We start from the raw sequence: 72,089 nt of genomic DNA, 5'->3' as shown, positions 1-72,089 counted from the left end.
ATGCCCTTTGGTAACACCATTTGTTTTTTTTTAAAAAAATGATATCCTGGGCATATGACCCACTGCTTTCCAACCCTTTGGTCRGAGAGAGCAGGAAAGGTATCATTTTAAAATGTGTCCGTGGAGCCACATTTGGTTTGTTTTTGTGGGAAACACTAAATCCAGCCGTTGTCGTTCCAGTTCAAGGGCCTGTCCTTAGCGGAGCATCGTATATCCAGACCACTGAAAAGCCATCAAGGATTCGCATCACATCCCATTCCTGTCAGACCCAGCTGGACTGCACCTGGCCAGGAAACAAAGAACCAACGAGGAACAACAGCATCCATTGCTGGCGAGGACTCCGTGATGGTGTAACGGTTCCTCAGTTAACCTGGAGCTGAAGTAGGAAAGATTCGTATCATGCTCTCCCATAGGATTCCTTAAATCTGCTTGTGCAGGTTGGGGTGTGAGGAAAAAAGACTGTGTTTTTAAAAGTGCAATTCGTAAAGTTTCAAGGCAAAAAAGTTTGAGGGCACTCAGTTTGTACCTCTCTGAAATAAGGCCCCTTCAGAACCAGACACTCCAAATTGAGCTTTCCAAMCTGCTGGTTGCTTTTGAAAGTATTGACCTTAGTCTCAGCTTTAGGATAGATCTCCTGGGATTTGTTTAGGTTTCTTTGGAATTGTGTCACTTGCAAATTCCCTGCAAATTCAYTTGATTCATTTAAATTTATTCCTGACTTGTTTCTAAGAGGGCCTTGGGGTCAGTTAGTATTCCTGAATTGACAAATCAGATTGGTTTTTCACGATACCTGATCAGGATCAAGTATTGTTAATATGGTAGTTCCCAAAACATATTAGGCATTTTTCAACACAAAGGAGTGCAGTATCTCTGTCCTCTGGCATTTTGACAGTGAGGGTCAAAAATGTACAATCTAGTAGCATTTTCTTGACTATTTCACATTAAGTAGCTATAAATTAAAAATTACAAGTATTATTTATACATCATAAATTAGTCTTCACAGCTTGTTGAACCCTACGTTTTTGTTACAAATCCCAAGCCCAGTGGCACACAATTTTGATATTTGTTATATTCACATTTTTGGATAGGCTAGATGGGTAAATTTAATACTTGTCAGAGGTGCTTTACTYCTCTCAAAGTATAAAAATTAAGCACTGAAATGGAAATGCAAAGAAAAAGGTAGGAAAAAAAAATCCTGTGAACATAACGAGGCCAAACGGCTTTGGAAAGAATTTCAATGACTAGGCTAGTACAAAAATAACACAATTTCTCTTCAAAATCAGATACTATGAGGAGATTAGGAGGAAAGCAAGTGCATCTATGTATTCTTGATCCTAGGACTAAAAAAAAGCTTTGGGAACACACCACACACATACTCCCCCACACACATACACATACCCCAACTACTCTAATTAAAGAGTTTTCCAGGGGAATAACTATTTCTCCTGCAAGCAATACTCTATTCTTTTCTGGAATTCTTGTTCTAAAGAAACCAATTGTGTTACTATTTATCTTACAAAGCCTGGATAAAAAACTTTATTTTCAAAAAGATTTATTTTCATTTTTACAAGAAGTCATTCTGATCAGTAATATCTTCTGAACAGCATTTCATGAGAAACATCTAGTCATTTTAGTATACACTAGGATTTGTACTAATTTATATTTTACAAAATCCATAAATTAACCAATTAGTTATATTCTACCATCAGGCATTACATGATTATGTTTCTGGTTTAATTACAAGGGGAGTGCAAAGGAGGGATAAGACTACTTTCAAAACTTGAAATTTAACGTTCTTACCCTGTGAATTCAGAAAGTAGTTATTCTAGTCTCAAACTGTGTTATTAAATCAGTAGAGAGGACAAAACAGAGCAATTATGCATGTCYGACAAGTTGCTTTCTCTCCAGCCCAGCAGAGGTCAGTTTTACACGGTGTCATCTGAAGAGAAATATGAGATTAGGGGGAAGTTCAGGGCCCAGAACAGCCCATGGACTGTATGAAAGAAAGTCGGTTGATAAAATGACAGAAATTCTATGTTCACCTGTCTCTCCTTTTATATCTTACAGACACACACGTAAAATTGGAATTTCTGTGCATATTAATAAGTGCAGAATGTGCTTGGTTACTAGATTTGAAAAGTTCCAGGGAAAAAAAAATTCAACACAACTCCTTTTTAAAGGTACTTATATAGAGTTGTTCACATGTAAGGTATTAATGAAGATTGGCATAAGTTGCTCTGACAAACAGCTAACCACTTAAGATGCAACATGAGACAAGTAATTATGATYGCATTGCATTTCCCTGCCTTAGGCAACAGCAACTCCTACCTCACGAAGGGCACTAGCAGAAGTAGGCAAATCCTCTTGGAAGTCTGCACTGGAAGATTAAAAAATGAATTTCAAAGCAGATATTTCTGAGGCATAATGGAAATGGCACTACTTTTTAGACACTTTAAATGATAGCCCTCACCTGGGCTCTTCAAATAACAGAGARTGTTACAAAATGCCTTCCAGCTATTGAAAGGCACTGAATTAAACAATGGATCAAAAGGCAAGATGAAAAAAATCAAAGCAAGCTTTAGAAAAAAGTGCAGAATATCACTTCTGAAGTCAGAATTATTGTTATGGCAATAATGTCGCTATAGGGCACTGTTACAGCTTTAGAAATCTTTCTTCATAGATGAATTAGTTGTTAGTCTTGGAATAAATTTGTGGGTGGTTACTTGTTATGATAAAGGTGTTTAAGTAGAAGGTATTGGAAAGCTTTTCTTAYTGTTTGCTGGAGACAGTTAGTTCTCCAGTCTTGGGTTGAAATTTCTGCAAGCTGGAATAGCCTGAATATCCTTGATAGGTACAAGTGTATAAATGAAGAATTAAATGTATCTGGCACACAGTCACTGATAATTCATCTGTTAGCRGACTTGCTTTTGATAGATTACCACKTCTAAGATCTTTGCATGAACACACGCACAAAGCTAAAAAAAAGCATTTATGTATCCTAAAAAGGGCAAGTTTTTTGTCACAGGGGAATGGCAAGAATAAGAAATACAGTATACAAGTAGAARGTAAGGGGAGATCTCTGGCAGGTGTTTGAGTTCCATATTGTTCCGTACTTCAGCTATTTTTCAAAGATACTGCAATTGTGTGCTCTTAGAAACAGTAATTTTAATGAAAGTCTCTTGTCGAAGTCCCTTTTTCTTGCTTTGTTGCACACTTTCCTACCACACTGTCACCAAATAAGAAGCTCAGGAAATAATAGTTTTAACAGAGCTCTGYAGGAACAGGAGTAGGTAACTGATGCACTTAGATCTGAGGCACAGACTTCAGGATTTGTAAAACATCCTGATTGCTGTGGCCCACATAGTGGAAATAAATGCCACACAAGATACCTGGAACKTCCAGGGAAAGAGTAGCCACACTGGAACAGTATGTTTTATTTTTACTGCTATTCAGGGGACAGAAAAAAGGTGTGAAGAAGGGCTAACAGCATGCTGGCACTTGCAAGAAAGAAAAATGTGTCCATGCTTGAATGGGAAGAGCAGTATTTGATGAAACCACTTGAATACAGTGTTGTTTTTGTGAAAGCCTCAGCTCCAACACTGCCGCTCATGTAACCAGCACTTTGGAGCCCTGAGTAGTCTCCTGTGATAGGTTCACTTTACCTTAAGAGCTTTCCCAGCTTTTCCAGCTTGTGGAGGTGTAAAGTGGAGGAGGAGGACAATCTATGGCCTGTTACCTCAAAAAGGAGCCCCAGTCTGGATCAGAAGAAAGCAGAATAGCAGTGTGCCCTTCTTTCCATCTTATTTTTAAAAATTAAAAGAGCTAGCKGCATTCAAAGTGTAAACCATCCAGTGTGACTGATATGCACTGTAAATTTGCTGTTTCGATGAGACTATAAATTCTTCAGTTAGTCTACCTATACAGTATTTGTTAGATTAATATGTAAACTGTCATTAAAATAGCTTGGTGAACTGTAGTATAAATGTTAAGTGATAAGAAAAAGTACCAACTAAACCAGTAATTAGCTAGAAGTTAGATCTACATTTCTTCAAATGAATCAGTCTTAGCAGGACAACACTAAGCAGTACGACTGTGGATAAAAGCCGGTTTTCAAAGCAGAAATAATGAATCCYAGTCTTTTCATAAAAGATTTTCTTTTTTTGTGGCGCTAAACTCAACTACACTGCACATCTGAAATAGAAATCACAGCCATGACTTTGAGTTTGAGATTCTGCCTGTTAAAACATAGCATTACTCAGGCTTCTGTTTTTGCACTTKTATCCAAGGTATGCAAATGGCATGCAAAAGAAAGCCTCTGGAAACGTGTTACTGCCTTTGTAAACAGCAAGTGCTTGCCACGTAATACAACTTCTTCATTTTATTTGAAAAGGTTCTGTTAATACTGTGTACTGGGAAAGGTCTGGAAAAGGAAAATGGTTTGGAAGGACCTGGAAGGTTCTGGGGAGACACTTMCCGACCTCCCTGGGAATTGCCCCTTGGGCTCAGCAGCCTGCAGAGACTTGAGGGTTGAAGGATTTTACTCTGCTTTGTTACTGCTTGTGTTCTGAATTGCTGTGGAAGTGCAAGAAGAGAGCTGTATGGTAGGGCTTGGAAGAGAAACAGGCTTCTCTGACCTTGTGAAGGACTGAATTAGTGCTTTAGGTGACATGCTCTCACTGAACAAGTCTCCCTTAAAAAAACCAAACTGGACAGGCAACTCCAACTGTGTGCTGAGATATGTTGCTTGACTGGTGAATTTCAGGCRTTCTGGGAGCACTCAGATCTTTAGAATAATGGGTTTCTTTTGCAAAATGCTGTCTCACTTCCCCACATCACCACCACACTGGTTTGCAATCCAGTGCTTTGTATTTGGTTAGAAACAACAGTTTGCATTTATACAAACATCAAAGGATGCTATAATACTTTATAAAATTCAAGGAACCTAGTAAATGTTAACTTGAAGCTCAGCACTATCAGTTAAACAATATTGGTTGCACATGTAAGTTGTTCCATGAATTGATTAAAGAAGGTGTTCTAATATGTATTAAAGCTGCTAAGTGCTATTTTAAACAACAAACTGAAATGTTTGACAAATTATTCATAGGACTGAAAAAAGTAGAAACACCTACCAAAAGAAACAGCATTTCTCTAAAATGTCTCTTTTAAACRTCCCTTATTTTTCATACTTAGGTCTGCCCAGAAAGTCATCTTCACTGGCCTCTCCCCTATGCCTTAACTATGAGTTAGATGGACTAATTAGTGTAAACTAATAGGAAATTGTGACCTTTATGTTACATTTGCAGAGGCAACAATAATAGGTGCCAAAAMCAGTAGTGATCTGCATGTCATTGAAAGTGTATATGAATGAGTTACTGCTCAGCAAAAAAATTTAAAGTGTCCTCACTTTGACATTATGAAATATAGTCTTAGCAAATCATTTATCTGAGGCATGAGACATCTACCCTGATCATCAGTTACTTTCTTTAACCATGCTCTTCTCATATATATCCAGAGCTTGTTGACAAGTAGGTCTGTGGTTTTTGCTCTCTTTTGTTTTTCCTGACTTTAAGTCTCCAGATGAGGATAAGCAGCTAAGCTTGCCTGGAGGCCTGGATGACACTCACAGAGAGAAGATGAAAGCAATAACAAAGAAATGTAACAGCTTAATCTTCTTAAAAGAGGATAGATGATAAAACAGTTCTGGGGTGGGGCTTGTTTTACTGCTTTGARTTGCTGCTTGGTTAAGGAAATTTAATGTTGCTGTGGCTGAGAATGATTATTTCTGCATTGCTTCTGATCCCAAATAACTGTCAGTGTCTAGAATTGTAGATGRTATTTTTTTCTCATTTAAATCTAAAAATAAGTAGTGGAGGAGTTGGGGAAAATTACTACCGATGCAATAAGCTTACATACACAGTAACCATTTTAGTAAGGGAGCCTAAGGAAAAAATATGGCAGTACACACCRCTCCACCAAGACAATGCAAATTTACTGCTCCACTAAGACAATGAAAATTGAAATTCAGCTGACAAATGGCTATTTCATGCTCAGGGCTTTGGAAAATCAAATCACTTATTTATGCATTTCAGTACAGAATTAGGAGACTTGCCTCCATGTAGCCAAAATTAGTAAGACTGCTCAGCAGAATTTGAGCAGAGCTGTCTGTCCTCACCTTGATGCCCAAGGAGAGAGCTGCATGTTACTGGCATAAAAGTAAGATGATTTGGAATCCCTCAACTCACAGGACACTGAGAGTGTGACTTGGGACTGAAAGTAGGCAGGCATCTAATGCCGTCTTAGACATTGTAGTACTTGACGATGATTCATYTTGACTACTGCACAATTTTATAACACATCCATCTCCTGCACTGAGGTGTCTGCACTTGATAGGCCACTCAATTCAGACAGTTTTGCTTTGAGAGATGCCTTTAATGTCACTCTCATGTACATGCAACACACACATCACCTGYAGTCCATGCTCTATGAGGTAGGCATTTCATACCCAATGCATATCTCCAGGCATGACAGAACTATGACTGCACCAAAAAGGCATCTCTAGAATGAGGTGCTTGTGACAAGCTGCAAAGACTGTGACAAAGCTTCAAGATTGCAGGTTTYTCACTGGTAATCAAAACTCCAGTCCCGTGCTGCTTAGCCTAAAGGTTAGCGGAGACAGCAGAAGAGGTTGGTGGAGGCAGCAGTCTTGTTTAGGAACTTGTATACTAGATTGATATAAAGCCAGTGTCAATTAGAGTAAACACGGATTAGGGAAAGTTAAGGCCTCAGATGAACTTTAAAACTGGACAGTGAGAGAATGAGCAGCTCTGCAAGACACAGGCGAGGGTCCAAGAGCAATAATGTTAAGGAGAAAGAAGGATCTGAAATGGGCTGCTGGCGCCCCCCGCCCGTTCCCTTGTCCCCTAGGATTGTGATGGGGGATCCCATCCCAGTCATCCCTAAAGCTTTTGTGGAGGGAAAGGCTGTCAGGAGCTGCAGAGGCTTGAGTGGCTCTGCGGGGTCATTCTATGCAAAGGAACAGCAGCACTGGCAGTATGATCATTCTCTAAGCAGTGAAGAGAGAAGGGTGGTAGTAGTCAAAGTTGTTGTGGTGTCAAATGTAGAAGTCCAGCGTAGCCTAGATGATGATCAGCCAGTGACCAAAGGAGGACCGAAGCCATATCCATGTCTCCACCCAAGAAAAGGGAGGCATCTGCCTGAAATCCATGGCCCCAGGAGATGGCCCCGGTCCTAYCTCTGGAATTACGATCATGTACAACAGGCGCTCACATGTGTGGTGGCCTTCTTCTGCACACCAGCTGGATAGAGGTCRTTATTGGCAGAGTGCTGTGATAGTAACTGACAGTGGGAAACTGCTTCTTCCTTCTAGTCCCTGACTGCTGCAATGCAATCACATCCCAGGCCTGTGTCTGGACTCCTGTCTGTAACACAGGGAGCTGCACAGCAGAACAGGTTAGGTGTCATTGTAGGAAACCCACAGACCCATATTCCCTGTGGGACAGTGTGAGTGCAGTGTAGGGAATGCAAGAATCTCCAAACGCTCTGTCAACTTGACACCCAGCATGGAAGAGGACAGGGTGTTCTTGCCAGAGTAATGTCATCTCAGAGGCCCCACACCACACTGTTGTCCTCCTGGGTCACAGGACCCACAAGGGTCGCTTCCTTGTGGAGGAGGCAGAAGCCATGCATGGAGTGGCTAAGACAAGCACTCATTACATATGTGTATGCTGTTTGACCTGCCTATAGCAAGACTATTCAGCATCATCCACCAAGGCTGATGCAGAGCTGCCATGTCTCTAATTGACTGTACAGCACCAGGAGCTCAGGGAAAGAATTAGGGAGGGGCCTTAACCCAAACTGAGGATCAAATTTATTGCCCATCCTTTGAAACTTTGTGTGTCAGCAGAGAAATCTGTCAACGTTGCCCTGATGCTGCTACAGTATGCGCCCAAGGTGCTACCATGTCCCATTGTGAGCCCACCCCATCACCCTCCCCTGCCGTAAGGCACTTCTTGCCACACATGCAAGGGGCAGAAAGCAGCAACGTGACTGAGGTAGCGGGGTACACATGAGGCTGCTGCCTTTAACTGTGCTGCTTCCTTCTGTCCATGTAGCACCCTAAGTCTGCAGCCTTTGGCACCTCTAGGCTTCCTCCTCAATGAAGAGAGGGGCAAGGTACCTGATGCGAGACTGCATGCAGGCCTCCACTCTGGGAGGTGCCTGTAGMTGAAATGTGGATGACATCTTTTAGTCAGATGAGTAACCCATCAGCTATACCCATCCRTTGTAAAAGACCATGTAAATGTATGTTACGAGAGATTCACTTCCAGCCGCTTCTGTTCTCACAGCCAGCTCCTGCGTAATTGTAGCTAATGGTGAGGTAATGCTTTTACTGCACCCTTGGGACCATGTATTTCACAGGGCAGCCAGGATGTACCACTAGTTCATATCTCAGTAATCCTTCCCATTTCTATGTCAGAGGCTGCAGCGTTGCTTCTTTGGGCTGCACCTGCAGCGCTGTGTTTTCTGTAATATCTTATTTTACATAATTGCCTGTCAGCTGCCTGCAGTCTGTATGTGCTGCCTGGACCTTGCTTGTTCTCTCATGACTTCGCAGCAGTGCAGCTGGCAGATCTGGCATATATTGTTAATGCCTCTGCGAAAGCATTCAGAAGTAGTAACTCATTAGCAGGAATTAGTTTTTGAAGATTAATTGTCAGGCTTTACAGTACAATACAGATGTAGGACTTTACAAGTCCTGCTCACCAGCAGCAGCTTTAACTAATGTCCTATTAATACAACTATACCAAGGCAAAATGATGACAAGATTGAATTACTGTTAAGTGTTATATCAGTTCAGGAGTAAAAAGTTTATAAAGGTGCTGTAATTGCCCCCCAAATCAACTATTATACACCCAAGAAATCCTGAGCTAAGGTTAACAGGAAAAAAGTCAGATCATTTAAAGATCTGGAAAGGCTCAGCTAATGTTACACTGTAAGTACATTATTATGATGAGGGGGTTTTGTGTTTGTAGTCACTAATTAGAGTAGATGGATTTATAAAGGTATATTGCTTTTCCCCCATCCTCTAAATAAAATCCTGGTAGTATTGCTATAAAGTAGAATTATAATTAACTTAGAAGTTAATAACTGTGCAAAATACTAAACCATGTAAGATACAGCGTTATCTGTGTGTCACCTTCCATACTGGGAASATGAATCTATCCACATCTCAGTATGCTTTTTTCACTAGGAGTATGACCAAAAAAAAAAAAAAAAAGTATGTGTCTAGAGAATACATGTATGCATGCATGTCTCTCCAGTCAATATAAACTATATCTGAGGGGGGTAACCAGATAACCTGCTTTCCACTAGTTCATACTGTATGTATACCATTTTTATGGTTATCCTAGAGAGACAGATAATGTCCTACTTTTTAATAAAGGTTCTCTATAATATTTTCCCTATTTATCTGAAGAATATTTATGTATAAACAGGAAACATCACTTCATTTGAATGCCTGCCAAGACAGTTCTATTATTTCATACTATATATTACAGCTTCTAGGGATTTCCTTCATGTTTGGAAGTATTCTGTCCTTGTCCCAAGACCTCYGAAATGTAAGTAGACTGTGAAGCAGTCTGTACACAGAGACTGTGCAAAACGTTTCAGTGAGCTTCATGGGACATAATCAAACTGCAGCACCTTGCAGAGGCAAGATCAGGGCCTATATCTGTGTTTAGGAGCCAATGCTGAAGTCAGCGTCAAAATCCCCTTATTATTATTATTCTGCTCAGAATGTGTGGAACTTGCATTATGAACAGTTCAAAATGAATAGACATACAGCATCACAACCTAAGTAAGTCTTGTTTTAAGGGAGAAGGTTTTATGCTACATACCACTGTCATTGTTCAGAATTAATTTCAGGCTACCATCCTGCTTCAGGACAGGCTGAGTTAGGTACAAAGTGACTTGTGCTGGGAGATCAGTCTGACAGGGCCACTCACACAGCAGGAGTGAGGCCTGCATTTTCAGGCCTCATAAACTGATCCTTAGACTCATACCATCTTGTGTCTTGTATCACGTATCTTGTGTTCTGTTACCCAAAGCTGCAGCCTCTCTCACGTTTCCTGATCTCTCCCCAGACAGATCCCCAATGCAAATATTCCACTGTAAGTGGTTTTGCTGTTTCTTTATGAACAGCACATTGTTCTCTCCCCCAGAAAAATCAAGCTCAATCAAGTCAATCATGGTTAAGGGATGGAAAGCAGTTCATAGAATCATAGAATCAGTAAGGTTGGAAGGGACCTCTGGAGATCATCTAGTCCAACCCCCCTGCTCAGCAGGGTCACCTAGAGCATGGTAGACAGGGTTGCATCCAGGTGGGCCTTGAATATCTCCAGAGAAGGAGACTCCACAACCTCTCTGGGCAACCTGTTCCAAGGCTCTGTCACTCTCTCAGTGAAGAAATTCCCCCTCACGCTCAGGCGGAACTTCCTGTGCTTCAATTTCTGCCCATTGCCTCTTGTCCTGTCACACGGGACAACTGAAAAGAGTTTGTCCCCGTCCCCTTGACACCCTCCCTTCAGGTACTTGTACACATTGATAAGATCCCCCCTCAGCCTTCTCTTCCCCAGGCTGAAGAGGCCCAGCTCTCGCAGCCGTTCCTCATAGGGCAGATGCTCCAGCCCTCTGATCATCTTTGTAGCCTTACGCTGGACTCTCTCCAGTAGCTCCATGTCTCTCTTGTACTGAGGAGACCAGAACTGGAGGCAGTACTCCAGATGAGGCCTCCCCAGGGCTGAGTAGAGGGGGCAGGATCACCTCCCTTGACCTGCTGGCAATACTCTTCCCAGTGCACCCCAGGAGACCATTGGCCTTCTTGGCCACAAGGGCACATTGCTGGCTCATGGTCAATTTGTCATCCACCAGCACTCCCAGGTCCTTCTCTGCAGAGCTGCTCTCCAGCAGGTCAGCCCCCCGCTTGTACTGGTGCCTAGGGTTATTTTTCCCCAGTTGGATGTTCAAAATAAAGTATCTGGGATCTTCCAGAACAGTGAGCCGATCCACTGCACCAGCCTCCTAAARGCTAGCTGGTGATCCTGCTTTCCAGCCTCCAAACCACACATACTGTCCCTGTGTAGTTAAACTACGAATGTTTCTTCAATCCATGTACACACACCCTTCTCTTACAGTAATTCTTATGGGAGAAATTGCTTCACTACCCGTTGAACATCTGTTAGTGAAYTAACCATCACACTTTTCAGGAAGACATCCTCAGTGGATGACAGGCTAGGGTAGAAGAGGGTACAGTTCAGGGTGGAACATATACAAGATGTAGGTGAGTGAGTGGAATAATCACTGTTCATTTCTTAGCTTTTTTGCATTTAAATTCTTGTTTAAGCACTGAGTTTTATGTATAATTTAGGAGATGAGGAAACCAGCCCTAAATGACTTTTTACAAAACTGATATTATTTTCTCCTTTCTCACCTATTTTGACTTTGTTCAAATGCTGGGGTTTTTTTGATGTGCTTGATACAATGCTAATACAATACAATTATTCACTGTTCTTGGCCCTCCTACTTATTCAAGCTTCTCACTACATATAAGAACTTTCCTTAAGGCTCTGACATGGATTGACACTTGCACTTCTATTACTACCAAGGGGGTTTACTACATACAAAAGAAAAATGAACTCTAGATACCCCTATTAAAATTATTATCCAGGTATTCCTCTTTGCCAGCTCGTTAAACTCCAAGCACTTCTGTTTTGATAACAGAGACAAGAATACTGCCTGATTCTCACATCAAAATGTGAGAATTGTAACAGAACTCAAAATATACTCAAATATACTCAATTGAGTGAATATACTCAATTATTGCTTTTTTGTGACACATTACCACTAGGTGGCAGAGCAACAATTCATTCTACCAGGGCAACAGGTTAACAGCCTTCAATTCCTACTAAAGCCTTCCAGGGATTTAGTGATATAGTGTCTAATGCCTTACACCTCTCAGCTAAAGCGCTTTTAACAATGGCAGTGGGATTGTCAACAATCCTTCAAATAACCATAMAACTGTTAGTATCAGTCCTATCTGGGAATTCTTATGGAGGGCTGCAGATGCTCCTTCTGACAAGTCACTTTTGGAAAACGCTGCATATTGGTGCACTTCGCTCTGCCACTCTGGCAACTACAGTGAGAGAGTCACAAAGAGAAATTAGAAGCAAAACATAAGGAAAGAAATATTTACTAATAATGAGCTAAGGAAAAAAAAAAGCAAGCTTAGATAAGGAAGAGAAAGGAGATAAGACATGAAACAATCTCTGAAAAACACAGAAATGAGGAAGTGGATTTGCTTTGTCCATCTAACAGCAAGATTTTGCTAGTGAACACTGAATTATGTTGCTGTTCTTACTGCTTATGACATTAGATATTTTGTGAAGTGTACGAAGGTAACCTCAGTTCCACAACAGCATACTCTTCCAATACAATAAAGTAAGTGGAAGCTTTGAAGAGTATAACTGCAAGTATTCTTGTGAAGCTGGAGTACATTATTTCATTGTATAATTTTCTTGTGTTCACCTGCACTCCCACCCGTCAATTTTGTCAAGCTTTTGTCAGAGCTTTCCAAATCCAGCTCACTGCTCTGTCACTGTTACGTTTTGCTGCAAGATGTTGCAAGGCTGCTTCAGTGTTTGATTTCTCTTTTGAAGATATCCAAAGTCTTTGTGGTTAGCCTTGAAACAGCTGAACAGAGAGTGCAGGAACAGTATGCAATGATACGTATATTAATGCAACTATTCTTGTCTGTATCCACTGAGGTTTTATATACTTTGAACCTATACTGAGATTTGTTTTAACAGGTTCTTTGATGTGATGCATCATGATTACCAGAAAAAATTATAGGCAGGTATTCTGTTTGGTGTTTCATTATTCTTCCGGGAATTCTGTAATGATTCTGCACAATTGACCAGATTTGTCATAGGTAATTTTCAGGCCTGTAACTTTTCAAAAGTGTATTTGAAGTATTTTTATAAAATATCTACCTATTTCTAGGTAATACAGCAGTGAAGAACATCCTGAATACACTGGAGTTTATGTGATGTGACCATTGCCATAAAAATCTTACCTGAGATTATGCACTAGATTGTCTTCATTCCTTGAAAGCCAGTGGTATCTGGTCAGCATCAATGCTAAATGCCCCCCTAAAAATTTCCCACTTACTTTTCATGTATGTAAATAACCCCACTCAGTGCAGAGCAGTGGCAAATCAGGACTGTGTGCTGCATAGCAGTGGAGTAACCTTTCCAGTCAGTAAAATGATGTAAACTTCAATATAACTGTAGAGTTTAAAAAATGGTTTCTATAAAGGAGTTTTAAATATATTAGCCATCATTATCATTTTGCAGATGTTACCTTCTAAATCTGACCTTTATATACCTGTTGTGTAATGTGTTTTAGTCTGCTACCGCCACTCACTTGAGTAGGTTTAGTAGTCATTTGTGTAGGATCCACAGAGCTACTCCAGATTCCAATTGCCAAGTCATCTGAGGATTAACACTTTTCTGTGTGAAGAGGTAAGGACTTGGGAATTAACTCATTCTACTCTATTTTTAATAGTATGTATGTTGTAGCTAAAGATTCCTGTTTTACTTTAAACTCTCACCACTTTCAGAAATACGAGTTGGCTTGCAATTATCAAGGCAAACCCAGGACAAAATGTTGAGGAAAAAGATTCTTTTACTAGGACTGGCAGCAAAGAATCCCTTCCAAAGTAATTACTGCCTCTCCACACTCTGTAGGAATACCCGTTAGTCACACATTACAGTGCTTTGAAAGGTTGGTTTTTACAACACACAGTGCAGAAATGTAAAAGGCAAAAAATAAGGGACTGATTAAGCAGCTTAAAGACTTTTTCTTAAAATATATTATATCTGCTCAGAAATCCGCAATCATGATTCGAAGAAACTTCAAAAAACTGTTTCGGTACTGAACACCGAAGGACACTAAAATGACTAAATATAAACATTGAAAGCAAGTAAAACTAAAAACAAGAAGTTAGAGTCTTAAGTATGACTGAAAGCAACCAGGCAAATAAAGGATCGGCATTATAAGAAAACATTTCAGCATCTCAGCAAAAACATCCTTGAGCTCCGCCTGTTCCACACAGGCATAGCTAAACCAGGCAGGATTAACTGTCAGTAACAATTTACACAGCCACAGAAATCTGCCAGTGCGGGATGCCTTGAAGAACACGAAGTGGAATTCATCCACTGTAATTATTTCTACTGACTATTTCAAAGGCTTCTGATCTCCAGACAAAATAACACTGATATTACAAAATTTTGCTTCCTGCTCTATTTGTATCTATTAGATACAATACAATTATTTTAACTTAACATGTTTACAGCCAAATTCCAAGCCTTCTCTCTGACCCTTAATGTACTTGGTATTATTTATCATACAACATACATTTCTCCTAACAGCTACATAAACCATACTTGCAGAGCACACACCATGATTTTCCCCATTTCAGAAGTAACCTTTAGTTAAAAAAGCTTAGCAGAGTCTTAGTTTTCTTGGCTGAGGGAAGCAATCCTTTTATCTTTTGCAGCAGCTTCCCCAGCAAACATTTTCACTATGCCAAAAATTGGGTAAACAGTAGTGCCTGGTTGCTCATTGTAATTCTGGAAGTCTGCTTTCAGAAAGGAAGACTATCTGTTGGCATAAGATTTTTTGAGTTGCACTTCCAGAAACTTCGGCATTTTAAATGCATTTATCAGTTCTTAAATAATTTGCTTCTATTTTTGCCTAAAGAGCCTACACAGAGATTTAGTGGCAATACTATCCCCTATAATTTCTTAGTTGGTATTGATTTAAACAAAGGGATAGACTTCCAGTTAGTGTGAACTGGCACTGCTCTGAAAATTTTAGATACAAATCTTGAATGTATAGAGTAAGTTCTGAAGAAAAACATTGGAATAAAATAATGGAAGTCTGTTAACTTTCAAATGTGTAGCATTTTTCCACAAAATGTTACAGAATTTCTCCATGTTAAAACAGAAAACAAGTATATCCTGACCAGAGGCCAATATTAGATCTGACAACAGCTTGTCTGGAATCCAAAATACATAATCTATTTGTGTGCATGTATATCATATTTTCCTTTAACATGTCTGCTCAGATGCCTAACACAAATTACGTTACACGTGGATACTCTGTCACGTGTATGCTCACAAAGCTCTCAAACAAACACAGAAGAATCCAGAGCCACAAGGAACTGCTGCTTTCCAGCCTAGGAGAATAGCTATGGGTTATGGGAACGGTGACACATTGTCAATAAGAAAACAACGCATCTTTAAGGGTTTCAGACATGGGGGTGGGGATGTAGATGGAATTGTCATTAGATATTTCTTTATTGCGTTCAGTTGCACAGTGATACTTAAATACTTTCTCCCAAGTAAAATAGGAATGTCATGCAATTGTATTGCTGCAGAGCTTTCATAAACAGTGTATTTCTAAGGAATCAACACCTATAACTAGCACACTTCTGATACAAATTATTTTGTCTGAGTTATGTTTATACCTCTTTCATACCTTTCTTACACTGAATGTTTTCCATTTGTGTGAGACAATAGCTTTGGTTTTCTTACGTCATGCAGCAGGCACTATACAGATTCTTATGTCTACATTTAGTTCAAATGCTCACAGTCTGTTTGCTTGTAAACAAGATAATAATATATTATCTTGCTCACTGTGCTACCCACATTTTATCTTTAGTGCAGAACTGCACTGAAGTTCCTTGCAGAACTGTGGTCAGTACTCACCACTATTCTGTCAAAAAAACAAAATTATGTGAGTTTAGTACACATGGCAAATTGCTATCCTCAAAAATCTTACTGTCCTCAGAACAGACAGACAGAAGTGGTATATTTTTGCCGAGTAGCAGCTCCAAGCTTGAACTGAAGGGATCATACTGTCATACCAAAGGTGGTTGATCATCCACAGTAGCTCAATCTTTATAGATTTCTTTCTAACATTCTTCTTCTAGGCGCTGCTTGTTATGTTAAACAATACGACATTCATACAATAGAGTCTACCAATTTGTTTAGTAAAACTTGTCAGACATTTGATCTTTACCCAGGTAGTTCCAATTTGACCTCATTTAGGAAGGTAGGTTACTTCTAGCTAGTCATCTTCCCTCCACAGAAACTTCTCATCATAACGCTTTCCAGATGAGAAAGATGGAGTTKCCCTGCCCATCACAGTATGACACATCAGAAGGGGCAGCCTCAAGCAGTACAGGAAGAGTGCAGAGTTTTTGGGGTTGATTTGCTGGGTTGGCTGGTTTGGGGTTGTCCAATCTAGGTTTTCTAACAGAGGTAAAGAATAATGATCATTATTAAGTACCCAGTAAAACAACCAAAAAAATTTTGAAAAAAAAAATGTTAAAAACATTGAGAAAGGACTGTAAATCTTTCTGTGAAAGTCATGATCAAACAGGCTGGTAGTCAACAGTGTGAAAYACCAGTGTTTCTTGGAAACTTCTGACTGATAAACTAGCCCTTCTATTTTTACGGATAGCTGGACAAATAGATTACATACGGAGAATTTTTTTTTCCTTCCAYAGTAGCACTTCTTTTTCCATTTCACACACTGTAACACTACTCTACTAGTTGATCGGAAATTATCTCTGTGAGCCAAGGTTTAAAAAAGGTCTGGAACTGCTGGAGAATGAATGACATAGGTGGCAGCACTGCCTCACTCTGGAAATTACCTATCACCTTTCCCCAGCATTATCTGTGTGGGCTGCATTTCAAACAGATATTTTTGTTCCCAACTAGAGACAGAGAAGAACCTTGAAATATACTGCACCTTAATATACTGCACCTTGAGACAAGTATATTGTAGAATAAAGTGAAAGAAGTATCATTAACAAGTATTTTAAAATGAAGCATTCCTGACGTTCTGGAAATATTTTTCCAATTAAAGATGAAAATAAACATGAATTACCCTTTCTCTCTCTTTTATTTTATTTATTTATTTATTTATTTATTTATTTATTTATTAGGAATTGCATCTCTTCTAGCAAAATCCTCAAAATATAACAAATGAAAATATTTTTAAAGCTCTAGAAGATTTTGATTTTTAGGACTCAGAGCATTCAAAAGGATCTTGGCCACCGGACCTGAATATTTCAACTTACAAAAATCACTGTACCAAGAGAACACTGAGGTCACTAAGAGTGTATGACAACAGAGGAATGAAAAAGATGGAATAAAGTAAATGTAATGGGCAGTTAAACAAAAAAGATGTGAGGCAGGGAGCCTATTTTCACTTTTTTTTTTTTTTCTATTTCCTTTCTTTCACTCAATTATTGCTTCTTTACCATCACTTCTTTTTTTCCTTCTGGCACTCCCCCTCAGAGCTCTCCAACATTTAAACAGAAATGGAGCCCACAGGCATAAATCTTCCATTTCTCTGTTTGGTATCAGAAATTAAGGCAAAATTTATTGTGTAATTCAATTGTTGTCAATAAGGGTTTAATAGAGAGCTTGTTTCACAGACATGTTATATTCAGAGAAAATTCCCACCATTTTTAAAGCAGGTTAGGAGCTTTGCGATAATATCTACAGAAGCTTCTCTGTAATGATTGACTGAGCTGGATGATCAGTAAGCGGGAAAGTCTACACTGAAGCAATGAGTGAAAGTAAAACAGTCGAATGTCTTTGAAAGATGCACTGTAAAAGGAAACTCTGAACAAGCTGGTGGACCAACTCCAAACTCAGATTAATTCAGAACTTCTGAACAACGCTTAGAAACAAATTTTTGCTAACTTAGCACTAGGCAATGAACTGTAGTCTAGATGCACTATTAACCTCAGACCTGTCCATATCTACAGAGGTCACAAAGGAGACAAGGGTATCTAGGTTCTTTCATTTTCCTTTCATACATCCTTTCCCTAACTGTAAGTCTAACCCTAATTTTAACACCAATATCTGCCCCAAAATAGAACATGAAACGTTGGTTCTAGCAACCCCACTTCTCCTCTTAGGCTATGCTAAAATACTTTTCTCAACAATGACTCAAGCCAAACAATATTTTGTATAACTAGGTGCCCACATAAAGTGTTAACAACTGGTCCTTCTCATGTTCTATGCTCTCATGCTCTCATGTTCTTAAGCTATTCCATTCWTTCTTTCTTTCCCTAAGCACCTGCTTCATCTTAAGCTTAGTATAACATATAGGTTGGTGATCAAAATGAGGCTGAAATAAAAAACTAGATACTGGCCCTTGACTCCAACAGATTTCAACCTATCTGCCAGTCACTGTTATCTACCAAGGAATCTTTCACTTTTCTAGTTATTCCTGAAATATAGAATTGTTGATACACAAGCCCCAACTGCCACCAGCTGTTATACTAGCCCAGAGCCATACAAAAATCAACAGTATTCTAAACTCTTTCTTTTCCTAATACTTGTATGATATTCACAAATAATCCTAATACTATATTAAATCAAGCTATGGTAATACCATGACACGGTCTCCTTCTAATACTTCTTCCTAATTTCCCAATTTCTAATACTTAGAAATTCCCTCCAACTACCACCAGTTCTCATTCAATCCCACAAGCTACTAAACATCATGAATTCTTTTGCTCTTCTTTTTCCTAACAAAAACTTTACCCTACTGTAATTCCAATCCTCCATGCAGACAGAAGACTAGATGCAATCTGGGGCTCCAAGAAGCCTCAAATATTATAAATCAGTGTTTATACCTACCAGCCCCAGCCTGCACTCACATGCCAAGGAAGAACCAACAAAAACCAAGACACAATCATTCTTCTTTTACATTAGCTGAAATCTAATGATAACCCTAACACAATATATTGTGATCTACCAAGGACTAAAAGGTAGTATTTAGCTGTGGTCCTTTGAAAGGCCAGCCCTCATTCTAGTTCTACAGGATGTTCCGGGTGCAATAATCATGCCTCTTCCTCTTATGGTAACCCCAAACYTGTATGTTAATTCTTCGCCAGACTGAGTCTGAAACAGCCATTGGTCTCTAMTGACAAGAATATTAATGTTAGATCTCTGGATCACCTAAGTTCCCCAAATTTTCCATCTTTTTATTTCTTAACCATAACTCATAGCTCTTCCACCCTCTATCAACACACAACAGAACTAGGTTCACATGAAGTATTAGTCACTTACCTTGCTGATACCACCTGTCATCATTACCCTAAAATACATGACCAAGATAGGCTAACATGTGGTATTATTCACTGGTTCTTGTCAATACTAGCCCTCATCTTAGCCCTACAACCATACCACAAAAATTTAATCTCATATAGTGTCTGAGAACTTCAATTTACCCTACTATAGCACTTCAGAAGAGAAACAGATGTCTCCCATAAGTCCTGTGTTACCAGCCATGCCCATGTGGATGTCCAACATATACAGTAGACACCTATGTTCAAACACCTGAACGGAGCTCAGAATATTACTCTTCCTGAACTTATACTAGTTCATAACACTGGTGTTGTGTTCAGGCATAGGTGACAATGTATATTGGTGATCAGAATAGGGGCTAAAATGAAATCTTAGCCCCTATTGATCCATTCCAAGCCCAATCTTCTTTCCATGCTTATGGACCATTCTATGTGGATAAATAACCTTATCCTTTTCACCTTTTCCTTATGCTGTGCACAATAATTTAGGTACACACAGGCTTAACTGGGCTAAAATACTTTCATTCGTTAGTCTGCATTGAACTGAGTCCTCATTCTAGTATATCAAAACCCTGATCAAAATCCAAATTCTATCATCACAGTGAAATTTTATATTGACAAGTAATAGAACACCATATAAGCCTTTGACTCCTGTCAGTAACACCTCTCCTCTTTCAGCTAGGCCATCTATGAAATGGAATACTCCACTCTTCCTAACCCTAACTTTAACCCTATACCTAAACCTAGTATTAACTGAAGACAAAGTGTCAGACAGTCTACACAATAGGTTAACCATTAAATTCTTGCATACCCAGCACTGTGATAAACCAGGTTCTGTAATACTTTCTTTTGCTGACCCTGACCCCAGCCATAGCCTAGCCATACCCCTACCCTAAAACCCCACATACATTCATGACTAATACCAATAGAAAGCTCAGCCTAGACTTTGCATGCACTAGTCATCTGAACAATGACTTACTCCCTTTCCTAACCCCAGTCTTCACCCTAATCCTGATAATCTATACAGGTCAGTGAAAAAATCAGAACTACAATAAACACTCCTCACAGGCACTGGGGGCTAGGACTGAAGATTTAGTGTGCACCCCAGACCTACAACCCTTGCATGCTTCTCAGCTCACCTCCGCCTCAGTCTCCAAAGCCCCTGTCACAGAGGTTCATACAAAAACATGGCCTATARTGCCTTCCGAGTGCCAGCTGTTACCTCAGCTCTGCCCACTATTCTCTCTCCTCTGTTGAGCAGGGCTCTCCCACCTCTCCTGATCCTCTGTGCCAAACAGTTGGCATTGATGGGCAAGTGATTCAAAAAAAAAAAAAAACTCCTGTAAAAAGGATGGGACCTTTCAAATCCAGGGTGTTCTCCTCTCTTCCCAAAACCAACCTCTATCTCCTACTGTATTCAGAAGGGCACAGAGGTGACACATCTCAAGCAAAACTCAAGTTATTGGCATTAGGCTCCGTGGACATCAACTCTCATCATCTCCCAGGGACCATTCCTAAGCCAATGCAAATAGGGGGATGACACTATCACCTTCTTACAGTCCTTACCCTCTCCCCAGCCTGCTCCCTTCCAGTGTACCTCAAGGACAAATGACCCAGCTGAAGTTCACCTTAAGGACAAGTCCTGGGCCTTTTCCAGGACCAGCTCTCAACTGCAGCCCTTTCATGCACTCAGTAAGTGAGGTTTCTCCACTCTCCTCTTGTCCTCCCTTTGCTCAATTGCAAAGCCACCCTACTGACAAGCAGCCAAACAGAAATGCTACTAATAATACTGTTGTATTATTCAGTAGTTCCAGGGTCTTCACTCCTCTCCTGATCTCAGAGCATACTCAGGTATTGGTACTTATGGAGGTTCTCCCTCTCTGTCTGCCCCCAGTAACACTGGGTCCTGGYAACAGACCCCTGAATGTTACCTCCTTGCTGGTTTCTCTCAGACACTTATATTTCTTTCTTCTGACAATCTGTGATCAATGGTGAACATTATCCTCACAATCTTTTTGAAACCAAAGTATTGCTTATTTTAGCTAGAAGGAACAAAAATGTACAAAAAAGATTTCAAAATAAGAAGGTGCAGATCTGTTTTACTCTTTCTTGCAAATGTGGCCTAGGTTATTGCTTTTTTTAAGATAAGACAATCATAAGAAAACTACATTGAATTAGTCTATGTGGAACATAGGAAGTGGAACAAGGAGCAAATCACAATCTGAGTATTGTTAAAAATTATTGAAAAATATAAGGCCTAAAACTGATTTATCTTTTCACTAGGCATTTTGCCCTCACCTATCTTACAGAAGCCTAATACAGTTCCCACAGCTAAAATGACTGGAAACATTTAACTGATTCTAGCAGACTTCAGATTAGGACTTTATTCATAATCATTCACACACTATCCAGTAGCTGGAAATAACACATATACAACTTCCTTATTACTGAGAAGCTAGCCCACAATTTCAGGGATGTCCCAGTGATCCCCTCTGATTTCTCACATTGCAATAGCTAGACATTATACTGTTTGCAGCTGGCAAGAAGATTTCATATCATCCTGCTGAAAACTGTAGACTTTACTAATGCCTGAGCTCATCAGTTCTTTGTGAACTTCCACTAGCACAGAACATTACAGCACAGCACTTCAGCGACGCAGTAAACAGTGAGCATATAAAGTCAGTCCTTCCCTGTAAACAATTTCTCCTTATCCTATTTTCAGACACTCAGTTGTCATATCCTGAAATACTTAAAAGATCATTTGAAATGCTGAGTTGAACACTGCTGGTGACAGCTCGGTTTCCCAGTCATAGAACAGATCTCTCCTACAAGCACACAAACCTTTCTCTGAAGTCAAGCCAAGGCAATGTAGCAAATACCTATGACAATTAGGATCTATTACACACTCTCTACACTTCTATTCCAAGTGGGAAACACATTCCTTTGGCCAGGCTGTAATGTGTAAATCAGACATAAAATTCATTTTAAGCAAGGTAAAAATGAGTAGCTTTCCCAATGGAAAAAATATAAAAAAGATGACCATCACATATTTTAAAGATTCATCACGTTGCTCAGTGCACTTCTGGAAAACATCTGTTTATTATGATGGTAATTGTAGAATAGCATAGATTAGGATAGGACAGGACAGGACAGGACAGAACAGAACAGAACAGGACAGGAGTTCTGGAAAAAATAATCCAGCTGACGTGATTACAGAGGAATTGCTAAGGGGCTATTTAAATAAAGAAAAGCAGTGCTTTTCCTGGCTCTGGCCTGGATCCCCATCAGCATTTCCAGTTTCTAGCACACGCAGGCAATGTCTCAGGCAATATCTGTGTCACAGGACATAGCCAGTGGCATGCTATTGCCTTTTTGGTCCCCAATCAAGATGATGAGTGACACTTAAAATGTCAGCCTCAGACTGCTGTGGTAATCAGCATGCTGACTCTGTACTCTTCTGGAAGAAGCTCCCACGGAGAGTCAAAAGGTCACTTGCGTAGCTAATGCATTTGAAATATTACCTGCTATTTATTATATAAATGTTACCTACCTATATTACTGATATAAATCCAGGAACTGTGATGCTRGAGTATTGACCATGTCCTGCAAGCTGATCAATACAAGCACAAATTTCACGATACTGACAGGAGTTTAGATTAGGTGGATATAAACCCTAAAGTGCACCCAAAAGAATACTCGAAAGTTAAAAAGCTAGAGATGCACACAGTTCTTACCAAGACACTGAAATGAGGAGTAAAAACATCAATTGATCTGTAGCTACTTATGCCCTTACCAGTTCCTTTAAAATGATGGAATATGTTTCTTCACAATAGAGGGGAAAGTTAATGGAACAGACAGTGAATAGATGGAAAAAATCTGAGGTCATTTATGTTCACATAAGAGTAGTGAGTCGACTCTCTTGAGTAAGAGCATTTAGTCTCTAAGGTATATAAATAACATATTTGGAAAACTCTAAGTTGCAGGTGGTAGCCTTATTTTATTTGGCAGTCCTAACTTTCAACTGGGGTTCAATAGATCCAATTTTCCAATTTCAGACCATTAAACAGAAGAAGAAAAGGAAGTTGTAATTTTTTTGTCTTGACTACCTCATGATCTTTTCAGCACATAAAGGTCACCTACAGCAGATATCAATAATCACACTCTTTATAGTTTCTTTAAAGTTCATCATTTCAGTGAACCACTTCACAGGTTACTAAACCAAACCAAATTATTGCTCAGCAAGTGTGAATTGGTGCCTTTCCTATATAATTTTATATGTTCCCTCTGGGTCTTCTCTACTGCAAGGACTTCAAGCATTTGGCACAGGATTTGAAATACGAGCTGACTATAAAGGGTTAGAATTATCTGGATACTTCAGATGTACAATTTTAGAGAGACTTCTCCAAGAATGGTTAAACATGGTACACACACCCTTTGCATTTGAAAGAGAGTATGGGAGTCGGAATGCCATAATTCATCTCCTTGAGTGACTTGGGGTAAGAAATTTATACTGTATTTTCAAAACTACAGTTAAAYTCAGGATGTTAGTCAGACCTAGCACTTAATTTTCCAAGGTAATGAGAGTTCAAAAATCTCACTCTAAAAACTGCAAGGTCTCACGGCCTCCATTAGGCAGCCAAAACTGAGTCAAACAAAATTACAGATGTTTTTCAAAATGCGGCCAACTACCCCTTTGGGTTTTTTCATATATAAAGTGCAGACACTATACACTATATTTCATAAGAAGAATCAGAAATATAATAAATGTTTGGCTAAGAATTTTTCTATGGGAAATATTATAGAAGTGTTTTTATTAGTTCACTTTTCACGGAACCTCTGATTTTTCCCAAGCCATCAAAGGTCAGTTTCAGTAAAGACATGTGTCAGCTGGGATTCTTGGCACTAATTTGAATCCAGCAAGGACTTTACCTTTTGATGTAAATACCTACAATTTAAAGACACTATTTTTCTATATATGAGAGAATTTTAGCATATACGTCACTTCCATGTGCAGGCTCTATTTTAAGACAGCCCAAAATTATCTGTAAAAATAAATACAGATATCCTTGTTATTCAGTTAAGTGTGGCAATATCCATGTAGTATCAGCTTAAGTAACTTATTCAAATTATTACTGTATTCTTGCTGAACTACGTATGTGTTTCTTAATACTAACTTTCCACGTTTTTTTGATAGCTTTCTTATTACAGTTCCTTCAGCTTTAGTATAGAAAGTGTTGCAAATAATGTACAAGTTTTCAGGCTTTCACACAGYGTATCTGGAATGAGAAGGAGAGAGAAAACTGGTGCTATAGTAGCTACCTTGGCAGAAAACACTGCTTTCTGTTTGAGCACATGCTGAAAGCTAGCAAGGCCTCTTGTGGTCTTTACCAAGTTTGCTCTTGGCTAGGATACCTTCTAGTAGTTTACAGAAGACTTACTATTTGATTTGAACATTAAAATATTGTAACATTTCTCCAGTACTTTATGAACCACACAGTAAGCTTGCATTTCCTTCTGGGGATGAGGAGCTCTCCAGATACTCAAACTTGCTTAAATATTAATAATCGTTAGTCATGAAACGTAGGTCTTGAAAATTCACATTTGCTCAGCAGTAGTTGTGTGACTGTATAAGAAAAAAATTAGTGTTTCCTATCAAGTGTAAATGGAAATTTTACACATTTCAGATGAATCTGCTTTTTGCAGTGAAAAGCTGTATTGTTTATAACAGATTTATGTCCCTTTAAACTTACAATTCAATTGGTCTCAAAGAAGGCAAAGACATTTTTCATCTTTATTTTGAAGACTGCATCCTTGTGTTAGCATGTCAAAATRTATTTTTTCAAAGAAGACTTTGTGAAACCAATGCCTGCAAACTTATTGATTTTTTATACTGAGGTATTATGTCCCAGGAAGTATGGAATCAAGATTTGTATTTGCACATATTTTGAGCTTTTCTGAAACAGGCAAATACGTTAGTTAAAAAAAYCCTTCCTTCATTCAATGTTTTTGTATGTCCAGGGTTTTCTCCCATATAGAAACTAAATAAACATATGTTTGTGAATGCATGTGTACAAACACTACAATGCATTTAGAATGTTGTTTTCATTAAAATCAGAGAAATGACTAAAAATTAAACTAGACCGTGTGGGTTTTTATGTCACTTCAGGTAGACTGAAATCTTGTAAACCAAGCAGCAACATAGCTCTGACTATTTTACATTTCAGTTCAAAGGACAGTTAGATGAGTGCAACACTGAAAAATTAATTTGAAAATGCCAATGCRGATAAAGAATATTAAAGGAATTCTAGTTAAAAAAGAACAGTGACTAGTCAGACTCCATATAACCTACTAAAGTAGAGCCTAGTACATCACAAGATGAAAACAGTTCCACAATTAATGGAACATTTTATTTGTTGAAGTTGTTATCAGTGATTTAGTAACACTGCAATTACCCATAATTTCGTATCTTTTAGTCATGTGATAGAAAAACATTGCTGTACCTTTCCAGATTCAATAGCAAACAACTTTAATGGTGCACTGGCAATACGTTGGTTGTACCAATTCTTTACCAAGACTATTTTAATAGACATGTTCATATTTAACTGCAGCTATTATGGCTTAGCCTGCAATTACACAACATTTCACTAAACAACAAAACTTCCATAGCTTTACTGTATGGCTATCTTCTATAGAGCGCATGCTTCTATATGAGCAAAACTCAGTCTTCATCAGGGGATGTAGCTCAGTGGTAGAGCACATGCTTCGCATGTATGAGGCCCCGGGTTCAATCCCCGGCATCTCCAGCGGCGGCTGCCGCAGATGCTTTCCTGCCTAACATGCTCTAGGTGACCCTGCTTGAGCAGGAGGGTTGGACTGGATGATCTCCAGAGGTCCCTTCCAACCTTATTGATTCTATGATTAAGATTAGTTTAAGAATATTTGCGAGTTCACACTTCAGCAATAATAGTCACAATGTTGCAAACCAGAAACAAGCTCCCTTTYGGCAATCTGAACCCCTGGGAGTGACCAGCATTCCAGTAATACCCATAAACTCTGCAGCTATTTTCAAAGGGGGAGGGGGCAGACAGCACCATAGCAAGTTTTCTCCTAGGTGATGCCTCTCACCTTATCTCACAATCTCCTAGACTAAAATTCTCATTCAAGTTCCTATGTCAGACACGAGAAGAAAATATATACTCCTGTATTTGAGGAGAGAAATCCTGCAAAGGAACAAGAGTGCAGACAAAAATGCTCTCTGAGATTAGCCTCAGACAAAATCATCTGCCATAATGATTCAGTGCTATCATTCTGAGCAGAAATAATGTGGACATTCAAGTCATCATATCCACTTTACTAAGCCTCCTAATATAGTCAATAGTATCAACAGTAGTTGACCTATAAAAAGATTAGCAAAAAGATCTCATTTTCACTTAGTCCATCATGAAAGAGCAAAACAGTATGTATACCAATTCAAAGCCCATGACTAGAGTAAGGATTAGCCATGCTAGAGATCCTTCTTCCGAGGGTGTTGTGTTTCTTAAATTTCTAACCTGAAACTTTTAAACTGATCCATCTTGTTTTACTAACTCCCTTCCCAAATTCCTACAGGAAAACATTACTGCTTTCTGAATCTGCTGAAACATCTGGACCTTAAATGACATATTCTCCTGATAATATTCACTTTTATTCTGACTTTTCTCAGGTTGTCCACCTTTTCCCAGGAGCTCTTCTTCAAAGCAGGACAGTTCAGGGTGAGGGCAGCCGCTGGCAGAGCATCTCTCCTGATGATCCCATTGCCTCTGCTGCAGCAGCTCTCACAGAGGACAGCTCATGCTCTCCCTTAACTACTGAGGCAGCCAGCTGAGACCCAAGAAGGACACTTTTGTCTATCTCTATACTTTAAATCAGCTCCAGCCCACACTGACAGTTCATCTCTATTTTCTCTTCAATGGTGTTCTTAGCTGAAGATTACTGTCCTCTGGCATAGTAAGCAGTCTCTTGAATTCAACATGCTCTAGTGACAGCTTTTTCATCATACAGACTTTGAGCGAGGCATATTCTTTCACAGTGTTGAGTCCTAGCTTTTTTCCTCCAGGGTAGAGTTATACTCCAAATAGCTTTCCCTTTCCTTCTGCTTGTCCCTCAGCTGCAGTCTGAAACACCTAGAGTTTATCTCATGCAAGTCTCTAGCTATTTTTTGGAATAGCAATATTTTAAAACCAGTCATCCATTGTGCTTTGCCCTACCTGAACAGTGATTTTAAAGCAGTTAACAAAAAACATCAGAATATCTGAATAATGAAAGGCAGGGAATCAGAAAAAAAGGGTGTCTGCCGTTTACCACCGCTCAGTTGGCAGGTACAGGCTGAAGGATGTTTACAGCTCCTAGCAGTTTACAGGCCAGAATGCAGGCAGTAAAATGATCCTGCTACTGTATTCTGACTTTTGCAAAACATGGGAGTGCGGAGGATATTGCGCAAGCGCTGGAGCAGCTGCACGGCCTTTCTCCCACTAAACTTTGCTCAGCCAGGCCTGACCCGAACATGTTTATGTGGAACCAGCAACCCTTCACCCACTTGGACTAYTCTCACTGCACTGGGAGCCCTCTCGGCAGCCTGACAGCTTCTGCAGCTGCGTAACATCGAGGGGCAGAAAGAGGAGCGCAGGAAGATGTGACCCTGGCTTTAATGTGATTTCTGTTGTTTTTTTTCCACACAAAGGGCTGYGTATATATTTAGAAAATAAATCTCATCATGTGTTGGTGGAATAAAGTATTGTCCCAGATGGATAAATGCAGACCTGTATGCAGACAGAGCCTGAGGGTTTTGCCCATGGTACTGCTAGAAATSTGACCCAAATGTTGCAAATAGAGCTCATGCCTTTCAGTCACCAGACTGCTCCTTCCTTTAYGTTCAAAACCTGTCTATCAAACCCTCCAAAATAATTGTTACCCAATTTCAACCAAGTTTGAAAGATAATCCATTTCTTACAAACTTTGTGCAAACAAGCAACTGTGTCAGGAGAAGAGATCCCAATTTTGGTCCACACTGAAGACAAGGCAGGGACCCTGGCACCCAAGAAGCACCCTACTAGAGAGCAGCAACCCCGCCAAGCGTCACATGTATTTCCACTGGGCAGGAGAGGAGCTCCAACCCCAGCACAGCATGGTGTGTCTCCAGCTCCCACTGGCATGTGGTTTAGTAGGAAGAGCCTTAAATTTGTACCCCCCACCGAGGAAATGGAAGGGCAAAGTCAGCCAAGACACCTTCTACTAGACAACTGCAACACTGCCAATAGTCACGTATCCTGGCCCGCGAGGAGCACAGCGCTGCCCTGAGCACAGCACGTTACGTCTCCAGCATCCAGGATGACATCAGGAACATCGGCGAGGGGTGGGGGAACTGACTGCAATGGATAGCTTTCTGGAGGACAAATGAGTAAGACTGTGGGGTYTTACTCATTCTGCTGTTTAGGACCTAGCTGCTGTGCAGAAGGGAATGTTAACACACCTCTTAAGGATAGTCAGCAAGACGTTACTGTGACTGAAACAACTGAAATAATAACAACAATGGAAAATGTTGTCACACCCTTTTCAAAACTTGCCTTAGGGTAGCACAGAAWTTTTTTAAAATACTAAAATAGCAACAATGAGGAAATATTTGATGAATACTACACTTCAGAATCTGACACTGTTTTTCACTACCAAAGCTGTTTTCTAATACCAACTCATGTTAACTGTCATGTGCACTAAGGCTTCAAGAGGAAGGAGAAAATGGTGATTTAGAGAGGAAAGAAAGGGAGAACAAACAGTGCCATAGTTTGGAGAGATTGTGGAGTTATCTGAAACCGTTACAATATTCACAGCCTAGTTGTTTATTCACATGCAACTTGGCTGACAGGGAATCCACGTAAGTTGTTACTTTGTGCATAAAAAATTAGCTGCTGGGCCAATATTCAGAATATTCCTAACAGTTACTGCCCAACTATATCATTCATTTTTTTTCAGGAATTGGAAGTCATGTTGCTCAAAACRTTCTATAATGTATAAACCATCCTATGAAGACTTATAGAGGCAAATTTGCATTATGAAAGAGACATGCTTCCTTCTAGAAGCAGTCATCAGAGTAACAGAACTGTTAGTTTTTGGAATAATACTTGTGGGCTGCTGGTATGTATTATAGAAGTTTGGTTTGTTTTGAAAAGCATCCAAGTTTTGAATTACTGGAGCCTTTTCCTCTCAATACTTGGGAAAGGCAATACTTGCCCTATATTTCCTGCAGCTACTATTACACTGTTTGCTAAGAGCTAAACAGAGCCTTTATTTTTGTTTGTCCCCCTCACTGCACATAACTATCAGGAAAATTATGAGAAAACAAATTTCTGTGAAGATAAAGACTGCAAATTACAAGAACTATTCCTAGTAGACTTTTTCCTATTCAGAATAGAATATGTAATATGACTACTCAAAAACGTTATACAAGTTCTTTATATTTAGCAGGGTCAGCAATCAAGCAGATTAAAATGGAGGATCTCAGTGGGAATCAAATAGTGAATTTATAAACTAAAACAACTGTCCAGTGCAGATGTCTGTTGACAGAAAAACATTAATCTTGAGATTCTTATGCTTCCCATTGATTATTTGCTTCAGGAAGAAAATGAAAACAAAAAATAATTTATACATGCTCCATAATTTAAACAAACTTGTTGGATTTTTTTTACCTCAATGAGTCATCTGCAACTTGCAGGAAAACACAGTTAAACAGGCAAAGTTAAACCCCAGCATCCATTCCCAAATTGTAAGCTTCTAGCAAGAGCAGGAAAGGTCAAAAAGGTTACATTTGCTATTACTAGATATATTTTGGTTCGTTTCACATTTCATACGCAAACATTTCTATCACTGTGATCAAGCCTAACACAGCTGATGGAACAATAGGAGAGTGAGAGATAAAATAATCCATGGTGAGAGATAAAATAATAAAACAAGCATTGTGGAACAGCAAGGTTAGCAGACATAAAGACTAGGAAGGCAAAAATAGATAAAGCTTCAAAAAAGAATTAAGAACAAGCTAGTGGTCTTCTCTGCATATTAAACTAAGTATGTGAGTTTCTTATTCAGAATGTATCTTCCTCCCCATCAAAAAAGTACACACACACAGATATTTATGTGTATTTATACATGAATATAAATTGGATTGAGAAGTTTTATGTGGGTAATAAGGCTAGGTTCTTTAGTATCATTTTTTATTGCCACATGGTCCTGCTGCGAAGATTTAGGATGTCAGGATCTCCTTTGCTGAAACTAACTCCATTCTTCAACACATTATGCAGATACTGCCTTTAGTGAAGTAAACTTGAGGTCTCAGTAAAATGCCAGACAGCACTGGAGAGCAAAGTTCTCTTTCCACAAGAGGAACAGCAGACTCTTCTCTGCTCATCTGTGACCCTGGAAGATTAGCTAGAAGTGAGAGAGCGGATCAGTCCATCAATTCCTAGGTCAGATGTARAGAGTAAATACGGTCACTCAGACATTTGGAGCCAGTGCGTCACCAAAGCAGCTGTCTTTTAAGTATTTGGTCACTATTAATCCAAGTCASCATGATGACCTACATATCAAAAACTCTGTTTAGGATCCCATCTGTGCCCCTTGCACTGCCATGTACTCTCTGCACAGACTCTGGGCTTTTAGTAATTCTCTCACTAGCATTTCCTGCACTTATTGCAAAGGCAGCAGCTGCGAATCTCAAGACATTTTCACTCCTCTATATCAGCACTCCACTCAGCACCACATGCAGCATCGCCACCTCAACACAGGCAACTGCAGCCTCACAAGAAAGCTGCCACCTGGGACGAGCCAGGCTGGTCACAGGTCACACATTTAGCAGCCAGCTGAGGAGCTGAGCACTAGGCAACGCAAGGCTTGAGGGCTGCCACTCGTGTTCACTACACGCAGCACCCACTGAAGGAGTGTGAAGTTAAAGAGTGAGCATGTTAGACGCCTTTGCATTGCCCTGGCGCTGGACCCCTCAAGGGGTCYCCGCGGCGCGGGGCGCCCCCAACATGGCGACCCCCCTCTCACTCCCTGCGCGCACCCACCGCTGGCGCCCAACGGGGCCGCGCGCGAGCCGGCGCCCATTGGCTCGCTATCGCCCCGGGCAGCCAATGAGGAGCGGCGGCAGCGAAAAGCCCCGGCTCGTGTCCGGACAGCCCAGCGACCGGGGGGGGGGGGGGGGGGGGGGGGGGGGGGGGGGGGGGGGGGGGGGGGGGGGGGGGGGGGGAGGGGGCGGTTAACATTGCCCTACACCTAACGCGTAAACAAGGTCACTGGGGGGCGGCGCGGCGGCCAACGCCTCCGCCGCGGCCCCGGGTCGCCCCGCCGCCCTCCTCCGCCTCGGTGCCCCGGAGCCGCTGGCAACGCGCCCGCGGCTGGCGGGGGCTCCCTGTCCCCAGCGGCCGTCACGCGCCCGCGCCGCGCCTCTCCGCGCTGCCCGCGAGGAGACGGCTCCGTTAGGGGGCGTGGCCCGCCCGGAGCCCCGCCCCCGGGAGGCTGTAAATAGAGGCGGCACGTGGCGGCCGCCGGCACAGAGCGCCCGCGGCGCGGAGGCAGCGCCGCAGCCCCACGGCACCTGCCGGCGGACCCGCCCGCCAGCGAGCGAGCGAGCGAGCCAGCCAGCCAGCCAGCCAGCCAGCCAGCCAGCCAGCCAGCCAGCGCGCCGCTGCCGCCTCCGCAGCCATGAAGGCCGCCCGCATCGCCCTGCGCAGCGCGGCGCCGCTGGCGGGGGCCAGCGGCGGCAGCCGGCTGCCGCTGGAGGTGGAGACCTTCTCCCGCTTCTCCCCCTCGCCGCTCTCCATCAAGCAGCTGCTGGATTTCGGTGAGAGCCGCGGCGGCGGCGCCTGGGAGCGCGTCTCGCGGCGGAGCGGGGCGGTAGCGGGGCTTCCCTTCGGCCCAGGCCCCCTCCGTGGGCCTAACCCCACCGCCCCGCTGCCAGGCGGTGCTCGTCCTGCCGCGGCCTCGGTTAGCGCTGAGGATACGTTAAAGCGCTGTTTCGGTGGTGTTAGTAGGAAGGGGGGGTAATAGGCGGATCGGCTGATAGATGTTTTCGTGTTCCCTGCGAAGCGTTATCAGGGAGGAGTCATTAGTCTTTACTCGACGGAGGGGACGGGACGTACTGTACCCGTATCCAGTTACAGCTTTGGCAGCTGTAAAATCTCTGTTCCCATGGCATTTTCAGACGTCACCGTTAAGAAGCCTGTGTTGTTTACAGTGGCTGAGGTAGCTCTCCTACAGGGTTACAAATAAGCTCCGTGTCTACATGGGAAACATACAAGTATGCCCCCAGGGAAAGGGCTGTGTCCTGCCAGCACCTGACAGCGTTCAGCACAAGCATATACATGCATTTAGGAGAACTGCCAAGTAGTAATAGCATGGTGGTTGCAAATGCGAAGGAATGTAGTCCTGAAGTCTGTAGTGACTGCAAGACAGTAGCTCATACTTAAATGTTAAAACTTTTTTTAAAAAACTTTTTTTTGTATATTGGGTTTATCTTATAGGCTCAACTAATGGATGTGAGAGAACATCTTTTGCATTTCTGCGACAAGAGCTTCCTGTAAGGTTTGCAAATATCCTGAAAGAAATTGATCTTCTTCCTGATAAATTACTAAGCACTCCATCAGTACAACTAGTGAAGAGCTGGTAAGTAAGAAACATTAAATTCTGCCGGCAAAATAACATAACATTAACAACCCTGTTGTCCTAGCGTTTATGTGAATAGTAGGCAACAACAGCAAAATACACTAGAGATGCAGTCCATTCATCAAAGCTGAACTGCAAGCTGTTATATGTTGCCTTTGCCTAGCATGCTAAAGTTAATTGGAAAAACAACATGGATATTTTCTAAATTGCATATTTGACCTAATAGTTTAAAATAGCTCATAGAGGAAAATCTATTTTCTTACTTTTAAGAAGAGAGAGGAAAAGATATGTGTTGTTTTCATCTAGCACTTACAGATCTGCAAAGCTGACACAAGAATGGGAGAGCAAACTACTTGTTTGATTCTGTCACCGATGAAGTTATTAATAAAGTTTCAGTTCTGCAGCAAATTGCCTTGGCATATGCACTGAGTTTGGAATTCAGTTTGCATGATCTCTGTGGTTATTGACAGTGATTGAATCTGAGTTAATCTTGCTTTACAGGCACAGCTATAATGTTTGAGAGGATGGCTGACGTAAAGGACAAAATGCATTTAAGCGGGATCCAGAAGTTGTTCTTAATCTAGCCAAGCTACAGCTGTGCCTTTGCAGAATGTATCTTGGCTGTCAGAGGTTGTCCTAGCTTGACTGGATAAAAAGGCTGAAGTGCTTAGCTTGTGCCAAGCTGATCAAGATCAGGAAAACTTCCTTAGGTAGCTCCCTGATTGGTACTTCTGAAATACCTCACTTTTCCCAAGAACTGTACAGGGAGCCTAGATTCCAAAAGTGATGTTTTAAATTCCAGACTGGGTGACAAACACAAGAAAGGAGTCATTTAAAACTTCCAGTGTTTAGGTGTTCAAGAAAAGGCTATCCATGATTCCATACTTCAGTGGAACTTTGATACTTCAAGCTTTCAGCTGACTTGTTTAAGAGTAATGATTAGGACAAGACAGTGTCTTTTTCCAGCTCCTAGACTAATAACAATCAAATAAAGCATGCGTTTCTTGTGTTCTTTTTCAATAGGTACATCCAAAGCCTAATGGAGCTGGTTGAATTCCATCAGAAAAGCCCAGATGACCAAAAAGTCTTACACAAGTAAGCTTTTCCTTTGTTTTCATTGAGCTTTTCATCTTTCTTTTCGTTTTTCAAAATGTCATCAATTTAGAATGGCAGTACTATTATTAGCTCAGTTTGATCATTTGTCATGAAATGTTGCACTTGAACTCATTTAAATCTTTGATCAAGCTGTAGTAATATTGCAAATAAGTATGACCTATTGCAGCTTGCTTTTGGAGGCAGTGCCTTAAGCTGTCATGACAGGGAAATACCAACAAAAATACCTGTGATGTCACATCTCTGCTCCTTTCTAAGGTGTGAACTGGTGATCTTTTTCCCTCCCTACGTTCCTCTCTGCTCAGGCTATTACAAGTGAACAAATGGATACTGAATTTAATAWGACTAATAAACACACCTTTTAATATAAAAATACCAAACTCTTCTGCTTTAGGTCGGTGAGTTTTCTTCACCTTGCAGTCTGTTTTCTTCATTCTTTTAAAAGTATTTTAATATTACAGTTACACAGCACAGTTACCTCTGTTTCTGGAGTATTCAATTTTGTACAAATCTTGCCTTGTCTTAGAATAATGTTTCAAAGAGATCTCTTTTTGTTCTAGCTTTATAGATACGTTAATTAGAGTCCGAAACAGACATCATGATGTGATTCCTACAATGGCACAAGGGGTAATTGAGTACAAAGATACTTTTAAAGTAGATCCTGTCACCAATCAAAATATCCAGTACTTCTTGGATCGTTTCTACATGAGCCGTATTTCTACCCGGATGCTAATGAACCAACACAGTAAGTAGAAATTCTTATCTGAGGAAAAATTTCAATCTAATGAGAGGCATATTAGTGTAAGCTTCTAAAACAGAGAGCTGCTACAGATTGTTTCCTATGAAAGTGAAAAGTTAGAAACAGAATGTATGAAGTTTTAATAGAATATTGGTTACATAGACTAAATACTAACTGCAGTAAGTCTTGCATAGAAAACTTGGAGATCTATCTTTGCCTCTGAAAAGCCTTTAGATGTTGAACCAGAGAAGCCAGCATAGCTTKCTGGCAGCAGATAGCATTTGTAGCTTAAAAAGGCACAAGAGATACTGGGTATTGTTTATGGTTATGTGCTGTGATCATACTATGTTAGTCTGAACATAGTTTTTTATAATACAATATTTGGAATTAAATACAGTACTGTTTTCATCTCAAACAGCCCTTCTTTTTGATGATAATATCAGCTCAGGGCACCCAAGGCACATTGGAAGTATTGATCCGTGCTGTGATGTTGTTGAAGTAGTGAATGGTATGTATACTCTCAGATCATTTAAAAAAAAATTGTCATCTTTATTGATGTTTGGTTTTGCTTGCAAGTAATTAACAGGCAACCAGCATGTGTTTGTATAGGGTACTGACAAGTTTTTTTTTTGTTTTGCTTTTTAATGAAGTGGCTGAAAACAGTCAGCTGAAATGTGTGCTTCTGTAGAGCAGAAAATTTAAAATACAAAGTAGCAGTAAAATGTGTCTGAATAGCAAGTGATAAATGAGRTTGGAGTTAAAGTTGTCAGTGATGACATCAACAACATTGACTGTTAGATAATCTTATCCCAGATGTATCTGTTTTGTAGAATTATCAAATTGTAGTGAAGATTTGCCCATGCTGCTGTGATTGCCTGTTTAGTCTCAGTTCTTCATACGTACAGTGGCTGCAACRTTATCGTCCCCTGTGAAACACGTGCTTAGTCTGTAACACTCTAGCAGCTAATGCAGTTAAAATTATATTTTGCAGTACATTATAATGAATTGCTACACTGTTTGATATTTCTTTTCACATGTTTTATTTAAACAAATATTTCAGATGCTTTTGAAAGTTCCAGGATGCTGTGTGACCAGTATTACTTAACATCTCCAGAACTGAAGCTTACTCAAGTGAATGGTAAGATAGGGGCTTTTATGTTTGTTCTGTTGTCTTATTGATAATCAGATTGCCTTGTCTACTCCAAAGACTTCTATTTCTGCAGCCATAATGGTACATACAAGTGTATCTATGTTATGTAAGTTCTCTTAATTTGCTTTTACAAGCACCTTATCTAATCTCCCCTGTTAGAGCTCAGATGTCATCTTAATTATCAGATTTTCTGAGGTAATTTATATGAATTTGAGGAATGAGGGCTACTGGTCTGTACTTAATATGTTACGTTGCCAGACAGGAGCTGCATATTTGGGGTGGAAGTGGRCCTACTGACTGAGAAACATTGGTTCTAGTCCAAACTGCCTGCATGTCCTCCAGTCTTGGGAAGTCTGCTTAAGTACTCTAAAATCTTTTACTTATGAAATGCAATTAATATTTATCATCTGCATAGAAATGCGAAAAATAAGATTTTTCAATTTATTTGAAAACAAACTGTGATTAAGCAAATGATAGTTACAATTCAAACACTGTATCAATACATAAAATTATTTGTTCATTTAAAACCCACAAAGACTTGATATATTTTCTTGTTTGTTTAAACATACAACTTGCTTACTATAAAATTCAGAAACAAAACAGTTCTGTCTCCATTTTTAAGTCTTGGGGTTTTGTTTTTTCCCTTCCTCTAGGAAAGTTTCCAGGAGAGCCAATTAACATCGTATATGTTCCATCACATCTCTTTCACATGCTTTTTGAGCTCTTTAAGGTATGTAAATACAAGCTATTTCCTCCATATTCTGAGCAGGAGCTTAAATATTTAAATTCTCTACRTAGGTCTGATTGGATTAAAGTTTTGTACAGGATAGTGAGATGTCTAAGAAGTTGTTACGTGGGGAAATAGCTTGGGCAGTTGGGAAAGTAATGATTGCGGCTAGTAGGAAAATATTTGGACATTCTGATGTGGTTATAACTGGGGCAGGGCAAGGGAGAGAGAGATAGAATAGGGCCTTCTAGTTGTTTAACATTGGTTTGTGACCTGCTGCTCTTAAGAGCTAGTCCTTAGTGCATTTTTTGCCCTAGTGTCTTGCATGTGGGTTGAGAGGTGATGACTGGGGCTGAACTCATCTGCAGCTAGCATGCAGTGTAGAATTCTGGGAATTATTAGCAACTGCTGAACTCAGCTCTTGTCCAGAATCCTGCTGACTTTAGTGAAGCTATTTTATTTTGTTTACATCAGTGTAGTTTTGTGTTGCGCAAGAACAATGTAATCCTTCAAACTTAGTCTGCACTGTTTAGTTATTTTTAGATGCTCAGTCTCCTGTGCTCATGTTACGTGAAATTGCTAAGTGTATTCTTGAGAACTAGACACTGATAGGAAAGGATGGTAACTGGGCTCAGTCTCTGCATAACACAGATGTGATTTTAAGTGCATATATCCAATGCTTTCTGATAATGATAACCTTAATTTCTGTAGAATTCAATGAGAGCAACAGTTGAATTTCAAGAGAACAGTCCTTCCCTTTCTCCAGTTGAAGTGACAGTTGTTCTCGGACATGAAGACCTCGCAATTAAGGTAATTTATTGGCCAAAACCAGCATAAGCTTGATGTAATTTTTGTGATTTCATATGCTACCACAAATACTGTTAAAGAACTTGATACCTCCTACAACAGGTCAGAGATACTATGCATGAGCCTTATGTTGATGGCCTCCATCCAGAGCAATTATCTAGCTGAAAAAGAATATGCTACAAACAAATGTCTGCATTTATGGGAGAGTTTGCTCAAATACCAGCATTTTAAATACTGTTTTTAGTGTATGACTGCAATTGACTTTATTCTCTCTTAAATCAGATCTCTGACAGAGGAGGTGGTGTTCCAGTAAGGAAAATTGAGCAGCTATTTAGTTACATGTATTCTACAGCACCAAGGCCAAGGATGGATGATGCTCGACAAACTCCTCTTGTAAGATAATTTCAATACCTGTATTGCTAATAAAATATTATAAATATTGCATAGAATAATAGATTCATCTTAAATAAGGAAACATTATGTCCGTTCCTTTGCTTTGTAGAGCATACAGAGATTATTGAGCCTCAGAGATATGAATTAACGCTTTCTGGAATAGTTTTTAATTGTCTATTGTAGATGACAAAAACATGTCCTTTGGAGGATATAAACAAAGAACATTAGCCCCTGAATGAATCTAACTCTTCCCCCCCCCCGTCTTTTATTCCAATGGCAATAATTTAGTTGGTCTTCACTCCCACTCAGTGCTCAGACATACTATAAATATTTTTATGGAGGCAAACACAACTRGTGGTAGGATTAAAATAGTGTTGTTTATTGCTAGTAGCAATCAACTTCTACTAAACAAGCCTTAGTAGGAAAAACAGGAAGGGAAAATAAAGAAATTTATTGCATTAAAGTGAGACACATATATAGCCCTTTCTTCCTCCATTGAGGTTTGATTTAAAAGCTCTTTCAGAATTTAAGATGGTCTGTTCAATATTCTTTATAAACTGGTCAGAACTTTATTTTCTTTTAAAGGAAGAGGAAATGCAGAGACTTTTTAATAGTTTAAAATCTCTGAACACCTTCCAGTTTCTTAATTTTATATCATAAGAGCTAGTGTGGAGGGAAAAAATCTTAATTTTGTTGTACTTTATTTTTTAGGCTGGCTTTGGCTATGGCTTGCCAATTTCTCGTCTGTATGCTAAATACTTCCAAGGAGACTTAAATCTCTACTCCATATCCGGTTATGGAACAGATGCTATTATCTACTTGAAGGTATGTGTTTTGATAACCAGCAATAATGTAATGAGGTAACTACTATGGCATCATTTTAAGGAAAACAAATTTTCTGCTCATGAGTTGAAAATTTCATTTTGACTATGAGCCAGAAAGGGTTATGACTGGTGTTTAGAAGTAAAAGGTCACTCACTGTTCTGCTATATACATGTTGCATTTCTGTCTAACTGTTCCACAGCACAACATGAAATGATTTTTTAATTGCAAAATATAGAGGAGAAGGGGAACACATTTTAAATTTTTTTCTATACTTCTGTAAATAGAAGTTCTGTTCCACTGTTTCCAAGATTTTCTTGAAAACATGCTACTGAATACTTCTAAGGCCTATAAAGTACATAAATATGATCTGATGTTGCATTTGTCCTGCTGAATTTTCCATGACAAACCTGGATACTAAAGCACATCTTAATTATTGCATCTATTTAGAAACATTTGCATAACTTTTCTGTATTACTTGAGGCTTACTACTTGAAACATACTGCCTGAGTTTTTGCAAAGTGGCATTATTGAGAGGCAGAAACTGAGTAACTTTTCTCCTTCTTGATTTTAGGCACTATCAACAGACTCGGTAGAAAAACTCCCAGTTTTTAACAAATCTGCTTGTAAGCATTATCAAGCTACCTCAGAGGCAGATGACTGGTGTGTCCCAAGTAAAGACCCAAAGGATGTATCGAGACAGAGTGCATCTTTCTGAGGAGAAGTTGGTATACAAGGCACCCAAGGGGATCAAACTGTCTTCTGAACAAGGACTGGTGTTTGGAAGTATTCATTTACTTTCAGACAGGCAAATTTTTCAGTATTGTGACTGACAAAGAAGATCAGGCATTTATAATCTAGACTGTATGCATTGAGTAAAAATCTTGCTGTGGACTTCAGGATAAGGAAAATACAAGTACATGGAGGGATGTGTGCATCTTTTGCTATGTCTTTAAAAAAGATGGATAAAGAGGAAATTCAGTCTATTTTTTTTATCTTATGATCAAAGACTTAATGCAGTAAAGGTGTGCATTTTTTGGGTCCTCTCTAATCCTTTAATTCTGGATTCTGATAAATGTCAGTTATAGTGGTACATATTTTCCTCCTAGACTAGTTATTAGCACCTCATTTTATTACAGAACAGGTAGATAAGTGCACCTGTACTTCAAAACTGTATTTATAACATTGGGAAAAGATCYTCTTAACATGGCAGGTTGGTAGCAAGATACAAACAGCATACAAATGCTGCCTGACTGAGAGGGAGGGAGACTGTTTTTCTTATAAAAAGAAATTCTACTTAAAAACAAAACATAAGCCTCTGTATTCCAGTAGTAGTTCTTACGTGATGCCCTGCTCTGAGTTACATTGCTTGAATTTTCTTTTTAAGCTGTTCATGAAAAAGTAGCAAGGTAAGGCTCCTGTGCATAAGATACTAAGAAGGAAATCAGGATACTTTAGGGAAGAAGTAGAATGACACTTGGTCATAATAGCAAGTGGAATTGAAAGATTTTGGTGTGTTTTGTGTAAAAATGGCATGGGAAACAGTATGTTTAAAAATGGTTCTTTTTTTTGTCTTGCTTTTAGAAGATTAGTGGTTCAGTAAACTAAACCAAAATCCAAAAATTGGGAAATGTGGTTCAAGTTTTACTTCTGTGTAAAATCCAAGAACCTATCCACAGCATTGATAAATTTGTTTTGGACCATACTTTAGCTCAAAGGTGTACATGGGAATTCTAAAACTTGAAAGCTATAATGAGCACTAAACCTCTGAAAGGTTTTCAGGARTAGTGGTGGTGAAACTGAATTTTCGTGTAAGAACTATTCCTTGCAGTGGAAAGGGTTTAGGAAATGAGAAGGTTTAAAATACGARGAGCGATGAAAACTATAAAAAATAACTTTCATGAACAGCAAAATAATGGGGAATGGCCACAGGAACAGTGTCAGTAGGAAAGAGAGCTGTTGGGAAAATACTGTATTCTCCGTTAGCTTCTTCCTTTCCCATCTTTTGTGTGGATTTTCCCCCTCATAAGTGAGGTAAACTTAACAACAGAGTGGAAGTCAAGTGCTATTTGGAATTGCCAAGCTGGCCAGTCAAAGTTCATCAGAGCTATTTATTATTACTTGAAACCTTTTTGACTTACTAGCATCATTACCTTAAATGTGTACAATCCTCGGCAAAAGGCTGCAAATACAGCATTTAAAGCATCCTGCCTAGTTGTATGATAGCTTTCTAAAGCTGAGTTGTATGTGTTGGGTAGAAAGCCACTCCATACTCTACTGTGAATATCAAATACATTTCTTAATAGCAATAAGAGAAAGCTTGAATTACCTTTGTGTTCTAGCAGTCTTGTTGAGATAGATTTCTCAACCAAAAAAAAACCTAAAGTAGCATTCTGATACGCTTTACTTGTTTGAGAAACTAAGTTTAGAAGCATTTTTGATAATTACTGAGTATAATGACTTAAGTACTGCATAGAGGCCCATTTACTCCAGTGAATAACTTGTAGTCACCAAAAGTCACCATATTATTTGTCTTTGAGCTCAGCTTACTGAATGGATAATAAAAATGAAATATCTCTGTCTAGAAAACACAGGTGTGAAAAGATTGCCTTCACTACCGTAATATACTTGAATACTTTGTTGATTTTTGTATTGAATACAAGGTCACAAAAACATACCTAAGTAGTCATTGTTGATAAGTAAACACAGATTATACCTCTTTCTTTGTGCCCAATTATGCTTGAACATGAGTTGTGGTCTCATGACATACTGTATATTTGTAATATAGCTGCAGCTACACCAGGTGGGAGCTGTAACTTGTATTTCAAAGCAGTTGGAGCACCCAGGTGCTGTAAAAAAATGTCTGTAATAGTGCTTGCAGATAGAAGCTTTCTGGATAAATGTAATTTTTGGAAGTTTTGTGTTCAGAACACTTTCACAATGCAGACATTGGGGCGTGATAGCACTTAGGAAACCCATGTGGAATATCTTTTAACGTTAAAAATTACTTAAGGGCTAGCCACCTAGCTACAGTGCCTTTTTCAGCAGTTACTGATTTTTTTTTAATTATTATTATTATTATTATTACTACTGATAATAAAGCTCTAGTTTTAAGCTTTTTACTGCTATATGGATATTCAAATAATTTGATAATAAAAAAACATGTAAATGGTTGACTGGTGTCTTTATGTCTTTTAAGAAGTCTACTGCAAGCATGGGGTATTCCATTGTTTTTKGTATGGTTATTTTTTTTTAAGATTTCATATGGAGTTCAGCAAAGCAACTTTCATACAGCATCAAATAGGCATCGCAGAGGAGAGAAACACTGAAGCATTGGTCAGCATGTGCTAATGTTAGATGTGCTGAGAATTTACTTGGTAGCTGAAGTCTGTGTATTGCCTCACATCATCAATTCAGTCTTTCTTTAAGGAGGAGAAATTGGGAATCCTTCATCAGTGCAGAGTCTACCCTCTTTAGTATCAATTTACTGTTCTTCCGTAAACTCGTAAAATTGGTAGTCAATTTTCATTTTCTTTTTATACAAAGRTATTTTTTCTGACACTTTACCTAAACAATTACTTCTAATGTGAAAATTATGTATTCCATTGAGATATTCTGTAGCTCTTGCACTGGAATTTTAAATTCTGTAGTTTGCTTTGTATAACATTTGTGATTTCAGGATTTAAAATTACGATTTCCAACCTCCCAGGCTTTCTGTAGTCTTGGTCTTTTCAAGACTTTCTAGCTCTTGTGAAATGTAGTGCTGAGAACCTAGATGTTGGCCTGGATGAGTACAGTAAAAAGCAAGGGGTATTCTGAATGATCTGAATATAGTTTTCAGAAGAAATGTTTTTCTTGTATACTATTTAAAAGAAGCAATTCTCATCTTTTCTAGACCTTGGTGAGGTGGGGTTTTTTTGGAGATGGGATGGGGTGGAGGGCAGAGGTTAGAATCATAGAATGGTAAAGTTGGAAGGGACCTCTGGAGGTCATCTAGTCCAACCCTCAGCATAGCCTGTAYGGGGGTTGAACCCGCAACCTTGGCATTAGCAGTACCATGCTCTAACCAGCTGAGCTAAACCTGCCCCCAAAAGAGAACATTATTTTAGTAGATGATTTTTGATACTTACAGTCTTCCTGGTAATGTCCACTGGTTTCAGTCACTTCCAAGAATCAAAAATAATCTGTAACTAGCAGCAAAGAACTCAGTTCTTCTTAAAGGGAAGTTTAAAGTCCCCTTAGACTTTAAGGGGGACCTAAAGTCTTAAAGTCTCCTTCTTCTTAAAGGGGAGTTTTTCCAAAGTGCAGACAGAGCTCTTTGAGCCAAGAGAATTTTGCCTTGTCTTACCTCTTCTGATAAAAGCATCAATGACCAAGTTACTTGACTTCAACCTTTAAATTTTTACAGTATTGTGGCGAATTCATTGTCCTTTTGTATAGTGTACAAAGACCCTAGAAAGCAGCAGAAGTTTCAAGAGCTGTCAGATGATGAGTTTTCTAGTTGCTAGGAAATCTGACTCTAGGAAAACTGACCACAAGCCTCAGTCTTCTCACCAGAAAGATTTGCTTTCAGTTTTAGCGTTGAGAAACAAACGCTAAAGTTTTAGTTTGTTTAAACCATTCTTTTCAATGCAATCGTTATATCGMTATATTTCCATCTGACTTTAAATTGATGTTTGGCTTGTATTATCTGATTGTTCTTGGATAATACATGCTTAAATATTAATTTCACAAGCCTTCCCTAGCCTCCTAAATTACATCTTGTTCCTGCAAAGTCCTACTTGCAGAATAAGGATAAACTGATTTTCTGAAGTCCTAAGGGGGATCATAACCATCTCATAATACAAATCAGCAGGCAGTCCCCAGAAGACTAGTTGCAGAGGTTGAGTTGATAAGTGGATCTTCCATGGCTGCTGCTGTGTAACTGTTATGGTTAGGAAGAAACCATTCTACTACAAGATTCCTGACACTTGCACTGAGTTTAACCACCCAGACTTCAAGTAGGGTTCAGCCCTTTACAAATAACAAAAATATCCCTTTCAGCTCTGAATCATTGGCACACAGGACTACAGGTACTGGACAGAATAGGCTGTGCCATAACATAATATTTCTCTGCAAGTGGCAGTTTAACAGACTTTTATTTTCACAGGAATATCTTACATTTCTCTCAATTTATAAAGATAGAGTAACTTTTAAATACATGTGTGTATATATATATATAAAAATGTAATATGTGTGTGTGTGTGTATATATACACACACACACACACACACACACACACACACACACACACACATATATATGTATACTTTGCCTGGAGGATCAAAGGCAGAAGATGGCCAAACTGAGGGTGTGTGGCACTGAACCTACAAGGTGCCTCATTGTTTGCTCAGTTTCCCCTTCCTAGCACTGTTTTTCCGCTTGCTGCACGGGCCCTGCGGAGACACCACGATGGCCAAGGGAAGCGCAGCCATCCTCGCAGCATGCTGTGCTCACAGGCCTTCTCTGCCAGTTCCTATGGGTACAGAAGGCTCCAAAAATTGGAATATTCTTTTTATTTTCCCCTGCACAAAACCCAGTGAGGAAAAGGGGCCACGCAGCCAACTCCTGATTCAGCAAAGCACCGGACGCGATTCACCGGCTGAACAACAAGCAGTTGTTCATTATCATCACTTTCCTATCACTTAACCCAGCTTCCAGAGTGGCCAGACTTTGCCCTCGGTTGTGCTAATGCCCTTCCTGTAGCGTTAGTACAAAAGCTCTTAGAGCAGCCTTTGTTACCTTTGGTAAGAAATACTACTGGATTCGAAAAACAATTTTTTTTCTCCCTTGTCGTAGGGATGGTGACTTAAGAGTATCAGGTTATAACTATCTGCCCTTAATTTCTTGAGCCAACAGAAATGAGAAATTAGTAGTCTATGATTTTCCAGGCTCTGCTAATTGGGGGTGAGGAGGAAAAACAGGGGAGGAACAGTGAACAGGAAGGGGCATTTTTCTATGTTAACATCTTTGAGTTTGCTTTCCCCAAAAAGCTTATGCCACAATTTTAAATGACCTGTATCCAGCTCCTGTATTAGAGGACCTCAGACGCCTTTGCGTATCTCCTATGACGTGCATATTCAGGATGGTAAGACGTCTTCGGTACCTGGCAAGATGCTGTTCCTCTGTTCATTCAATCAGAAAAAGCAGGACTCCCTTGGTAGGCAGTCTCAGTTGGCTCTACTTCTYTCACTCACCTTATAGGAAGTCCATGTAGACAGCCTGAATTGTTCCATGCCATCCTAAATATTGAATGGGAGCAAACTGTCTTCTGAAATTAAAGCAATTTTTTTTTGTATACGTGTTCTACAGAAGAAAAATATGCATAGGATATCAGAAGATGCTTGTCACCAACCCTCCTCTAAATTGCTTCTACAACTAAGTCATGTCCGACTAAAACCCAGACTGACCTGCAAWGCTGGGAAATGCAGCAAGATGAGTGACCACTTTTGACGGCTGCAGACAGAGCAGCCTCTTGCGAGTTGAAAGGGAGATCATAGCTTACGGCAGCCACTTTTTACATTATGTTATTGTGATATATCTGGGTAAGCCTGCTCTCTGGAGGGCTCAGATAAGAATGGCCAGTAAAATGAAGATAGTGGTTTCTGTCCTGTAAATTAGGTTTTCTTTCCTGTGTCTCCKGAGAAGGCAGAGCCTCAAAACTGAGAACCTTGTCATGGGATTCAGCTCACCAAGTGTGACAACTTAACGTGGCACTACGTATGTATCTGTATGCCGGTGCCCTCCATGTGAGTTGGACCTTTAAGCTCCCACTATGGTGACAAATGTATCCTGAGGACCATAAAAGCTATTTAGCTTTCCTGAAGTAGTCACCTACCTTTGGCTAGCTGTATAGTTCTCCTGTCTTCAGTGACCAGAGTTCAACTGACTGTAGTGGGACCTTAGACACCTACCTCACATATAGGCACCTACATTTAGGTGCCTTCAGCTGCCTCTCAGCTGGTTCAGTTTCCTAAATACAGACACTCGATGCTAGAAGTTCCAGAGTATCCTGCTCATGTCCCATCTGCCACCTCAGTGGTTATACCTGCCAGTCCCATGCAAATATTTGRTATGACTTTCTCAAGTATTAGTGAACCTAAACATTTAGGCAAATGGTTCAAGCCCCCTTACTAATCCTGGGGGGTTGTGGGAGGCTGAAAATACGGAGTTCAACCAGCATCACCTCGCTGTCATTGCTGGCACAGTTGATAGATAATGAAAAATTATCTTCTAGATAATACAGCCCTGTGCAACTCCTCACCACTGCCCTGCATTTCCCAGCTTGATGTGTCTGTCTGCATTTCTGATCAGCCACGGTGCCCCATGGCTGCAGGAGGTGGCATGAGGCCCCTTTCCTGSAGCTCTGCACCCACAYACAGCAACGCAAGCRCTCGAGGATGGAGACCTCTCTGAAYTAATATGCCCTGCCAGAGCCCAAGCTTACACTGTGTGGGACAAACAGATACTACTTGTTTGCCAGCTGGATGGGTTTTTAGAGAAAATTAGAAGTTGACTGTAACTGATACTGAATATTGTTAAACAGCATTAGGCATATTGAGAAATCGGGTGCAGTRCTCACCTTTTCATGAGCATGTTTGCTTGTGGCTTTCTCTTTTCTATAACATTGCAGCCCACAGCACTGCTGGTTGATTTTTAACAAATTAATGGGGAAACAGGGTAGAACACCTGGCAGGGATATTTGTCCTTTCCTCCAATCAGGGTGGCATGCACAATTAGTGATGTGCTTTGCAACGGGCATTGGTGACAGACAGTCACTCCCCTGCTGACGAAGGATATCACTGGAGGAATTCAACCTTTGGGCAGAGGTGGACCAGATGGTCTCTATGACAGTGCATATTAACAGGTACATGTTGTTGCATCACAGATGTGAGGAATCTGTTTGCACAGGCATAAAACTCACTTTGTGTTGACAAAGAAGGACTTTCTTCTGCTTAGCCAGGACCTGATATAAAATCCTCTGAAGTCTCTGGGTAGCTTTCCACTGTTTCTACTCAAGTTTGCCACAGGACTTACATATATATACAAAATGGAAAAAGCTTCATTTTGAAAATCTGACCTGGGAGACTCTTGGGGTTTTCATTGTTCATATTATTTGCGGAGATGCCCAGAAACCATGTACTGGTCCAATTCACTTCACAAGTGTTGCCTCTGTGCCCTTGCCCTCCTGGTCCTCTGTTCTTCCTGTTCCTGCTGCTGGTGCCCGTCAGCACACACCTGCATAGCTGATACTCTGTGCTTCAGAGGCATATTAYACTTCCAAAAGCTTTTGATGATTTGTCAAGGCCATTAGATGATCAGTTCACTTAAGCAAAATAAAATCTTTGCACTTTCTGCATATTCCCAGGCTTCTCACTCTTGAATGACAACATCCATGTCAAAAYAGCTGGAGAAATGGCAAAACTATCCACTGGAGTACCATAAATTGATTCAGCCAGACCCTGGAAATTACATTAGACAGATTAGTATTCAAGGCTGACTCAAAGAGACATTTTTATCTTTCTCCAAAGAGTTGTCCTTGCCTTCTCCTTTGCTCTGCAGCAGAATGACATTCTCCATCTGAGAGTGTTTCTGTTAAGGGAAAGGATGTGTCTTGACTTTAAATATGTACCAYTGCAGTCAAACAGAGCAGAAGAGAACTGAAGATCCTCCCATCTCTTCGCAGGTATGAGTACATACATTACTAGAGGMAACTGGAGTTTTGGGGACAAATTCTATCCAAAACAGCATGCTTTTTCAGAGGGGGGTAGCTTCATTTTGAAAGATCAGAAAGGACATTAAAGCAAAGCTGTTGGCCATGAAAGGCTAAAATAAAAGCTGCTAAAACAAAGGCTGRTTTTCTTCAAAATACATTAGCACTGGAAAGTTTCTTTGGCTTTTTTTTAAAAAAAGAAGTATATCASTGCATTGGTGGACATTGCGCTAAGTTTTCACTTATAAAGGTTTTTTAAGATAATTGTTTTCAGAAGCAGCTATTCAATTGTTTCATTTCTTATAGAACGTGGATCAGTTCCAAAGGTAAAAGATGAGGTGCCTACAGGCATGCCTGAGAACTTCAGCTGATGTAACTACACGTTCAGTAGTGAACATTGTGCTAGTCTGTAATATGCTTTTAACATATGCTAACCCCGTATTTTTGCTTTTTCAAGCTATACAGGAAGTGTAAAATAATGTGTGATCAACATACTGCTCAGCTGGTTAGAGCATGGTACTGCTAATGCCAAGGTCGCGAGCTCAATCCCCATATGGGCTATGCTGAGAGTTGGACTAGATGACCTCCAGAGGTCTCTTCCAACCTTACCATTCTATGATTCTATGATACTAATGCATACGAATGAAAATGTTTGTTAGAGTGGTAATAATTCTTCTTTATACCTTGAACGATGTGCACTGAAAGCTAGGAAAAGGTTCCTGTTGAAACCAGGGAATTCTGGACAGAGCCAAAATGGTTTCATCTGCCGGTCAGTAGAGGAGAAATACACACTTCTGAAGGTCTCAGGAAGACAACAGCCATACTGATTTTTCAACCCCTTAGGAGCATAAGATCTGGATAAGGACCCGTATTACTATTACWGTACACCACATGGCATACAAGATAGCACGTATTGCGATGGAGGAATTTACTATAAAAAGATACAGCTGGGGAGGACAAGGAGTGTGTGATGTACRTTTAGGTAGTCTAGAACCCAACTATATKGAACAGAAATGTGTGTACATGGACAATTTAAAAGTACTGAACTACCTGACAGCTCTCACCTCAGCCCAYTGACCCCTCCCCAGYKCAGCAGGACCAGTCCATCAAAAACMCTGACTCCAAGCACCAAGCCAAGTGAAGGAGGTGAGCTCAYGGCCTTCCTGGTGGAGCTGGGTGAGACCAGACGCCCAGGCCTACGCTGCGAGGTGTGGGTGCAGGACTGGCGTGGAGGCGTCCGTGCRTCCCTGTCCATCTGTCCTGGTGCTGGAGCACTCAGCTTGGAGAGGAGCTTTGCCGTGCATGGGACAGACAGATGGATGGACTCTTCAGCAGCTTGCGRCGGTGCCCAGCTGCAGCTTGGGCTCATTTCATGCGGGCAAGGCTTTTAACAAAGTGAAATTCAGGGAACGCATGGCTGCTTACAGCTTTCCATCCTTTCTTCCCCCTTTTATTCTTTTTCTCTTGCCCCGAGGACAAGCTCTGGAGAAATCCCCAGCATAGCATCCTCCTCCCACKGGGGCTGCGGCTGGTCAGAAGCCTGAAGCCAAGAGCACCAGCAGTCGGCAAGTGCTCCCTGTGCCAGGGATAGAGCTCCGGAGGTCCGTAGGGAGCAAAGAGCACATGAAGACATTAGATGTGTGGGATCTAGGCAGGACACAAGAGCAGGTGAGCCCGTGAAGAAGGACTCCTGCCCTGGGTAAGTGCCGAGCACAGCCTGCCTCCGCCGGTGCTATGCCAGGCGAGGTGCAGCTGTGGCACCCGCTCTGCGCAGTGCTCTCCTTCCACCCCTGCCCTGCGAGCACCATGCTGGGGAGAGGTAAGAGTTATCCAGGCACTGTGTCAGAGGGGAAAAAGAAAAAAACGTAYCAGAAGTGTTTTTCAGACGTTGGCAAGAAGACAGAGATGTTTAAATCGYGGGTGAAGGGCACCTTTCCCCATCCACCCTATGGCTGCAAAGACACTGCAAAGTACAACTGCGGGATACATGTTCAAAGCCCAGCGTAAGCATAAACATTTATTACTTCTCTTCCTTGCAGGTGGTAGAGGTGCCGTTAGTTTAGAGATCGACTTTGTCTTACAATCAGAGAATCACAGAATCAGTAAGGTTGGAAGGGACCTCTGGAGATCATCTAGTCCAACCTCCCTGCTCAGCAGGGTCACCTAGAGCATGTTAGACAGGGTCGCATCCAGGCGGGCCGTGTTCCTCTCTGGGTGTGGACATGCCTGTGCAATTCATTTCAGATCATTTTTACCTGGGGATAAATTCCCTTTAGTGTACCAAAGAAATTGCCTCAATTAAAAACTGCCAAAAGTGCTTTAAGGTGAGGGGAAAAGAAACCGCCGTAATTCTGTGGAGTCGCGGGAGGAATGGGCCCGGATCGCAGACCCAGCTCTCCGGCGAGCTGTGGCACCGGGAGGTGCCTTCACCGCGGACGTGCGCAGGCAGCGTGTCCTCGGGCCCCGCGTGCGCCTCCCTCCGCGCCCAGCTCCGAAACGGCAGGTTCAGCTCGCGGCGGCGTTGCCTCGGCTCTGGTGGATGGRTGTAATCCAGCAGCCCTCGCCGCCACTGGGGCTTTCAGGTCGGTTTTTACTCCGTGTGGATGTTCAAATCCCCGTGCAACGCCTTGTCGGCGAGCGGCTTTGCCCTGAGCGYGGCGTTTTCTCTTCCGCTGTGCTCTGCAGCGCGCCGCGTGCGTGCACCCTGCCCGAGCGCTGCGCTGCCCTCCAGCAACGCCCGCGTTTCCGTGCGGCCCGAGCCGTGCCCGGGCACCTACGGGTCGCGCAGGTCTGTTCCCCCCYCCAGGGAGCTCTACAACCCGGAAAACGTTTTTTGCAGGTCTTGCTGCTCTTCTGCCGCCTCTCGTTTTTCCTCACAAGAGTCGTGCCCTTACGCTTGGTCCCTGGCTAGGTAGTAGCTCTTGTTGGGTTGGTTATGAGGAATCGGCAAAGGTCTCTTTTCTTGATCAAAGTTATCTGGATTCAAAAAAACAGGGACACAGCTGGCAAGCTTACTGCGACTCTCCGGCAAAGCAGCTCCCCATTACAGTTACTATTGAAATAACCTAGCTCGGTCCTAAGTGTGGCGCAGGCAGTCTGCAGCCAGCACGATTGCGCTGCTGCAAGSGGAAAATGCAGGGGTATTCTGGTACTAAGCAAAGGGCTAATATCAGCATCCCTAGCCAGCTCTAGCATGAAATAATGGACCACAGCAGCTCATCAGTGATATAAAAACCACCACGTGCCCTGCTGCCCCTGTCTCAGATGCCTTAATTGTAATTTAGGAGCCCTCCATAGGGTGCCTGTGCGAGGTARAGGACAACCACCCAGCTGCCGTGAGCTAAGAAAACACAAACCGTGTATTAAAACCAAACAGGTCGTTGGAATACTTAATATACRTTGACACCTTTCCACTTTGTGTGTTGCAAAGCTTGAGATGCATTTGGAGAAATAGTCGGAAACAAATTTCTGAGCAGCCAAMCAATTTCCACCTGACAGCTGCTGCACATAGTAATCTTCTATGACCCACTCATCTGCTGTACCAGAAGTYCCTGCTGTTCCACAAATAGAGGCTGTGGTAGATCTTTCCAGTACCTTAATATAATTCTTAGGGAGGTTAAGGTGTCAGACACTAGCTAGGCTTTGGTATCTCTGCTAATAGCATGCTCTACACTGTCATTTAGTAGAAGAGCAAACTCTGGGGAGTATGGGGAAATTCTACTTCCATAGCCTGAAAGTAAATGGAAATATTGCTCTGTCCAGCCCATTTATGGCTTGCAGCATTTCAGAAAAGCAGCAGCATCCCATCAAGAGCCCTGCAAACCTTCAAGCATATTGAAAAGCTAGCATGCCTCTTTGGCTTCTCAGAGTTTAATAAAGGTATGTAATAACATTGGCCACCCCAGACTGTTTCAATCTTCCTTCCAATCTTAAATGCTGAACTCTTATATATTCGATTTACAGGCATTTGTCCCAAGAGCAAAATTTCTTGCCAAAAGACTTAGCACACTTTCAAATGACTTTCTTAAAATATGAATGAGCCCAGGCGAGCCTCTGTGRACGGTTTAATTGGTGCAGCAGTGCAGCGCAGCTGAGAGTAAAGCTGCCACCTTTCCCAGCAAACCAGACCCTATCCCCATCCCCCAATATTTGTGTCTCTAACATTTATTAATTCCCCAACATTTTACCGATGCTTATCTTGCTTTGTTTGAGAGATTTACATAAATTCATGATCACATCAGTTAACTTGACTCTGCCAAAGCTGGTAACAGACTGCCCTTTGGGAAGGAGACCTGATCTTCCAAGACAGCACCAGTGGTTCCGAATAGATGAATTTTCACAGATGCCAAAACACTTACTCATAAAGGGAGCTGTGAGATCAGATGCTGGTGGGGAAGGATCGACCACCTAGGAAAGGGGAGTTCATTCTTTGCGCCTATCTATGCTCTCAATATTCTAATAGACCATGAATTGCAGTGGATATTTCTCAAATATGGCTACATCTCTGCTGAAAAGCCAAAGGCAAAAAGCAACTCATTTCACAGAAGACACCAAGCAACTCTGAAAACAATTTTCTAGTCATTATAGAACATGACCAGGGTCAGACTTGCAGCTCAGGGGTGACAACTCAGCCTCTTATTATTTCCACCTGCAGCCCTCCAATCTGTGGCGGCTTTGAGAACACAGAGGCATGATCGAGAGTTACACGACGGTGTGAAATTTCTAGGAATCTGTCAGAATAATGAGACTGTGCATCCTGTAAAGAAAATAAATGATGACCTTATTACTAAGTACTGCCAGGACTCACATGGGCAACTCCATCCAGTGTGTGGGAAGAGAATAGACTATGAGAAAAAAAGAAAGAAATGTTAAAATGTAGCAAATAATAAGGCTTGCTTACTGATGGTCTTTCTAACTCCAACAACAGAAGCAATTAATTTGCATCAATCAGGTCTTTCTTTTTTTCTGTGATAGGGATGTTCTCCAGTGTTTTTAACAGCTTGCAAATTCCTATGACTATAATCAGCCTGATCCCACTGTGCTCCCTGTCAGATCCCACAATGGCTATAATCTGGCACCTGCTTGGTACAAAGCTTGCAAGTGAGGCTGGGTGCCCACAGAATAAAAATTAAGTRTGTGAGCTGCACAGGGGGAGGATCTGAGGGAATTCAGGAATACTGGTGACAGCCTTTTTTCTTCTCTCTCAGCAAGAGAGTCCTGTCTGCGACAGGTCAAAAAAAAGCAGCTATTGTTCTGCCTTAAACCTCCCTCTTGCAGATGCCGAATTTCACTTGAGTGCAGGGACACATTCCAAATAAAATCAGCTACTTCCAGCTGTCCTTGTCCCATCGTCAGACTGCTCAGAAAGCAACAAATATTTTCTTGCCTTGCCTGGTTTGCAAAAGTCCTCTCCCTCATCCCTAATTTACATAGATACATTGCTTAGAAAAGCTTTGTTTTTAGATAATGTAAGCTTCTCGGTCTTTCTTCCAAATCCATGAATTCTCCCCCCCCTGCAGAATTCTTTGGATTCCATTAACCTGGCGCTACCTCAAGGAGGTGATTCTCTGTGTAGCAGTTTATTCTATAAATTGTCCCAGATAACGGCATGCAAACTACTGCAGTGTCTCAGCTAGAGCTATTAAAAGCTTTAATCTTTGCAGCTTTTCAAGATCCTTTGGTCAGTCGAGGAGGGGACCCTATACCGCAATGGGCCCCCTTTTATTCATACAGGGAAACGTTTCGTCATGGTTTAGGTTGTGTTTGAAACAGTGCATTGGAACTGGAAACTACTGAACAGCAATCAACATTGCTGTCTAGCTAAACGTGAACAAACCTAAGAACTAGGATCCTCTCCTAGCACAGTGTACAGGTCTGACTCATRAAAACTGAGATGAAAAGAACGCAATTCATATAAAAGCTTGTTTAAAAAARTCGGGCTACATTAAAAGTAAGTTTTATCTCAGGAATCAAGAGGATGGGTTTAATGGTAGGACAGCTTTTGATACTGATTTAGTACTTACTAGGTCTGTTATTAATTATACTGGCTCTTATCACTGTGCTTTCTGTCAGCAAAGTGATCTACAGTAYTAAATAATCTGCACATTCCTTGAAGTGCTGCTGGTGCCCCTTGGCAATTGCAGACACYGAGACACTGAACAGCTTGGTAACTCTCGTGCAGCTGGGAAGAGCCTAGTGTGCTGCAGGCTCTCTCCCAAAGACCTAATAATAATAGCGAGCACAGAAGGTACCACGGTTGGAGATGCAACCAGAAATCAGGAGTTATTGGCTCCCAGTGCTGGGCTCCACTCGCTTCTCTTTTAAGAAAACCCTGAGTAGAGTCCGGGAGAGATAGACCAGTCCAGACAGATGACATCAAAWGTAAAAAGGGAATACGAATGGACTGCGTCTGCAGGTCAAATCGCACCATTGTGCATKCTGTGCATGACCTGCAAATCGGAAGAACTGGTGGATTGGTAACACCACAGCCAGTGCATCATCTTGCAAATGCTTTCCGTTTAAGATGAGAGTCATCTCACCTGAGCTTAGCTGTCAAAAAATGGGATATATAGTCCATGCTAATGGGCTAGGTTCCTTTGATATTCAATGGAGAAAAAAGTTCATATTCTTCACAAATCTCACTGAACACCACCCTGAGGAATATATAGAGATGGGTATATGCACAGCTGTGCGTGTTACACGGGTAAATCTACTCTGTGTTTCTCAACATCACAAAGTGAATTTATCACCAGTCACAGTGAGAGCAGAGATTGTATCTGCTGCCCCATGGCACAGCCCAGCCATGTTAGGGAACACCACAAGCCACCCAAGCCTGAAGAGCAATGCACAGAAATGTCAGTGCTGCAGATTTCAATCCTGTTCATATGCCAAGAGTGAAAGAGATATTCCTATGACAAAGCTTGATACGATGCAGAGGGGTGTACTGAACAACRAATTAACACTGCATTCGGAGTCAATCCATAGGGAAATAGGGAAATGACTGAAATCTTCTCTGTGGTCAGAATTCAAAGCCATTCACCCATTTGTTTTGGGGAAAGTGTTTCTCTGGGTCTAAGGAGTATCCTGGTATTTGATAGTAGCCTTGCTTTTACCCCTGAAATGACCACTGAAGAAAATATGAGAACCGTATCAAAAGTTGTTTGCATTGACTCTAATGACATCTAATGGGCAGTGGAATAGTTATCAGAAGAAATAGAAGCATCGTTGCTGGGGTCATTTAAACCAGACTGACGGAAGCATAAAGTTTGGAGTCCTGCATTTGTGCCTTCCTGAGCTCCTCCAGGAGACTACAGATCCCATTCCTGACGCTGTGAGCCTGGAAAGACAACAACTCCCAGAGCAGTCAGCAAACCCTAGCCCAGCTTCCAGCTGGCCTGGGAGCAAAYGAAAGCAAAGGTCTGCGCAAGAGTTGTGCCGGTCTCCTATAGAGGGGCAGTGCGGGGACGGCCCTGCGCAGGTGCAGGGCTGGGACGGCGGCGTGACACCCTCCCTGCTGCGGCTCAGTAGATGATTCCCTCTGGCTCCAGCAGCAGGTACTTCTTCATGGCGAGCGGGATGGTGAGCAAGGGGACGGCCCTGTGACACCTTTTCGATAGCGTCTCCCGAATAGCGCATCTGCATAGGTGCATGAGCGACCGCGGTGAATTGCTGCACACGGCAAACAGGGAGTCATAGAAATCCCGGTATCGCTGCAAGAAACAACAGTGTTTTAGAGCCATAAGGCTTTCTTCCACCCCCAGCTGTGCCCCCCAACAYGTGCACCATGGCAGAATGAGGTAAAAACACATCCATAGCCATCCTATGCCTCAGAGCTTTGCCCAGCAGTGGGGCTTCCTTGGTTTAGCCAATGTCTGCATGAAATTCTTGTCTCAAATATTTAGTGTTACTTAAGTCAAAGAATGCCTGACCATATCTCTAGGTTTGATATGCCTTATGTCCGGGTTTCCTCCACTAACTTCTGTTAGTCGTCCTACTTCGAGGAGAGCTTCAGCCAACTCAGGGTCAGTGCAAACTAACTAGTTAATCATCTAAACCCCACTGCAGGGCAGCTAGGCAATAAATGGCCAGTGTTGCTGATGAGTTAGCTGAAGCTAAGAAATATCAAGCAACTCTGGACTTGGTCATTGCCCTACTATCCTTTGAGAATAAATAGAATCACGTCTCCACAAAGGAAAAATGCAGCTATTACAAATTAATGATGTTGAAATAAAAGTAGCAAATGGTAAATATATGAGAATAATTAACATTTATCCAACGCCTTGACCTTGTTCGGTATTCTTGTTACTTCATAGCCCTGAATAAATGTTTTTTCAGATGAATATTTTATTTATTGATAAGTACAGGTTTGTGTCAACAAAATGTTTTCTCCAATTTCATGTCAGATTTGGCAAATGACCTTGACAACCAAAACGGCATGGCAATAAAAAATAGAATAATTACAGACTTTTCTAAAATGGAGCGTTTCAATATTTTAGATTAAAATTTTTGTTTGAAAATGAAATCAGTTATCTCCTTTTTAACTTTTAACTCACACAGTGCTTTTCCTTTTTGTTTTGTGAAAAAGACTTTTAACACTTAATTTTGTCTTCACCTGGATGGATTTATGCTTCCTGAATGAAGCTGACCTGAAAAAGCCGTTAGTCTCACAGCTCCTCCGGCTCTATAATTCTGAATTAGAATATAGATGTGGTTCCCTGAATGCCACTGATAATGCACAGCATATACTGTTGCACCTCAGCTCAGCACTGATTTGTAAATTTTGACACAGTTCGGGATGAGTCAAAAAATAGGTGCCAGCGTTGCACCTGAAGTAAAGGGAAAATAATCAAGGGATAAAAACCCATGATAATTATAATCAAGGCAGTTTCAAGTCATTAAGGGCTTACCTCGAAGACGTCGTCAGGTATGGCCTCCTTCCACTTGGATGTCGATTTGATGTGCTCATAAGAATTGATGACAATCTCCACGGCTCTCGGGTGGGAATGGCAGGCCTGTAACACCTGCGGGCAGGACRCAGACCATGAATATTTCACCGATGCAGCCCTGGGGGCTGGAGCCAGCCAGCCCTGCCCGCGTAGCTCCGCACAGCGTCGTGCAACCAGGCTGCGCCCCACGGAGCTGCGTGCACCCGGGTTAGTGCCACATGGGAACGCTGGCTTTGGTCCCCAGCGTGATGCAGCTTGCTGATGGGAGATTTATCACCTGAATCTGCAGATAACRTGTTTAATAGCTAAGCTGAGCATCTCGCCACCAGCTGAAGCCAGATTTGCTCCAGGCCACATAGCGCAGGGAGCAGGCATGCATCTCCCGGCTCTGCAGCCCTTCCCRTCAAGCCTGGACTCTGCTTTTTTTGGAGTGGTGACCTCATTCCTGCTGGGCTGTCAAGGCTGCCCGTTCCCATTACACAAGCAACACCCTCCCTCCATCAGGGGAAGAGTGCTCATGAGGGTCAGGAGGATACTCAAGCTTGAAAGCTTCTCCTTTATTTTATTTTATTTTTTTTCTTATCAGTCTATTAAATTATTCCTCCCTACCGTGCTTCCATCCTGAGACCATCACAGCTACTGCAGCATAGCTACTACAAGTAACAGGAGTTTCACCTATACGTTACGGGGAGAACAAATCTCCTCATATGAATCAAAAAATGCACGGCTACCAGAAAAGCCTGGTAGATGGCACGATTCAGAAGCACGGCTTGCAACCATGTGAGGCCCTGGAAGCCCGTGCTCTGCTCGGTCACCCTAGCTCGGCAAGAAAGGGCCACAGTCTGCTGTAGCCCATACGCATGGAGTAGCGCTTCGTGTTCGCGCTGTCCTGGGTACATTTTTGTACAGGATGCAGAACATCCCTCTGGGATAAACATTGCCCTATGTATTTTATAGACAGCAAATGATGATCTGGAAGCGAGACCCAGTCCATGCAGCACATCAAAGGCAGAAGAGGGCAGAGGAGACCCCTGGCCCAACTCTCAAACGCATTTTAGAAAAAYGAGTGTTATCAGTTGAAGCATGAGTTGAAAACAGCTTGGTCCAGACTATGCTCCTTACTTATTATAAACATGGCCAGCCCATGTACCACAGAAGATCTGGCATTTTATTCAAAGATTTCTGGTGGCTTGGCCTGTTGAAACTTTACAAATATAGTAGAGAAGCTGCAAAATGTTGTTTAGAACAGAGGATTAGAGAGAATGAGTCCTGATAACAGCAAGTTTACTTAGTAGCCTGATATAAGTCTATCAGTTACTTCTGTCTGTGCTTTGGGCTTTGTGGAACTTAAAAAAATCCCTTGGATGGATCCTGTAATTGTTTTTTTCTTTTTTTTTCATCATCTTTGAACCCAAGTCCAACCTTTCCCCTTAATTTCTCACATTTTTACTGGGAGCGAGCCAAAGCTTTACTGAGATCCATTTCAGTTCGAATAGATTTATACATTTTTAAAGGTTAAAAGTGACAAACTGAATTGTCTAGCCTGATCTTCAACATTTGGGACAAGCCATAACATATAATTCCACTTAGACAAGCCTGAATGGAACCAGGTTTGACAAAAACGTATAGATTTTCTGAAATGAGGAAAGTGAATCAACTCTGAAATGTTTGCTTAAACCAGCACTTAAAGTTTGGATTTCAGGTTGGTTAAGAATGAAAATGGGGTCTATGTCTGGATTCTGGAACTAGCAAATGTAATTTTGCCTCTGTTAAACAATCGTACAACAGCCGGTCACACGAGGTTTCAGTCATTCTGGATCCACAGTTAGCAGGACTCCAGCAAACCCAGACATCACCAGACCCTGCAGTTTGTATCTCTTATCCTACTCCCGTTCAAGGCATCACCTCTCTCCACTCTCCCTACTCCGCGCAGAGTAGTCCCTAACCTTGTGAAATTGCAGAGGATATATCCTAGCGGCTCCATGATTCAGCAGCAACTGGTAGCAAATGTCAGGCTGGGCAGCTGGCCGCACAGATGTCACTTTTAAGATATACTGCAAGGGCGCACAGCCGTTGACATCCATGATGTTRGCCTCTGCCCCTGCCTCCAGCAGCATGTGTAGCAGCACGTGGTCACAGTTCCAGGCAGCTTTGTGGAGCGGTGATTTGAAATCTTCATCACGAGTGTTCACTTCAGCTTTATAGTCTAAGAGCATCCGACAAATGAGGTGGTGGTCTGGGCTGTATATCTGATCCTTATAGTGAAGGGCCCAATAGACAGCACAAGCCAGGGGAGTCTCCATGTGGGCGTTGACAGCATCAACGTGTGCTCCTTGTTCTGCGTAAAAGGCCACAAGCTCAGGGATACCCAAGCGTGCGGCCGTGTGCAGGGGAGTCTCCTGATCTTGGTTGTTCGTCTTGATGTTCACATTTGCTCCTGCGAAAGAAAGAGGATGGGAAAAATTCAATACAACAAAATCCTGGCTCAAACATCTCTCTGCTTGTGTCCTGCTATCCAAGGACAGAGTAAGGATGGGCAGCTAGCCTGAAAATGTTTGTGGAAATGCAAATAGCTAGAGGCATAGATTCTGCATTTCATAGGCCTCCAGAGAATCCCTTAGAAACTTTTGAGATTCTTGGATCTGGCTTCAGATGTGATAGCTTGGCCCTAAGYGGGTAGAGGACCTTATCAAAGCTGATTGAAGACCTTATCTTAACACTCCATTTTGAACAAAATTCAGGTCCAAATCTCTGTGAAGTGCCTTTTCCTATAAATTAGGAATTGAATGAAAAATTAGTTTTATTTCTACCCTAGAGAATAATTTGGTCAAATCTGTATTTTGAGAACGTTTCCTGTAGCACCCTATTAACAGGGAGTCAGAAAGAAAGGACATTTTATACTAGATCCAGAGATAATATACATACATACATACATATATATATATATATATATATATATATATATATATATAAAGTACAGCTAAAGTCACCAGCTGAGAGTCTGGATCCTGTTTTCAAGCTGCTAGCAGGCTTGGTAAAGCCATTGAATTTGTGCATATTTTATATTCCAGCTGAAGCAACAGCACCATCTTCTGGGCAGTAAAGCAGAGCTTCTGCACAGCTACAGGGGAAAAGGAGCATAAACTCTGCCTTGCTCTTTGCACTGCTTCTGCCAAAATAGTGACAGGCGTCCCTAGTTCCTGCTTGCTGCAGCTTGGCTTTCTAACTGCCGTAATACTTTCCAGCTACCAGCAATTTGCCCCGAAGAACACAAATCACTCCAGGAATAATCCTGAACACTTTGTTACAAAAGAGAGAAGGTTGTCGAGATCCCATTCCCCAGAGCAAAGTGGAACCACAGGAAATATAAAACCGCACAGGGGCCAGCAGGCTGGGAGCCAAGGGGCTTCCTGCAGAGATGGAAGATTTTGAAGCCGGGTGACCACAGCAGCTGGGTGACTCGCACCTCCAGATCTTTATTTGAGCCAGGGACCCTGGCAAACTGGCAATGAAGCACTTGTGCAAGAGCAAGYACAAGCTGAGTGGCCATCACTTCTCTCCAGTCTCATGGAAGCCCCTACATGGCCGTACTTAACACTAAGACTGAGGTCTAAGGACTGTGGAGAAGGAAGGGAAGTCAAAAACTTCCTCTGGGCTGGAAAACCTGAGTGCTAGCCAYGGTGTGTGCAAGGCACGTGGAGTCGTGCTGACTTCCAGGGGAGGGTCAGCAACTGATGTTTGCAAGCGGCAAACGAAAACGGGATTGTTTCTGCCTGTTTGGTGAGTGCCCCAGACTGGAAACGGTTGAGCTGCATCCACCTGAACTGRCCCAGAGTGACACCACTGAGCAGGGATAGCCGGGGGGGGGGGGGAGTAATATGCCCAGAAACTTTGGTGTAGTGACATTAACTGAAACCCGCTCTTTGGCTACCGAGTAATGAGAACATGTATGTAAACACCAGCCCAGCTTTGCTCCAGAACCTCTCCCATGTCGGCTGGAGCCGCTGCCTTTAGCTCACATGGGGATTTGAATTTACAGAGTGCTTTGGGGTGAAGGGCAGCTTGTGGAGCAGTGCTGTTCTGTGGCTGGTGGTGAGGAGGAGAAAGCCTTCAGAATACGACCCTTCGTTTGCATTCGTCCTATGCTACGTTTTATAAGAGTACGTTGGACTTCCGAAGCTTTTCCACGGTAGCACACTTAGCTCCTGCTGCCAGCACTGTTTGCTTTGGGCAGGATACAAGTGGCAGCATTTATTTTCCTTTCTACTAAACAAAATAATATGCATCCTTCCYGCAGAAGAAAAGCAAAGGGGTGATTCATTTGGGACTGCAGTTTGCCTTGCCTACGAAGCGTACTTGGACTCAGCATTTCAAGAAAAGTCTGCACTAATAACGTGCCTAGCAAAAATAAAAGCTTTTGTACTTGCCACGGCACAGTGGGATAATTAGGGGGATCTGTCTGATTGCGACGATGCCTCTTGAAGGCCTGACTTTGCTGCGCGCTTTATGGCCGTCTTATTGTGGCCAGAGTCAGCTTCCTTGTGTTAAGGAACCAGCGTGTGACACCAAYACATTTATCCAGGGAATTACGTCTATTCATAGGTTCGTTGTTACAGACGGTCAGCAACAAAAYGCATCTTACTTTGGCAAAGCTTAATCTTATGTAACAGCCTTTTCCCCCTGTAAAGGGGTGGGAGTTTGGCTGCCGACAAACGGACAGAGAGCRTGAAAAAACTGCGTTCGGTTTTTCAACGCCAGCTCTCAAAAAAACAAACGATGGGAAGGRTTTTGCCAAGGAAGCTTGTCAAGGAAGTCCGAACACAAAAGGAGAGCGGAGGGGCCCGCTTTCACGTGGAAACATTTTCATAGTGAACGTGGATGAGGAAGAGAGGGGAAAAAAATAGTGACTCCCTGCTTGCGGGGGACCGTCCCACGAGCCGGCGGGAGCAGACGGRTGGGATGGGCAGGCGGGACGGGCCCTGGCTGCTGGCGGTGAAGGGGGACCTGTGCCTGGAGCAGGGGCAGGGGCAGGCAGAGGGAAACACGGGGGTGAGGAACCGCATGGGAGAAACCTCAGCTGCTCTAGGAGGTGGGAGGGGAAGAAGGCTGTGGATGGGCAGGTAAATAAACCCGTCCTTTGACAACGTGCCTTGGAAGAGCAACCACAGAGAGACAGCCCACTACCACGGGAGCCTCTCCAGAGCTTGTGGCAGCCTTTCGCTCGACCTTACCTCTCCAAACCAGCTGCTGGGCGCACGGCATGGCGGTGMGTGTCGTGCAGAAGTGCAAGGGCGCCTGCCCACTCATGGAGAAGCAGTTCAGCTTCGCGCCGTGGTTGCAAAGGATCTTGAGACACTCGACGTTTGCCATTTCGCACGCCACGTGGATCGCGGCTTTCCCGTTGGGCCGGCAGTTGATGGTGGCTTTGTGATTGAGCAGGACCGAAAGACACTCCAGATGGCCGTACATGACAGCGAGGTGAAGCCCAGTTGCCCAGGATATTTTTAATTTGTAGCTAGGCAGCCAATATCCTGTACAAAGTGAGACTGTATTACCATCCTCGGCTAAGACTTTTCTGTGGATCACCCACCACTGTGGATAACTGAGCGTAGAGGAAGGGTTGGGGTTTAATTTACTGTATTTCACCAGTTGGAGTTCAGTGTGCACAAAGTTCTGCCAAGCATAACTTCATTTTCACTAAGCGCGTTTACTGTGCGTGCTGGACAGCCTGGCTTTYGGGTAGGTAGTCGCCGTGCGGCTCTACCCTGAAGGCAGCTTTCCTTTTTTCTCGTGACTTCTGTAGACTGAATTAAAAACATTCTCAGCACGTTTGCAATGCYGCCAACTAAAAAATACGAGGGAATGGGATCTTAAGCCTGCAGACGGCTGAACAGAGGTGACATTAGAACAAAAAGGCAGCATTTACTTAGGCCAGTGACTCAACAGCACGTCGTGCCGCTCACGCGCCGGAGAGCTGAGGTGGCAGGAGCTGGGCTCGAACTTGCGGTGCTGCACCGCATGCAGAGAGCCCCGGCAGCGGGGCTGCAGTGGGGTCAGGCCTCCCACTGCCAGCACCCCTCTGCAGCAGCGAGCAGGGGGTCTCGAGGAGGATGCAAATTACCTTGGAGAGCCAAATGGAAGTGGTGACACCTCAGCGTGAAATTTAGTTCCAAAATATTTGGATTTTTCTCTGCAAATTTCACAATGATCCCTCCCCCCTTTTTTTTAATCTTACAAACARGTGTAAGACCAACTAACACTTAATTTTGTGTTCCCATGACAGGACTACACGTTTAATGACTGCACAGAGACAGTCTCAGAAGTGATTACTATAATCATTTGTTATCATTTGTTTAAAAAAAGTAAAACAAAATAATCATCAGTAGAAGGGTAGAACTTTTTCTTTTAGGTATAGCAGCTGCATCTTAGCTAGAATGTGCACATATAAGATTTTCTGAGTTTGACTTATTTATTTCTCCTTAGACAACTGCCTMGTTAAATACTGTTATCATGTAAAAGACAGAAAAATACTAAAGATGTGCAATGAGGTCAAATTAATTCAAATCTCTATTTCTGAATCTCTAGTTATATATGGCTTTTCATTCTTACGGTCACATGGATACAGTTTTTACAGCAATCAGATGTATTGAGTTAGACAGAAAGAGAGATGGGGAGGAAGGAAAGAGGTAGGTGGAAACAAAGAGCCGGTGACAGGGAGAAACTTTGATTAAAAGTTCCTTTTCCCCTCTTTGCTAAATTGCAATCTTAAAATAGCCATCAGTAATATAGTTCTTGTAACGCTCTGCAAAATGCTAGATTTCAATTTAAAGGGTGCAGTTATAAAACTGACAGTCAAGGTAGCAGCTGCACCTGCTGCTCCGGTGTGTCATCAGTGGCACGTTGCTGAAAAATATAAGCATTTTTTACTCCCTGCACATGAGATCTCAGAGGTGAGAAACCATCTACAAGTCTGTGGGAAACCTGTCCACAATCCGTGGCACCCGCTTTAGGTCTAAGTTTTGGGGACTACCAAAACTTTTGCCAAAGTAACCTGCTCAGTCAGCAGAAAGAGCAGGTAGCCCTGAGGCCACCCGCAGGCCTAAGCAGCGGACAGGATTGCCAACAGAGGTGCTCAAAACCTCTCTTGAGCCATTGACTATGCAGATAACTTGGGCGCTTTCTGCAAGAAACCTTCCTCATTAGGTTCTCCTGAACCGGGCACGCAGGGGGCGGGCTGCATCCTGGGGCCCATGTGTATAGCAGAGCAAGTCTCCTAAACCAGCTCCCTGCCTAAATTCCAATTCCTTCTTGCCAGCAACAAGCTGACTTATCCCACACGGTGCCAGACCTGATGGCTTGGATGCTAGAAAACGTACAGATGGGAGCCGTAAATGGTAACGAACAGCATGAAAGCAATGCTGAAGAGCCAAGTTACCACTCTATATAGCCACGATTTTCCTGCCCAAAACCACCATTGATTTCATTTGCCTTTGCTGCCATGGGCAAGTCCCTTATGGGTGTTGGGAGCATCTTCTCGCTCTCTGCYCTAAACCCAGGCATCCCCAAGGCCAGCAGGATGGCCGCTGAGACATGGTGTGGGCTTTGTGGGAGCCTCTTTGTGCTTGCTTGCGGTGGACGCATGATAAAGCAACAGCGCTTGCAAGCTCAGGGGCCTCAGAAGACCGCAACCTTCTTGGCAGAGGGGCAGCAGAGCAGCTCTCCCACCCATGGCATCACCTTTCCACTTCACAGCCTCAGGCCTGGCAAAGCTCAGGTGGCCTGGATGGTGCATAACCGGGCCACGACTTTTCTCCCCTCTCCCACTCCAGGAAGTCCTCCTCCCAAACCGCAGTCAGGTGGGCTTCAGAATATCGTTAAGATTTGTGCAAGAGTTAGTAGAGTGCCTTCTGCTTTTCAGAAAAAGAAAGTAAATCACTGCTGTGATTTAGGCTATTAGGTGCATTTACCTCAGCATAAAGCAGAGTCTCTTGGAGGTCTCCAAAAGAGACAGGATAATGTCTGCAGTCAAATAATCTACAATTAAAAACCTATGCATTAGTTCTGCAGCCTAAGACTGCAGCAAGAATGCATTTTAGCTTGCTGAGGGCAGAAGAGTATTTTAAGATATTTTTATCACTGAGTGGGTTAGTTCAGACCTGCTCACCAAGGAAAACAAGCCAAGACTGCATCATCCTCACCCTTATGAAATCAAAAGAGCAGAAGCTAATTGTTAAATGAGAAGTAAGCACAGCAAATGAGAAGATGTGAGACGATTGTCCCTTCCTTAGGGCCCAGGAAAAAAGAATATTTGTTGTGCTGCTGGGACTGGAAGTGTTTATCGCCATGTGTGCTTAATTTCTGGCAAGGGCTGATGGTTAAGGTTTTTTAGATTCAYATGAAGAATCTGTTGGCAAGTAAATAATGAAACATACTGATTTTAATGGAGACTAAACTTATTTTATCACTGTGAGTTGTAAGTTTTTAGAAATTCAGCCAGTATTTGGCTGAGAACAGGTTTGTTTTTTTCTATACTCTGGAAAAGCTGAGATGTCCTTCCTGGTTGTGCCCCTTCATGGTGTTTTGTTCTGATTTGATAGATACAACAGCACACCTCACTTTGAAAACTGAATCTCCTGTTCAGCAGCATTCAAGGTCCACAGAACTTCCTGAGGACTGAGCTAAGGACAATTCACTGCAGTACTATTATAAACTGAAAATGGAAGACACTGAACGTTTTCTGTTTCTCAATGGTCTGTTTATGTGACATGCTGGGTACGCGTTAGAAATTTATATACTGTGTTTAGCTGCACGGTCTATTCTGGGCTTTGCACTTGAGTTCACGTGAGGAAATGCAAAGGACTCTTCCCTCTAGCCTTCCCCAAACCAGCGACACAGAGGCTCGGTCGGGTCTCTGGCTTGCCCTTGGCTGAGCCCACGGATCGGGCCAGCAACCTCCCCTCCAGCAGCTCCCACGCAGTGCAGGAGGCAGCCCTGGCCGCCACRTCCTCCATGGAGGAGGATGCAGGCTCCTCCTCAGCTCTTAGCTGTCATATAAACCTACTGCAATTTTACAGCCTGTCAACTGACATACATGGTAGAGTCTGAAGGGACAAAGGGCCACAGTTTCTCCTAAATTACTCAAACCCGTCTGCTTCCTGCCATTGTGTTTACCTTGTTTGTAGGAAGCCAGAATCAAGTTTTCGTCTTCCACTTCAAACACCGTGTCCACGTCTATTTTCTTCTGTCTCAAGAGTTCTTCCACTATTTCATAGTCATTTAATTTCAAGGCTTCAAGAAAAGCTTTTTTCACCAACTTAGCTGCTGCTGATCGAGTCATTCTCCCCTCTATATTCTCCCCTTCTTTGTAAGTCTCCTCCAGCTCCATTTCCAAACRTATTTGTCTGCGCAGTGAAGAAGGGTACACTGAGGTCCTAGAGCAGAGTTGCATGCTGAAGTTCCTGGAGACCAGAAGGTAATTTTATCACTAAGTCATGCTGATCTGCTTGTTCTATTTATACAAGGAGCATTTCAGGCATGGAGATGCCACTCTTGGATATTGCCACACTCTTTTTATGAAAGCGAGGACAGACACACTGGCAATAACACCAAAATAAGAATGATCTTCATGGGATTTTTATACCTTAAGCTTCTTTAAGCACATGGTTACCCTCTACTCCTGCCCCATGCTCCCACTGAAAGACACTAGTCCTGGGCATTGTTTCTCAAGTGGAGAAACACTCATGTTTCTTTTCACGGTTGCCATTGCAGATTGACTGACTGCAGTGAGAGGTGATGGTCTCTCTGCAGAAGCCTTTTAACTAGTACRTTTAACAAAAAGGTGCTCTTCTGGAGGAGGCTGCTCACTCTTTCCCAGGACAGTGTTCAGCACATCGGTCCTGATTACATTCCTGCAGCCATCAACGAGGTGTCCAGAGCAGCACCCCTGCCATGCAGGTCTCACAGATGCCCTGACCTGTAAAGCCTCAAGGGATCACCCTGTCTAGTCCAAGCTCCTGTATAATATCCTAAGCAGCAGGATTTCTACAGACTTCACAGGTGCCAGCAGGCTGTGCGGCTCTTCTCACTCCTTTCCCATCATCTAAATTATCCTTCATCTAAATTGAGAGCCCTTCTCTCTCCCTCACAACCCCATCACCCCCTGAATTGCTCCCCCTACCTCTCTTTTTGTTCTCCTGCATCCCTGCAAGCCCTGTCCCTGTCCCAGGGCCAGCAACAGCATTGGGAATGGATGAAAACCCACATCTGGCCACCATGAGCTGCTGCCATGCACCATGCACAAGCAGTTCATGCAGCACTGATGGCATCTGCACCTGCCTGGGCTCCTGGTGAAACCACAGCTAGTAGAAGACTTCCCACCCTTGATTTAAATAAGCTGGCATCGCAACCATTAAGAAGATATCTTCATGTTTATTCTTCCTGACCTCCTGCAAGTTCAGCTGCTGAGTGGGCTGATGAGGAGATGTGAGCCGGGTGATATCAGAAGTTGTGGCAGCCCCTGTGGCCTCCCTGGGTTTCCAGGAGTCGGTCTCCTCAGCCAGCCCTGCATGGACTTGCAGGGCATCTGTCCATGGCAATGCTTCCCAGGTCCATGCTAGGGCAAGTGCACCATAGAAATGTTACAGAACAATTCTTGGAGAACTGTGACATTTATGAGTACATCATACCTAACTGCTTTTGAATAAAGAGCACTTTATAAAATAAAGTGCTTTTCTGAGGTATTGTGTTCAGACCTGTAATAAAGTCGGGGAAAAGAAAAAGACCAGCTCTAACGCYCCAGGAGTCAATTTGCATCTTCGTAGCCTCACTATGAGGTTCAGTGCCAAGCTCTTAGTACCTTTACTTTCCCTCCTGCCCTCCTGCCCCCCCTCTTTCTTTGTTACTCTCAGTAGTGGATGTCTCCAGACTATACTTTAAATAAACATGTTAATGCTTATCTGCCATGAGCAGAAGGATAAGATGTAAACTGTAGATTTTATGGAGTTCTGGTTACTTGCACCTTTTTTAAACCCCTATATCTGAAAAGTTGTAYATGCCCAAAGCACTGATACGTGGCTACAATCAATAGTTCACCTCAGCTGTGCTTTTCTTTATGAAATGGACTAGTTTTACATCTATCTTTGGTAAATAGCATTAGATTTATACAAAGCCATTCAATATAAGGGTGTATTGAAAGGTTCCCGCCAGCACATCTCCATGCTGCTCTGCCATCTGAAGCTTCAGATGCACAAACATTACTGTAATAAATCGCTGTGCGTCTGCTGCTCCGTCGGGCTTGCCCTTGGTTGACAACCGATGTGAAGCAATTTGCAATAGCTTGGCCTGGAGTCAAAGAGAAAGTTAATTAAAATCACCTCACATTCATCAAGATCCAAGAGGGATGGGCAGGGACAGCACCTCAGACCAGCCGAAGCACTAGGGCTTGCTCACCTGCAGTAATCTGTGTGGCCTTGCTCCGATTCTCACAGAAATCTTTCTTAACACTGGTGAGCCTTAAAGAGAGGAAAGAAACAAGTACAGATACTGGCCTCCTTTGCAGTTAGTGTTTTTCTGTATGATGCGTTTGGGTCTGGTCTTGAGAAACCTACCCATATGAATACACTACTGCTTTCAGCAGGATTACATACAAGAACAAGGAAATGGCCTTATGTTTTACATTGACAAATAATCACATAAAAATTTTGTTTGGCAAACACACAATGTACTTACAGTGCTGTGATACTTATTTAAGAATATGTAAGTACTGAAAATCACTGGTGGGACAAAGTGACTGATTTTTCCCATGTAACTATATATTTATATTATTTTTATTTTTATCTCCCACCATACCACAAGGTGGCAGTTTGACTTTGAAAGTCTGAACTGATGGCATCCAAGCCTTACACTGCCAAGTATTCTGAACATTGTACCATGAAACAATAGTACATCACTGGTTTAGTACAAATAACATTTACTATGGCTATTTATAGGTTAGGCTTGTAGCTGCTGTGATGGGCACTGCACAGCATTCACACATTGTATCCACCAAGAAAATCCAGTTTCCACATTCAGAAGCAATTGTCTAAATTAGACAGCCAGTGCAAAGGCGTAATTTTGCTGTGGACATGAAATCCTGCCCTCCTGGCCCCGGCCTTTCCTTGTGTTCTGCACAACACACTCGTGTGCACAGGCACACAAACACCTGCACCTTRCTGGGATGGGCTGGATCAGCACCTCACAAGTCAGGACAAAGCTGGAGAAGAGCAGGCAAAGCCCTTCAGGTGTGCGCTGATTTTTGCTTTAGTTAATAGCAGTCTTGTTGGTGACTTCAGATGGGCTGCTGAGGACCTTCTCTGTCAAATAAAGCAAGTTATTGTGGACATGATCCAAGGTCCATTGAAGTCAAGGGAAGCACTTCCACTCGAGGGCCATGTCTTTTATTAGGTGGGCATCAATCAACAGAACTGAGCTGGGGAAGGCTGCCTTGAGGTAKTTGCACGAAGGGAATTTCACATGAGGGGAGGATGGTCTGATGAGAAGGATGGCTTGGTGGCACAGGGCTTTGTAGGAAAGTCAGAGATGTCACTGCTAATAGGAGGCAAAGAGAACTTTAAGGAGAAAAGGAGAATATGAGAAAAGATGTCCTGGCAGGCTGTGCAAAATGTGTCTCCTGAGGAGACTGGAGAAGCGGGGCCCCTCCGTTGGCACTCAGTACTGTGCAGAGATGATATATTGGCAGCTACGTGGCTCGCGTGTCTGCAGCAGAGCTGGGAACAGCTCTAGCAGAGCAGAGTTTTGGAAGTGAAGAGCAATGTCCTGAACTCTATGCTGGGGCAGGCAGAAAGCCAGAAAAAAGAGAATGGCTCCAAGAGAGCGGCTGTGATGCAACTGGAGCAGCAGGGGACTCGTCTCTAGCTGCACCACGGAAAACGCTCCTGGTACAGGCCTGAGGGACTTGTGGTGTCCTGCAAATCAGCCTGTGCTGCAACTATACTGTCAAAAGGTCGCACTGGCGGGGTGGGTATGGAGAGCATTCACCGCTCAGTGTCACCTTCCTGCAGCTTCAGCAGGGCTGTTGCCAGTGCCCTCCCCGTACGGAGGGGTATGCGCGTGCCCCACAGCTCTCAGTTTTGCAGCCACGTATTGGTGTGCTTGACCAGTTAGAGCTCAGCTCCACAAGGCAGGCACCCTTTCCGTCCCCAGCAGATCGCTGGTTAAAGCAGGTTRCTTATGCAGTAAAAATGCAGCCTCTGTGCGAAGTGGTCAGTCCTGCTCAGAAGCCTCATAAGGTCGGAAACGTGTGAAACATCAGATCTGCCGCCCTCAAGCAAGAAACAGATCCTTGAGTTAATCCCACACTTTCATCTCTTCTGAACAGTGCAAGCTCTTAAAAATACTGTTGCAGTCATGATCACAATTCCCTTATTTTCCTGGGGCCTTAGCAGCCTCTGCAGCATCAGCCCAAGTTTCTCATGTCACTGCCCAGGCTGCTTACAAATCAACTATTTCTTCCTGACTTCTCTTGGTTCCCAAGTTGGATTAAGCACAGTCCTTTCACTTAGCTGCATCACACAGCTTTTTGCCAATATTTCATTTGCCTTTTTTTCATTCTTATACATCTTTCTGCCTGCTTTAGCCACTGCTATGTTTTATCTGATTTTCTTCCAGAATGCTGGCCCTGAGTGTAAAAATTACATAAATCTTTTCCATTCTTCTTGCTTTACTTCTTAATGAAGAAAAAAATCCTTAGCTGTGCCAGGTGCAAACTTTTTTTCCAGATACTCAGCTCATCTGAGAAAAGTCTTCTCTGTAAATTAATCCTGGTAGCTTGGTCACCTCCTTAGTGTTTTCAGTTTGGAATTCTCCTCTTGTTTTTTGTTGTATTGTTTTGCCTTTGTACTCATTTGTTAGGGACAGGAGGGAAAAAARGGGGTCTCAGATCCTCAAAAGCATTTAGATACTTATGTCCCAATTCCTTGGAGGCCATACTCCTAGGAGCAGGGAACYTATGCACCTTTGAGAGTCGTTTTTACTTTTGATAAAGGAAATATAATTTAAAAATGTATACCAAGCGATGCCTAGTCTTGAGGCATGTGGGTGTCATAAAATTAACGGTTGATGCCAACAAGCTTGAGCTTCATGGCAAGACTTTATGGCAAAGGCTTGGCATGTTCTTCCATGGGTTTCTTTTTGGTTTTGATGTGTGCTATTCCCATCTTCAGCTCCAGGAACCTGTTTCTTCTGTTTCTGTGCGTTGTTCCACATGGTGCTATGAACATATCCATTAGGACGTCCAGAAGCTACTGTGTTATAGTTGGGTTAGCTATTGATGGCAGAGTGGTAGCACTGAGTTTAGGGTATTTCAAAAGTATCCATTAAGATAACACTGAGTATAAAAAGTACACACAAAATATCCTTATTTTGCAAAACAATTCAAAYGAAACACCCTCTTTACCCAGATACAGTCCTGTTAGGTTCTTTGGGTCAAAGGCATATATTTGTAAACAAGGTGCCAGCATATACAGGGAAATTGAAATCAGGCAGTCAGTATTTTCAAGAAATGGAAAAACAAATCTTACCTAGCTATGTCGAGTGGAAAATTCTTCTCATATTTTTGCAGATTTGTGTCATAGTATCTGGCAGTACTTAAACTTGGGGGATTTTGAAACCACACTTAAAATGTAAATCTCTTACAGCTCTTTCCTCCTGCTGAAGTGAGGCGTAGACTGTGGGTTTAAATGAAGCCTGTGGAAAGCAGCTCTTCAGAGACAAGTGTTGCCTCGCAGCAGCGAGACAAAAATAATTCTCTGCCCATAGGAAGAGCCCTGCAGGAGGCCGCGTCTCTCGTCTCCCCTCCCAGGGCCGCTTGGCCGCGCTTCCCGCAGGGCGGCCGGTACCGAGCTCYGGCAGTCCTCGACCGGGGAAGCGACGGGCCATTCCCAGCAGCTTTTGCCTTGCCTGCAAAGTAAAACCCGGGCAAAGCTGTGCATGGAGCCGAGCTGGTGCGCTATGAGATGTTTCCTATATATTAAATACGCATCAAATGCAGTGTCAGAGGCTTTCGGATAGGCAAGCAGCCAAAGTGTGGAAGGCTCTCCAGTTTTGCAAGGGTGGCAATGCTCCAAAAYACCAGTCGTCTTGGATCAAAATACTGACACATAAAGGAATATTAACTCATTCAGCAGTAGCAGGACTGTTTGCCAGCCTAAGAAAAAGACTGTTCTTGCTATAAAGGACTCAATTTGAAGTGACGCCAAGATGCCACACGTGGAAGAATCTGCCAAGAGGGAGGAATGTGTGCAGGGGGAAGACGAGATATCGCTAGAACAGGCAGCGCGTGACGAACAGGGTTAGGCACGGTGATGAAGCAGATAGGGAATGAGCCACCCTACGGTGGCCCCATATCTGTTGTGCACTCGTATGACTGTTCCACAGGTTTGGATGCCTGTTTTTGACCTCCTCTGTTTCCCACCCAACTGGATAAATCAGTCGCTGATAAACAGCACTTCTTGTTTGCTGCATTTCTAAGCAACGTAAGCTGTTAAGCTCACTCCTTCCAGGTATTGACATCTCCCTTCCCTRAACACCACAGACCAAATTTTTACTTGCAGAAGTAACGATTTAACTATGTCGGTGTAAGGAATGAGCATCCCCAATGCCATTTTTATTGGTACAGTGTGGGATAAATCTTGCTTACACTGCA

General features: G+C 42.2%; 2 protein-coding genes and 1 non-coding gene across 4 annotated transcripts; 2 read left to right on the top strand and 1 right to left on the bottom strand.

Moving 5' to 3' along the window:
• The first annotated feature begins 25,983 nt into the window (after positions 1-25,983).
• Positions 25,984-26,055, top strand: TRNAA-CGC (transfer RNA alanine (anticodon CGC)). The gene has a single exon. It is a non-coding gene; the product is annotated as a tRNA-Ala (tRNA).
• A 5,775-nt stretch (positions 26,056-31,830) lies between these two features.
• Positions 31,831-41,866, top strand: PDK4 (pyruvate dehydrogenase kinase 4). The gene is made up of 11 exons (XM_085310528.1): positions 31,831-32,120; positions 32,800-32,941; positions 33,965-34,036; positions 34,615-34,799; positions 35,212-35,301; positions 35,854-35,931; positions 36,597-36,673; positions 37,382-37,480; positions 37,760-37,870; positions 38,582-38,695; positions 39,267-41,866. The coding sequence occupies exons 1-11, from the start codon at positions 31,982-31,984 to the stop codon at positions 39,408-39,410; spliced, it is 1,251 nt and encodes a 416-aa protein (XP_085166654.1). The 5' UTR covers positions 31,831-31,981; the 3' UTR covers positions 39,411-41,866.
• A 10,557-nt stretch (positions 41,867-52,423) lies between these two features.
• Positions 52,424-71,314, bottom strand: ASB4 (ankyrin repeat and SOCS box containing 4). 2 transcript variants are annotated; one of them, XM_085310527.1, is made up of 9 exons: positions 70,966-71,314; positions 67,838-67,899; positions 67,646-67,729; positions 66,832-67,001; positions 65,561-65,847; positions 61,621-61,920; positions 58,336-58,826; positions 56,351-56,464; positions 52,424-55,153 (listed from the first exon to the last, which is right to left on the bottom strand). In XM_085310527.1, the coding sequence occupies exons 5-9, from the start codon at positions 65,835-65,837 to the stop codon at positions 54,965-54,967; spliced, it is 1,371 nt and encodes a 456-aa protein (XP_085166653.1). In that variant the 5' UTR covers positions 65,838-65,847; positions 66,832-67,001; positions 67,646-67,729; positions 67,838-67,899; positions 70,966-71,314; the 3' UTR covers positions 52,424-54,964. The 2 variants fall into 2 exon arrangements, with proteins under 2 accessions (XP_085166653.1, XP_085166652.1); XM_085310526.1 differs by having other exon boundaries at positions 66,832-67,729.
• Between the last annotated feature and the right edge of the window lie 775 nt (positions 71,315-72,089).

This window comes from Rhea americana, unplaced genomic scaffold, assembly GCF_003343005.1.
Source record: "Rhea americana isolate MKP2758 unplaced genomic scaffold, rheAme1 scaffold_32, whole genome shotgun sequence".
NCBI lineage: Eukaryota > Metazoa > Chordata > Aves > Rheiformes > Rheidae > Rhea > Rhea americana.
Note: the sequence above shows the minus strand (reverse complement) of the source record. Positions and strands in the feature narration are given on the sequence as shown.

Coding starts and splice junctions, on each gene's coding strand:
- PDK4 (XM_085310528.1), top strand. CDS start 31,982: ATGAAGGCCGCCCGCATCGCCCTGCGCAGCGCGGCGCCGCTGGCGGGG. Junction 34,037..34,614: donor GACCAAAAAGTCTTACACAA/GTAAGCTTTTCC, acceptor TTTTTGTTCTAG/CTTTATAGATACGTTAATTA. Junction 35,302..35,853: donor TGTTGTTGAAGTAGTGAATG/GTATGTATACTC, acceptor CAAATATTTCAG/ATGCTTTTGAAAGTTCCAGG.